The sequence below is a fragment of the Dipteris shenzhenensis genome, chromosome 4, assembly GCF_047967505.1.
Source record: "Dipteris shenzhenensis isolate YYH24624 ecotype China chromosome 4, Dip_SZ_1.0, whole genome shotgun sequence".
Taxonomy (NCBI): domain Eukaryota; kingdom Viridiplantae; phylum Streptophyta; class Polypodiopsida; order Gleicheniales; family Dipteridaceae; genus Dipteris; species Dipteris shenzhenensis.
Genome location: NC_141599.1, coordinates 16,041,280 through 16,113,368, shown reverse-complemented (window position 1 = coordinate 16,113,368; position 72,089 = coordinate 16,041,280). Strand labels below are relative to the sequence as shown.

General features: G+C 43.6%; 1 protein-coding gene across 1 annotated transcript; it reads right to left on the bottom strand.

Annotated features, from left to right (window-relative positions):
• Nucleotides 1-39,894: 39,894 nt before the first annotated feature.
• Nucleotides 39,895-41,633, bottom strand: LOC147902515 (aspartic proteinase nepenthesin-1-like). The gene has a single exon (XM_087373749.1). The coding sequence runs from the start codon at nt 41,630-41,632 to the stop codon at nt 40,175-40,177; it is 1,458 nt and encodes a 485-aa protein (XP_087229875.1). The 5' UTR covers nt 41,633; the 3' UTR covers nt 39,895-40,174.
• Nucleotides 41,634-72,089: the final 30,456 nt, after the last annotated feature.

The window sequence follows — 72,089 nt, the reverse complement described above, 5'->3', positions numbered from 1 at the left end:
TTGGTGGTTGATCCATAGGGTCCCAAGTGTTGTTCTTTATTATGGAGCCATACTCCGACTGCATAGCTTCCATCCACCTATCACCACCCTGTGCCTCTTCAAGACACTTGGATTCTTCAGCACGGATCAGCTCTGTCATCAAAGCGTAGTTGACCAAGTGTTCCTACGCCCTTCTTTCTCCTCTAATCTCTTGGACCGGCGGTGTTCGGATGATTCCTCTTGAATGGATGGAGGTTCTCTACCATCCAAATGGTGCTTTACCCACTTTGGGAATGGCCGTTGCTATTGTGGTTCTGCAAGCTCTTCTTCCTCTTCTTTATCTTGAATCCTCCCAAGCACCATTGGGGGAGTTTGGTCTTCTATTGGTGGTAATACTGGATGGATATCCTGGTCCTGCTTGTCTGGGAAGGAAGCATCCTCCTCCAATCGATGCGGCTGTTCTGAGAAGACCACATCACGACTTACTATGAACTTCTTGGTAATAGGATTATAGAGACGGTAACCCTTCACCTCTTCACTGTAGCCTAAGAAAATACACTTCTGGCTCTTTGGTTCCCATTTGGTCCTGTTAGCATCAGGGACATGCATAAAACAGTCACATCCAAAAACTCTGAAATGTGCAGCTGAAGGTTTCTTACCAGAAAAGGCATGCAGTGGAGTCATCCTATTCACAGCCTTCGTGTAGCTACGATTCAAAATGTAAAGTACCATTTTACATGCTTCAGCCTAGAAAGTCTTTGGCAAATCTTTCCCTTTCATCATACTCCTGCCCATTTCACAAATGATGCGCATCTTGTGCTCTGCTACTCTATTTTGCTTTGATGTATGTGGTGGGGGTTTCTGCCTCTTGATCCCGTGACTTTTGCAGTAACTTTTGAATTCACTTGATGTGAACTCACCCTCTGTCTGATCTCAACTTCTTCACCTTCCTCCCCATTTCTTTCTCGACCATTACATGCCATTCTTTGAACTTACTAAAAGCCTCATCTTTAGTCTTCATGAAGCATATCCATATCCTTCTATTGTAGTTGTTGATCAGCGTCATGAAGTAGCAGGAACCACCCAAAGCTTCTGTCTCCATCTTTCCGCAAAGGTCCATGTGAATGAGCTCTAGAGGAGCCTTTGCCCTACTGGCCTCTTTAGGAAAGGGTTGCCGATGCTGCTTGCCCATCATGCAAGCTTCACATACATCGGGAAGATCTGTAATTTTTGGTAGGTCTGCAATCATTCCACTTTTATGCATCTCCTTTAAAGAACTAAGGTTTAGATGACCAAACCTCTCATGCCACAGCTTAGTGTTGCTCACATCGGCTCGAGCACTGAAAGCTGAGAGTGCATAGATGTTGTTGCACCGTGTACCTTTACTTATGACCTTCCCTTGAAGATCCAAAATTTTGTGCACCATTCTTATCGAAGTGAACTTTGAGGTCCCGATCCGTGGTCGCAAAAGCAGACAACAAGTTCCTCTTGATATCTGGCACATAAAAAACATCGGACAACTATTTTACAACTCCATCTGACTTGAGAGCAATCGTACCTTTTCCTTTTGGTGGACATTTTGCATCATTGCCGACTGCTACCAGGATGTCATTCCCTATCGGATGTAGAGAGGTATACCAATCCTTTTGATTGGTCATGTGGCGCGATGCACCACTGTCAATAATCCAAGGTTCATCTGAAGGTACATGAAGTGCCTCCATGCAAATCTCCTCAATTGCTTATGAACAGCTCTACTGGTACTACCTGCATGCTGTTGCTGGAGTCTTTCTTTACTCCGTTCTTCTCATCTGCAATCTTCTTCTAGCACTCATTCTGCTTGTGCCTTGCCTTGTTGCAATAGAAGCACTTGATCTTCTTCTTTCTCTTTTTATCATTAGAAGAAGATGGGTTACCGGATTCCTTACCCTTACCTTTCTTTGATCTAGCTGAGAAAGCCGAATCTCCTCTAGTCCTCGTCTTTTGATGCATCTCCTCCTCCAGAAGCATCATGCTGAAATCCTCAAAGTTGAGGGGTGGATTTTTGTTTTGCGTATTCAGCGTTGTAACAAGACTGTCATACTTTCATGGGAGAATCTGTATGCACCCTCGTGCTAGATTCTCACTCGTGATGGTGATGCCATTTGCAGTCATCTAATTGCGCAGATTCTTCACCCTGGTGATGAATTTCTCTGCCGCTTCAGACTCAGACAGTTTCTCGTTCACGAGTTGAGTCTCCAGATTCTGAATCCCTATCTGATTTGTGGTCTCATACAAATTTTTCAAGACCGTCCATGCCTCCTCCGCTGTGGTGACATGTTGAATTAACGCCATGACAGAATCACTTACACTACAGACAATAGAACACAATGCATCTGCATTTCTTCTTGTCCATGCAAGAATCTCATCTACAGTTGGTACTATCTATTGTTCTGCGTTGGCTGGATTCAATCTCGCAACCAAGTTCACATCCACCCCAGTAGCAGTATCCCAAAGCTCGTATGCACTTAGGATGGTCTTCATCTTGAACTTCTAGAGTGGGATTCGCAATCTTGCGGGCTGGGCCATCTCTCACACTTTGCTCGCAAACAGAAACACACTACCAAATCTTCTTGCTAGAGCTCAAGCTCTGATACCATGTAAAAAAACAAATACAACGTATGTGCTCAACAGATTTTAGGATCTCGTATGCAAGAGAGAAAAGCAGATAGTATGGAGAATCAAAAATTTGATTACTGTAAAACTGATACAATAGATGGTGCTACCTCCCAGGCGTGTGCTCCTATGTGAGAAGCTTCGATGGCATGCTGGAAACAATAGAGGATAGAGGCTAGATGCTAAGATATCCAGTGATGATGATGGGCTTCACGGGCTTGCTCTTATATAGCCACTAGTCCTAGTCAGTTAGACCCAATCGGGAGACCGACCCAGTCGGCCCAAAATAGCCGATTGGAGGTCAGTCTCGAAATAGGCGACCGACCACACGTTAGAACCGTGGCGTAGAATAGAGCAACTAACCTATGGTTGCCATTCAGCCCAGAGCCATCTGGGATCATCTGGGGCTCCAAACGGGCCCCGCAACTCGAGAGTGGGCTATTGCCTCAAGACATGCTCCATCTACCCTCAGTGCAGTCAGTCATGGGATGCCTTCCCACACTTGCATGTAGCCTAATTGGCAGTGTGCCAACTCTATCTGAAGCTGTCCAGCCATCAAGCCATGCATGGCCCCCATCTCGTGTCCAAACCAGGACCTACCGGATAACCGAGCTACTCAAATGCCTTCTCCTCATATGGGGGGCTTATAAGTAGAGTTAGCTGGTTCCCACATAGTTACACGAGAGTGGAGCATTGATATCTAACATGGACATGGCCTCATGGCCGCTTGTCTGCTTTGAACTTCTTTCACCTCTCCTCCCTTGCAACCGCTCCTTCAAACTCCTCTTCCTGTGTCTGGTGGGTCCTTCGAGGTGGCTTGTCATGCCTAGGGGTCTTATTTGTCCTTGGTTCCTTTTCCTTTTGATGAGGCTATGAGACGGCAGGTGGAGGCTCTTTCTCAGGTCATACTAGAGGCTCCTCATATGTGACAATCTCGAGGCACAGAGGGTTCATGGTGCTCTTCCATGCAGTCTGCTTGGTTGGAGGATTGGGGCCAAGGTTCATTATATCTATGAGCCTGCCAAATACTTCCTCTTGTTGTGGTGCCTTTAATGTCTCCATCTCCTCTCTTTGCCTTTCTTGCTTCCCTTGTTGGTCTAGATGCTCCATGCTAGGACCCCACAGAGGAGGGAGGGGCAGTTGATCATGATTGATTGGACTATTTTATCCCTCTTGGTAGAACTCTCTACTTCCACGATTAGTTGTGTGGAAGGACTGAGAGGATCACTGATCGTTCTTGGATCCTTCATCATGCTGGGATTCCTCATGGTGCTGAGATCTCTGGGATCCCCCATGAGAGTCGGATGGTGGGGACTCGTGTTGCTAGGACTCTTGATGATGAGAACTGCCTTTAGATCCTTGCTGATCATTGCCCTCTTGGCCATTGGGGCTTGCAGTGTGTTCGGAGGCCATAGAGTTGTGAGGAGGAGAGCAGATAGTATCTAAACAGTGTCCAGTGGGTCTAGCAATTTGTTTAACTTGTGCCATAGACATGAGGGATTTTAGGGTTTTTAAGTGCTTTATATAGTCTTTCTTAAAGCTCTTTAGGGTTTTTCTTTTAAATTAGGGTTTTTTGAGTGCACCCGCTCCCCCTCCAGTCTTTTGTTGCTAGTTTGGTAATACTTAATCTTCACCACCCTCCCTCCCAACCCACTCACCCCTCCGCCCTACCATGTCACACATGCAATTCTGCAATTTTCAAACAAATTTGTGAATTTTGGAATCTATAATTGACTCAAATTAATAGTGTTAACTTTATTCATCAAACATTTTACATTTGGGGTTCTCTTAGGACCCAACGCCCCCTTGTCTGACTCTATGTTGCACTGGCTTGGTAATAGTCATGTAAATCAAACTTCCTACTATGCGTCTGTACATAGTAGGGTCTTCTAGAAGCTCTCCTTCTCTAGCCGCCCAGGCTCCCTTTCCTCTACTCCTCCCTCCTGCAGAATCTCTCCCCTTCTCCTCCCTCCTATAGCATCTCTCCCCTCCTCCTCCCTTCTGTAGTAGCTCCTCTCCCTTCTACACTTGTCGCCCTACTCTCCTCCTCCCTCTTCCTTGCTACTCTCTCCCTCTCACTGCTCCATCTTTGCCAGCTCTCCCCTACGTTTTAGCCTGCATCACTGATACCTCTCTTTGAGTACTCATGGCACCATTCGAGGACATATCCAACAAGTACCATGTGAACCTACAACTAGAGGTAGAATATGAAAGCACACACTATTTGGGATATAGTGGAACTCCTCAAAGTGTGCTCCATAGTCTTTGATTACAAGGGAAGAACTTTCTTCACATTTGGGTGGATGGAAACTTGTATCCTTTAGACACTGCCACCCAAAAGAGTCCTCCTTTTCATACAGTGCATGATGTTGTTCAGTTTGTTGGCAATGGACATGCTGAATTGCTCAGTTATTACAATCGATTGAACCATTCTCAAACATTGGCTATGCAAGCAAGTGAGGTGCAGAGAGCCCAAGCAGAAGAACTTGCATATTTGGGAAATATTACTATTGTGGCAATGCATAATAGTATGCAAGATCTCCAATTGCAAAACAAAGAACTCAGTGATGACAAAGCGCATGCACTGGACTTGGAGCGACATGAATTGGAAGAATCAATCCAAAAGATCACTAAATGCAAACAAGATTTGGAAAGGTCTATTTATTGCCAAGTTCAACGTGCTGTGGAGAAGGAACGAGAGAAGTCGATAGAATGAGAGGAAGGAGGGAGGAGGAGCCATAAGGAGGAGGAGGAGGGGAGAGGGAGGAGGAGGAGCAAGACGGAGGAGGGGAGAGGAGGAGGGAGGGGGAGGGGAGAGGGAGGGAGGGAGGGAGGAGGAACTACTATATACAGATCCTATTGCAACGTTTAAGTACTGATGTTTAGCGTGTGTGGGGTGCTAATTGTCAGTGTTGGAAGTGTGTCTCGTAAAGCATCGCTATATAGTGACTTTAGACAAGCATCGCTATATAGCGACCATTTCTAAAGTCGCTATATAGCAACGTTTATCAGAATTTTAAAAGTCGCTATATAGCGACACTGAGTTACTTTTTTAAAGCAACATTTTACAAAGATCTTTTTTTCTCATATCGACCTTAAAAGTTTGTTTTTTCCAATGACAATTTTTTTAAAATTTTCATACATGTTTGAGCTTTTGAGAGAATAAAAGTATGAGAGCATGTACATCAAGGCTTTGAAGTTCATATATTCATGTCCAAGTTTGAGATGAAAAAAATCAATGAAGAGTATTTACATCAACTGTTTCATCTTGAGCCAAGTCTAATGCGCCAAACAAGTCTATCTCTAACTCTATTCCGAGTTTATCTCCTATATCATCATCGTACTCTAGCATCATACATTCACCTAAAAGTACTTGATCATCTTCTTAAATAAAGTGTGGTGATTCTTGATGATCGTTGTCTTCTTCCTCAATATCGTGATCTCCATCTTCCTCCTGTGCGATGTCATTATGTGCATCTTCCTCTTGGCTCATATTGTGATCTTCATCTTCTTCGCTAGATTCATCGGGATCAATTAGATCTGGCATTGGTAGTGGCATCTCCATATCCACATCTCTATCTTCAAAAATTTTCTTACTTCGTGGTGCAACTTCGATCATGTACCACCATCTTGGATTAGAAGATAGAAAGGGCAAAGCAATGATGGCCACCATGAGGCGATTGATGAGCCATCACTTCAAGAGCGGCATTGCTACTGATTGGCAGTATCAAGATGACCAAAAGAAACAGGCGATCATCGATGAATTAAAACAAAAATACCCTAACCTACCAAATTAGGAGTTTAATGAGAATTATATGCGAGAGCGCATGAGTTTGGTCTTGAAGCATCATAGATCAACCTTACATACTTCCATCGCAAAGGGGATGGCTAAACCCAGCTGGGCAGACAAAGTTGATTGAAAGCTCTTCAAGAAGCAGAATGGGGACCATCCCGAAATGTTCGAGGGTCAGAGGAGGGCTGCGAGGAGACGGCTGGATGCCGCACTTTGGTGCAGGCGGACGGTTGGCATTCGAGGCAACCATGGTAAGTCTACTTCTTCTCATTTAATGTATTGTTCTATTTGTTTTACTACATATTACATGCACTTTATCTAACTCTCGTAAATTGGATCCATAGCAAGCTATGATGGGTCATCTTCCTACATATGCAGAGATGCGACACGCATTTCACATAGGAACAAAGCCATGGTTTATTGAATAAGAGGCAATGGGAGCGACAGTCGATTGGGCTGAGATGGCTGCTCGCACAGTATAAGTCTACTCCTTGTAATCTCACTTTTTAAATTGTTTTGCTCTTTAAGTTCCAATCTAATTTTCAATTAATATGGTTTCACTCTTAGGGTCAAAGATCGAGCGTCCCGTCACCAGAGGCGAGCGATTACGAGGGCCAGGGATCAGGCACACCTGATGAGGGTTAGGGAGTAGGCGTAGCTCACGAGGACCAAGGATCAGGCCAGCAAGATGAGGACGAGGAGGACGATGATGATTCGAATGAGTAGTAGTAGTAGTAGTAGTAGCAATTTGCATATACTTTGCCATGTATATCATTTTGTATCACAATAACACAAAGCAACTATAGACACGCTTGATAGATGTGCAAAATAGCGGGCGCGTTTATAGGTGTTGCTTGAATAGAGAAATTACGGGCGCATCTAATAGTGCGTCTAGCAGCTCATCTATTTGTGTGTGTATTGACACGTCTATTCGCACATCTACACTGAGAAAATACGGGCCCGTCTAACACTACATCTGTCAGTGCATCTATTTGCACATGTATTAGTGCGTCTATTAGCGTAGCTACATTGAGAATTAGACGCGTATTTAGATGCAAAACAGAGAATATAGAAAGTGAGATTTTGGTGTACATCACTGCTTTCCAAATGTTGCCCATGATTACCAATGCACATAATTTTTACAAAAACATCAGTGCTTTTTTGCAAGCCCACATATACAAGAATTAAGTGAGGTGAGGAGAATGAGACAATATGTAAAATAGTTTTGCCAATATCAATGATGGGCTATGGTTCAATCTCATCCTCAATGAGATCAACCCTTGCCAAACTATCTACTTCAAAATCCAAACAAGTGTTTAGATCTACAAATATATTCAACCCACTACTACTTGTGCTACTCATGTGCTCATCGAAATTAGCATCACCAATGGTAGGCTCGTCCTCATGGGTAATGGCCTCAATATCTGTATCTCCTATCTCATGTTCATCCTCCACTCTCGTATCACAGTCATCATCACCTCCATGGCTATGATCATCCTCCATATGCTCCATATTAGTAAATGTACTATACATCACTTTGCAACGTGGCATAATAGGTATGACATGCCACCATCTATTATTATCCACCATTGGTTGATAGACAACCTAATTCAAACACAAATACAATCATGTTATTTTCCTTGCATCGAAGGTATCAAATATTTAAAAGCGAGTATTTTTATGTGTGCACAGTACTTGTTCACATTATTGCGGTAGTGCTAGTGTGTCCTTCCTACTTTGCCAAAACTTTGTGGAGTCAATAGTTACAAAGCCACTTGCATGGCATTTGATTGTTGCATTAGGGCCTCTTTCCACCACATCCTTAAACCACTTTACATCCAAAACATACACAAAGAAGCGTCGAAAGTCAAGCTTAATAATATCTTGGATTATGCCACAATAATCATCCATGGCTCCATTGGCTCCGTCAAAGCTAGCAATGATGCCACAATCTTGTGTGTTTCTCTTATCATCAATCCATTGTGTTCGAAAATTCTTGCCCTCACACCATATAGCATTGAACATAGTGCACTACACCAAGAAAAAATCAATTAAATAAGCAATCTAAATTATTGAAAGCTCCTAATTATTCATAACATTCTATATACCGACCTTGCTCATGCATCCCCTAGCATACTCCCATTCTTCCATTGTGATATGCATCCCCTTGTCTTTCTCTGCTTTCTCCATTTCATCAAGTAGCCAATCCACATGAATATCCTTTGCAAGTGCTCTTAGATACTGAGGGTATGGCACACGAGATTCGTGGTGTGTACGAAAGAGGGCCCTTTCTTCTTGTCTTCTTGCCTTTGCATCCTCGTATCTTGTCACCCATCCTTTTATCACATCACTATTAAGCACGCAATAGAGGTTGATATTATTAAGCAACTCCGTGTCTATTACTTTGTCGCGTCCTTTCCCTTGAGGCACAATAGAGGTCATCCTTAGGTCTTCATCATCTCTCCATAGTTATGGGAGAGAGCTATCCACATCAACAAGAAACTCAGAAATATATACAAGTGACTCTTGTACCAACCAACCCTCGGTCATGCTACCTTCGGGTCTTGCATTTTGTCTCATGAAGCCCTTCAAGGTCTTCATGAAGTGCTCGAGGAAGAACAACCATCGTGCATGTATAGTACCGCATATAGCAATCTCATCCACCAAATGCACTATAAGATGTAGTCGGCTTGTGAGAATAGAATGTGGAAACGTCTCCTCCACTAAACAAACCACCTCCACTGACATAACTCGAGCATTCTCAAGCGTGGTGGGATCTATTTCATTTGAGCTCACATACGTAGAAATGAAAAAGTACACCATATTAGCCATATGAATACCTTGCATGGAGCATTGATACGCATCATATTTTGTATCATGTAAAGTACCTTACAAGCTCGCCCATCTTGTAAATACAATCTTTCACGTCCTTCGATGCACTACGAGAAATGCTAGTAGGTAGTATGAATTGAACCACGAGGAGGTGGTTGATTAGTTTCTTATAATTATTCACTCACAAATTTGAAAGGAAAAAGATATTATGCACATAAAATACTTACTTGGAGCATCTTGTGCCAATCATGAGATTTCAATCCATATAATTGCTCTACACCTCTTTTCTTGCTCTTTGTAAAGGCTCCCTTCAAACACCTCATGCATCCAGTGGGAGTATGAATTGTAGTTATAGCACGGTTCACTGTCGCCATCTCTAGCTTTGATAACCTCCACGATGCACGAGGTAAAAAAACACGCCCATTTGGTCTCTCTTGTGGCCAAGCTTCACGCATCCTCCTTGTGGCACATAGATCCTCCCTTATGCCTGCGGAATCTCGTGTCCCATTCAAATGCTCCCAAATGGTAGATGCCACATTCTTGAAGATATGCATGGGATCAAGCAAGTGATTGATCTTGAGGTGGGACCAATATGGTAAACGATAAAAGATGGAGTATCTAAACAAAAGCTGGTGTTAGCGGGCAATCTTTATTTCTAGCCAATATAGCACACAATAGTTACAAACCCTTACCGGCTCATGCAAAGTGGTGGAGGAGTCATGGAACCATCCCAAATTCTCATCCAATCTCCTGTAGTGAGTGATTGTGGGAGGACTCATTCCAAGGGGCAACATATCTAGGATGATCAAGTGGGAGAAATCGATGGTGATTCTCATAGATGACCTTATTCAATGCATCTGCCGATGAGGCAACTAGCAAAGGACCACAAACAGGACATGCATGGTAACCTGATACAGTGAGACCAGAACAATAGACGCAATTAAGAGTTGAAGGTTTATTCAAGGTGCCACATCGGTTGCCTACTCATAACTAAAAGTGCAATGCTTACCTGAACACTCGCCATAGCCTAGGAAGTCATGCATCATCCACATCAAGACTGCTTTGCAGTTGAAGTCTCATGACGAGGGAGGCCTGTCACATCATGCACATCGATACCTCTCCAAAGTATCTCTAGCTCGTCAATCAAAGGCTCCAAATAAACATCAGGATTTTTGACTTTATGTTTCCCTAGGATTGGAAGGGACAACATAACATGTCCTTTCTTAATCGCCATAGAGGGTGGAAGATTATAATTCTCCAATATCACTGGCCATACACTGTAAGAGGTGCTTTTGAGACCAAATGGTTTCACACCATCCATACCCAATCCAAGTCTCAAGCTCCTAGGTTCTTCCTTGAAGCTTGGCCATGTGTCTTCAATATGCTTCCACGCAGGAGAGTCTGTGGGAGTTCTCCACTTGCCATCGGTTGATCGATGGGAGGAATGCCATGACATGAGATCTGCAATGGATTTGCACTTGAACATATGTTGGATGCGAGGGATTATGGGAAAATGTCACAAAACCTTATGAGGCACGTCCAAAGTTTTGAGATTTGCTCTATATCTTGCCTCTCCACAAGTAGGGCACTCTCTTGCATCCTTATGTAGTCCATGAAACAAAATGCAATCATTGACGCATGCATGGATGTGCTTGTAATCTAATCCTCCAAGAGAGGTCACATGTTGCCTTGCCATATCTCTTGAGGTCGGTAATTTATTCTCCCTTGGAATCATTTTACACAATAGCCTGCACGTGAAGACCATAAATGAGGAAAAGCATTCGAGTAATTGACCCACTAGCATAATTCACCATGTAATTTGCAAAATAGACTTTAAAGCTTACTTGAGTAATGCATTCAAACTTGCATTGCTCCATCCATAAATGGTCTGCAAGTTTAGTAACTCAAGGGAGGCACGTAGAGTAGAGAATGTGCACCCCTCAAACAGTGGAGTCGATGCTGCGGTAAAAAGATTGTCTTGCTCCATGCTATCATCTCTCCCTTCAGACTGATGGACATATAAATCCCACACCATATCATCAAACAACTCCTCCTCCACGGCTTCATGAGGTAATGGCGGAGGGCTACTATCACCATCACTCCATGCATCCATAACGGTCCATCCTGAAGATCCCACCTCATATTGCCAACGCTTCGCCTCCTCACGATGAGCATAGGGCAACATATGCGGGTGTGGCACTGCATCCTATATCAAATTAAAACGGGATCATAACTCAAACATATGAACACCCATAGGTATCTCAATCAACGTTAACTCTTTAACACTTACCATGTTTACAGTCGCATCGCATTCTCCATACTTTGAGATGTGATTGAGTGTAATCCTGCGTGCACGATACATGTTTCCTCGACATCAATCACACATACATCTGATTTTTTGCTCCAACCACATTTCACGATGGTGGTACAGAGGGATTTATCCTCATTGGAGCTACTTGTTGAAGATGAAGACATCCTACAAACAAACAACCCAAAAAATTTTGCTTTTCTTCAAATATTTAATTTTAAAGCTCTATGGCGCATCTAAAACCGCGTCTGTATGTTTTGTGGTGCACGTCTATAGGCATGTCTAAAACCGCGTTTGCTTTGTGTAATTAGATGCACAATTACACGCGTATTTAGATGCATGTATACATGCACCATTAGACGTGCTTATAGATGTGGTTTTCAAATCTACTTTTAGCGTGCTCACTTTGCTTTTCTTCACATAAGCTTCACGCTGCTTGCTTGCTTTGCTATTAACAGATCCACAGTCCGACACTTAAGAGGAAGGCACCCACAATTACTTCTCGGCTTACACTTTAGAGGAAGGCACCCACACTTACTTCCAGGCTTACAGGAGAAGAGGGTGAACAAGGAAGAGAAGCAACTTTGAAGAAGGACAAAAAGCTTCCATACCTCTATCCAAGGTAAGTCTCTTTACAGTTGATCTTCTTTGGAAGTTGCTCTCTTTGGATTTGTCCTTTGTCGTATCCAAGAAACGAATGATTTTGGTATCAGTATTATGCTTTTGTGTCGAGCGCATGTCCTTTTCCACTTTTTAGAATAGTCTGTCTGTCGCAGCGCCTCTATGGATGCGTCTAAAACCGCATCTATAGGCGCATCTAAAGATGCGTCTACTCTGTTTTCAGAAATAGATATACGCATCTATAGACGCGCTGATATACGCATCTATAGACGTGCTTTTCAGACGCATCTATAGATGCACTCTGACAGTTTTAGACCCGACCCTTCCCTTCCCTTCTCTTATCTTCCCTTCCCTTCCCTTCTCTTCTCTTCCCTTCCCTTTCCTTTCCTTTCTCTTTCCTCTTGCCTTTCCCTTTCCCTTTCCACTTCCTCTTCCAAGAAAAAGTTTTGCCTCTCTTTTCTTCTCTCTTTTCCTACATGCCTCTCTTTTATCCCTCTCTTTTCGTGGTAATTTTTCTCTCTCTTTTTCTCTTCTTTTTCTCTTCTCAGCTCATCAGTAATCTTCTTTTTTTCTTGTTTCTAGTTCATCATGTGGCTAGGAAGCTCTTTAGGCTCACCTGATCTCCGGGAGACCATTTTTAGGGAGTTACATAACCTTTTAGGGCACCCTCCCAGTCCTGCGGAGTTATACGGCTACATGACGAGTACTCTAAACACCCCCCAGGAGTCGGCACTACAGACTCCAAACCACCCCAACCCCACACTAGCTGAGATTACCCAAGTGGAGTCAGCACAACCCAGCTAGCTACACAGCCGAGCGCCTTCCCCCATGCTGTCTTATGTCCCTTCCCCCATGCCGCCAGGAGTCCCTTTTGTCTCGCAGAGCCATTGGCATACTCCTATGCAGTCGAGACTCTGTTCTCCAGCTCCATGTAGTCCCGTGCAGTCTCCAGCTACGAGTGGCTAGCATACTAGCTCGACACGACACGGTAGCACGCGTAGTAGCAGGGAGAGCGGTGGGGGATGCATGGCACAGTGCTTTGGGAGGGGTGGTGGCAGGGACGATGATGATTCAAATGATTTAGACGTGCCTCCGGGTGAGGGTACGATCTTCTATGGCATCACTCTCATAGGAGACATATTGATGGATGCACGAGGGAAGGACATCATGGTCTTCATGCGCTCTATAATTGCTAACAATTATAGAGATTGCTTTATCTACTACAAAGACCAGCCAAAGAGGTTGGCTGATGAGACCCTCACTGCTGTTTGCTCTAGGTATCCTAAACCCCCTAATTTTCAGTTCACAGATAAATGGGCCAAGTCAAAGATTGTTACGATACTTGGCAATAAAAGATCTTCACTTAAGAGGCATGCACTAGCGGAGCTTGCTAGGCTCAAGGGAGGTCAACCACCAAGGGGCCCACCCCACACCGCTCACAAGCATGAGTGGAAGAAAGCAATGAAGTCAGTAAGGGAGGACCCCAGTCTACAGCACGTGGAGGCACGAAGGATCCAGATGGAGCGATATGAAAGCATGCATTTTGGAGCAGGGGGTGTTGAATCATGGGAGGCCCAATTTGTAAGTATCGATCTCAAATTATATTGCTTATGTAGTTTATTAGGAGGTTCTTTCTTTGTACTAATCCCTCTGCAAATTGTGTCGTCTTATAGCTTGATATCGTGGGTAGATACCCTACTCCTGTCGAGACAGCCTACCACTGCCACCATCGCAGAGGAGATACATGGAAGCACTTCCATCATGACGGGTTGATTACTGAGGAGCAGTATATCTGAGCTACTGGAGCGGCCCCCGAGGTATTTGAAAGTAATTAAATAATGTTAATATTATAAGTAAAGATTTGATTTTTCATACATTGATATATGTTGTTCCTTGTTTACAGGCCCCTGCACAAGAAGACGAGGAAGGAGGCAGAGAAGGGAGCGCAGAAGGGAGCATGGAAGGAGCGAGGACATGGAGAACTTAGATTAGCCGTAGAAGTAGTGCTAGCTACTCTTTTTTGTACTTAAAGCCACTGGCTTGGCTTCGTGCCTCTTGTATATACACTCCTGTTATTATTTATACTTGAAGCCACATGACGTGGCTTAGCTTCGTGCTATATGTACATACAAGCACTTTTTGAGCTTTCAATTTTCTTGTGCAACATTCTATCAATTAATGCCTTGTGAACTAAATGTTTTGGAGTTGTAATGTTTTATTTGGAATTGTAATTGTCAGCTATAGACATGCTTGCAAGAGTGCCAATTAAAATGTGGTTGGCTATAAGAATTGAATTACACAATGTGGAAATGGGATTCCTGTAACTACATAGCATACAGAACATACACAACATTCTGTAAATTTAAAAAATATTATGTAGGGCGTCTATCAGTGCATCTATAAATGCATATGTTTGTTCGGGGAGTGTCTATTTGTGTGTCTATAAAAGCATCTATAAGACCATTTATAAATGCGTCTATACACCCGTTTAACGATGCATCTATCTATTTTTTAAATTTTCTAGCAAAGCGTCTATTTACGCATCTATATGCATGTCTATACGCACGTCTGTTTGCTACATAGACATACCGTTAAACACGGGTCTCTAGATGCACAAATAGATGTGCAAATAGATGCACCCATAAGTTTTTTTTTTAGTGCAATAAATGCCTCTGTGTGCATGTCTGTGGGTGTTTGTCTTGTTGTGTATATCGCCTCGTTTGAGCAATTTTGTATCACCCTTTTTGAAAGGGTAATTTTGTAACAAACAATGTTGTATATCTTCGACATGTATATGCTTTTGTTGCTCGATCATTTCATTTGAGTGATTTTATATCACCCTTTTCGCAACGGAAATTTTAAACGAAATGGAATAAAGTAAGTGTGAGAGTCTGCCAATCAAATCAATCTTTTTGTTTTCTTCTTTTATAAAATAAGAATTAATAAGGATTAAGCATGGTTTGTTACTCGTACATAGTGACGTGCAGCTCAAACCAAATGACATCTAGCCTTGTGAGAATTGTTTTTTCATCCCCTACCTGTGGAAACTTGGAGATCTCTAAATCAACAATGAAGGAATATTGATGTACATGGCTATCCCCGACAATGGCACAAAAACTGTATAGTCTTGACATGGTGACTCATATGTTGTGGGGATCTAGTCGATACACCATGAGGTACTTGCTCCAAGCAACTTTGGGTGAAGAGCAATGCGTGCAAATGTCATTCACTAGTGTCACTTTAGCGAGTCCTGGCTCGTTGCAGTTGTGAATCCATAAGAAACACTTATTTCATTAATTTTGGACTCATATGTCTACTTTTGGACTATTCCTTAAAATCCTTCCCAACTGAAAAGTTTAGTTTATGAAACTGTCATTCGAGAATCAAAAGTTTACTTTCTGGCACTATCATTTTCACATAAGACATTTCAAAATATCTCTCTACAATGTTGTACAAATAATGCAAAAACTACTATTAAATCCTAAATTTGTATTTCTTGTTTATAAGAATCATATTCTTAAAATAAAAAATCCGAGTTATTAGTTTAAATCCATGAAAAACCATGCTATTGAGGATTCACAACATTTTAAAAATGTATACATAAGAGACCTGTAAGACTCTTTTTACTTTCAATGCAGAAAACTATAACACTCTTGAATATTCAAGAAATTAAAAGGTTTATATACACATGAGACATGATGGAAGCCTCTTTTGTACTCCAAAAAATAGCAATAGCTATGCTTGCAATTTTACATGATCATGTCATAAGTTTTACAACAAATATTGCTCTGGATGAGTCTTTGTACAAAGGATCTCCTGTGGCCTTTTCAATAATTTAATTTTTCCTTTACAATGAGTTTAGTACAAATGGGCGATCCAAACATTTGCTTGTTTGAATGTCCTTTTCTATCATGATCACAAAAATGAGCGATCCAAACATTTGCTTGTTCAGAATGTCCTTTCTGTCGTCACTTGTCGCTTGGGTGCCATCTTCATTCACTCTCATCTGACAACCACCACCACCTTCACTCTTTCTCGATATTTGAATGGTGTTATCATGGGCATTCTTCATTTGCGCTATCTCCTTCTACTTCCTCCCGGGCGAGCATCTTTGTGAACTCTGTAATGTGCGTAATAATTGGTTGCGGTAATTTTATTTTGTCTTCTACATCATACCCCATGTGCTTCTTTGTTTTCTTTGACCTTGATTTCCAGGATACTATGACTGTCTCTGTGGAAAGTCTTGAAATTGCTTCATGGTTTGGGACCCATTCCTTTTTCAAACAACTACTATACAATGTACTATTATCTTGGTTCTCCTTCCTGCCCCTTGGCTCATACCATACCGCTGTAAATGTTGTAGCTCTCCCCCGGTCATCCATGCTCACGTCAACTACTTTCGCAACCCAAAACTTCACGTTCTCATGTTCATCATCCGATGGTCGCGCGAACTGCAACAAAACAATGGACATCTATGTCTATTTGTGGCATAAACTCTCTCTTCTTGGGTCGACAATATGGACGTGGGAGCAACGATTCAAACTCATTTTCAAAGAGACCACATGCTGGACGCAAGTCATTACCAACATTTGGCCAAAATAAAGGCCGTTCTACCTTAATATCATCTTCTCGCATTTTTGCAAGGTCCTTTATCAATTGGTAGGTCTTGCTAATTACAACAGTAGTGTGTTCCTTCCAAGAGGGCTTCCAATCAGGAAATCTCCGGAGCATTTCCTCTTTGTATGCAATAAAAGCTTTTAAGCCTTCTATTTCACCTTTGGATTTCTCACTGAATTCTTTTATAGGAGCCCATGTTGGATGCATTTCTTTGCTCGGGATTGAAGTTAAGAGAGAGTAAGGTTCTTCAGGTTCCCATTTTGTATCAAGAGAATAGTGTTGCCATTGCATCACTGGTTTTTCATGTTTTAAGAAAAATCAAAAATAGTGTGGAGCGCTATGACCAATCAGGGCATCACCACCTTTTTGTATGAAAGGTAGAATAAAGCTCTTCCAATCATACATCCTCTCAACCATTGAGCATATTGTTCCTTCCTTACAGCCACCAACTTGCCTCCCACATTTTCTTATCAAGTCATCCATTGTCTCCATGTCCTTGTGTTTTAGTTCTCTTGAAACTGTGCTAAATACCTGATCGATATCCTCATGTGTGTGCCCAACCAACAAAAACCCAACTTCAATCTCATTGAAGATTCTATGAGCGATTAGCATTGAGCAAAATGCAAAGAAGAGTACATTCTTATTCTCTCGTCCGCAATTGTCTGCTTGTATTCTCAAAGTTGCTGGTAGGCGACCTTTTTCTGCATGTACATTGTGAATTGCCTTCATAACGGATGTTACAACTTGATTGCTATCGTGTAGATGCAAGGAATCAATCCATATGTCTGCAAAAAACTTAAATCCGTGCACTAACACTCCACATAGATGTGTCTTTAAAAAGTATTTGCCTTGTAGCTTAGGTGGAGTGTTAACGAATCGAGGTAATGTTGTTGTATTTTGATCCATACCATCTACAATAATGCACATGTACTCATTTGGGTGAGAAATAGCTTGCTCCTTCCAAAATGCATATTTTATTCTAGAATGTCAAACAAGTCCATGATGAAATTCTCTCTTTCTTTTGTAAGCTTCTTTTTGTTCTGGAGATGTTGCACTCTCAAGTGCTCGCTTTAGATCATCACAGTCGTTGCACTTTGACATTTTTTGCCTCTTTGGGATTTTAACATGTCCAAAGCTTTTTTTCCAAAGAGTATACAAAGTATGAAAAGATGCCGGTGCATGCCCTCTTTGCCTCTGTGTTTCTCCAATAGAGTTAAATACTTCTTTTTTGGTCAAACCTATCAGAAAATGCATTTCTGATAGGTGGGGTTGCGGTAAAGCATTTTCATAAATGTAATCTTTCAAAATTGCTGTTGCCGCAACCGTTGAGGCTCTTGTTTTGGGCCTTCCTATGTTTCCATGAATGTTAAATTTAACTCCATACTTTGCTTTATTAGCCAAATTCCAATATGTGCCATGTGATAATCCTGTAATAATGCGATATGCATTATTGCATATACTTTTTCCATTTATAAGAGGTCTTATTTGATGTCCTGAACTTCGCCTTCTCTTATCATTTACAAGAAAGCAAGACAATCTCGTGAGTAGGTATTCATTTCTTCTGCTTCCTTTCCTGTGCCAGACATGTTCTCTACAACCCTTGATGTCATGTAAGTTAATGGATCGCATACATGTATGCTTACAGCATGTAGATCGCATTGCTTTGAGCATAACATCTTCATTCATTACTCTTATTCTCTTTGGTTGCTTTTCTGGATCTGCCTGCACTCGTTGTCTTTTCATGCATCTGTATGTCCGTTTTGGGACCTTCTGTACATTCTTATTTGGATTTGTGTAGTTCTCCTTGTAAGATTTATTTGTCACGTTGTTTTCATGAGATGTTGCATCCTTGATCTTATCACTCTGACAGTCAAATACTGAATATTCCTTTGTTGATGTCATCCTTGCTTTTGATACATTCGTCAAACCATTTGTAACATTTACAAGTTCACAATCAAAGTCAAACACCGAATAGTCCTTTGTTGATCTCATCCCTACTTTTGATACAATCGTAGAACCACTTGTCACAATGGCATTAGAGTGTCCCGAATGATCTTCAAACTCATCTATTCCTGAGAGAACATCACTCATTGATGCACTTTCTATGGATTTCATAACTCCATAGTCAGTTGTGATAGAGTGTCCAAAATGATCTTCAAACTCATCTATTCCTGAGAGAACATCGCTCATTGATGCACTTTCTATGGATTTCATAACTCCATAGTCTTGAAACTCCTCTACTCCAGAGAGAACATCACTCATTATACTATTGTGCATGATTTCCATAATTCCATAGTTACCTGCTTTGACTCTAAGAACTTTATCAGTATCCATGAAGCCATCCATGCTTGAAGATATAACACTTTTGACATCTTTGCCCAAGTTCTCAATGTGCATGAACTCATCCACCCCGGATAAGGCATCACTTGTGAAACATTTTTCTTTCTCGGTACCAATGAACTCATCGACTTCTGATAAGATGTCAGTGCTATAGTTGAGTGCATTGGAATCATACATCTATGAAGGAATAGAGCTTGGTACATTGGCATATTCTTTCAATTCTTTGATGTTGTAGTATACATTATGTTTATCATTAAAAACCACATGCCGAGTCTTTCCAATCTTTAAAAATTGCATGCTCCATCTCAAATCCTTACCTACCTCATAGTAGGGACCATCCAATGACATTGAGTTATCATCCATACCATCATCAGTAACTTTTTGAATTCTCATCTGCGCAAATGTCCAGTGTTCAACTTGTTCAAATACCAAGACTTGACCTTCTGCTACATACTTATTTGTAAATGATAACATTTGTAAAATATCTCCCACTCTAAAATCCAAAGATATGCACTTTGTATTCCTGATGACATGTGTTGGATAAGTCTCATCTCTGTCCCATGCAATAAATGCTTTGTTGGAAGTATTATAGGGCATAACATCTCTAAGGATTTCCATATCCCCACACTTATGCTTTAGCTCAACATGTGCACTAAGAATCCTTGATACGATAACCGCCACCTTATCTTCGCCAAGTTTTCTAAAGTGACAAATAGAATTTGGATCACTTTCATGGATTGTAGCAAATGCAACTACTTCTCTTTTGCAACATAAAATCACCTCCATCCCCGGAATAAATTTTGTAGCCATCTCCTTTGTGAGTTTCCTTTGCAAACAAGCTGTAACAACCATTATAAAGAACATTAGTCTCTTCTCAATAATCTAATTTATTAATGATTTAAAAATCTAGAACTTGTTTGAAAATTTAATTAGACACTAACCAATAACAACCGTAAACTAATAACAACCCTAAACCCTAAACCCTAAACCGCAAACCAAAACAACCCTAAACCCTAAACCCTCAACCCTCAACCCTAACCAATAATAACCCTAAACCCTAACCCCCAAACCCTAAACCCTAAATCCTAACCCCCAAACCCCAAACCCTAACTCCCAAACCCTAAACCCCAAACCCTAAACCCTAACTCCTAAACCCTAAACCCTAACTCCTAAACCCTAAACCCTAAACCCTAAACCCTAAACCCTTAAACCTAACCCCCAAACCCTAAACCCTAAACCCTAACCCCCAAACCCTAAACCCTAACTCCCAAACCCTAAACCCTAAACCCTAAACCCTAACTCTTAAACCCTAAACCCTAAACCCTTAACCCTAACCCCCAAACCCTAAACTCTAAACCCTAACTCCTAAACCCTAAACCCAAAACCCTAAACCATTACCCCTAACCCCCAAACCCTAAACTCTAAACCCTAACCCCCAAGTCCTAAAACCTAACTCCCAAACCCTAAACCCTAAACCCTAAACCCTAACTCCCAAACCCTAAACCCTAAACCCTAAACCCTAGACCCCAAACCCTAAACCCTAAACCTTAAACTCTAACTTCTAAACCCTAAACCCTAACCCCCAAACCCTAAACCCTAAACCCTAAACCCTAAACCCTAACTCCCAAACCCTAAACCCTAAACCCTAACTCCTAAACCCTAAACCCTAAACCCTAAACCCTAACTCCCAAACCCTAAACCCTAAACCCCAAACCCTAAACCTTAAACTCTAACTCCCAAACCCTAAACCCTAACCCCTAAACCCTAAACCCTAAACCCTAACCCCCAAACCCTAAATCCTAAACCCTAAACCCTAAATCCTAAACCCTAACCCCCAAACCCTAAACCCTAAACCACCAAACTCTAAACCCTAACCCTCAAACCTTCAACCCTAAACCCTAAACCCTAACTCACCAAACCCCAAATCCTAAACCCAAACCACGAAATCCTAAACCTTAAATCCTATGAGTGTTTTCAAGTAATATCATTTATTTAAGTAATAGTTTTAATTAGAATTCATAAGTAATAGTGGAATTGATAGTTGGGAGGGTGGTAGTGGGAGAAAGGGAGAGTGGGAAAGTGGAGAAAGGGAGTGTGGGAGGGTGGTAGTGGGAGAAAGGGAGAGTGGGAGAGGGAGTGGGAATGGGGGCGGTGGGGATGGGGGTGGGGGTGGGGGTGGGAGGATGGGAGTGGGAGTGGGAGAGGGAGTGGGAATGGGGGAGGTGGGGGTGGGGGTGGGGGTGGGAGAATGGGAGTGGGAGTGGGAGAGGGAGTGGGAATGGGGGAGGTGGGGGTGGGGGTGGGAGAATGGGAGTGGGAGTGGGAGAGGGAGTGGGAATGGGGGAGGTGGGGGTGGGGTGAGGGTGGGAGGATGGGAGTGGAAGTGGGAGGGGTGGGGAGTGGGAGTGGGAGGATGGGAGTGGGAGAGGGAGTGGGAATTGGGGAGGTTGGGGTGGAAGTGGGAGGGGTGAGGTGGGAGGATGGGAGTGGGAATGGGGGAGGTGGGGGTGGAAGTGGGAGGGGTGGGGTGGAGGATGGGGGAGGGAGTGGGAATGGGGGAGGTGGGGGGGGTGGGAAAATGGGAGTGGGAGTGGGAATGGGGGAGGTGGGGGGGTGGGAAAATGGGAGTGGGAGTGGGAGTGGGAGAGGGAGTGGGAGGATGGGAGTGGGAGGGGTGAGGTGGGAGGATAAGTGGGAAAATGGGAGTGGGAGTGGGAATGGGGGAGGTGGGGGTGGGGTGAGGGTGGGAGTGGGAGGGGTGGGGTGGGAGGATGGGAGTGGGAGAGGGAGTGGGAATGGGGAAGGTGAAAGAATGGGCGTGGGCATGGGAGTGAGAATGGGGGAGGTGGGGTGGGAGGATGGGGGTGGGAGTGGGAGTGGGAATGGGGTGGGAGTGGGAATGGGGTGGGAGGATGGGAGTGGGTGGGAGAGAGAGAGAAGATAATCTAATAGAGAGGCCAATGGGAGAGGAGATAATGTTATAGAAGGACCAATGAGAGAGAAGCACTTAAAACCCTAGTTTTTCTTATATATACTCTCCTTCTCTCATTGTTTCTCTCATTTCAACAAGGAAGAGCAAGAGGAGAAGCAAAAAGAGGAGGAAGAGCAAAAGCAAGCACAAGCAAGCACAAGCAAGCACGAGCATAGATTTCAACTTTTTTCCAGGTACTTTTTTTAAAATTGGTATTCTTTGAAATTTTATTATAGAGAGAGAACTTAGAGAGAGAAAAGTGAAGGAAAGATTTTTAGAGAGAGAATATAAGAGAGAGAGTCTTGCTGCCTCGGCACCAACAAAAGAGAGAGAGAAAGAGAGAGGGAGAGAGAGGAGAGAAGGGGGGGGAAAGAGAGGGGAGAGAAAGGGAGGGGGGAGAGAAGGGGGAGGGGGGGAAGAGAGGGGAGAGAGGGGGGAAGCCGCGAGGGGGGGGAGAGAGAGAGGGGAGGGGGAGGCCGCTGCCGCGGCAGCGGAGAGAGGGGGGGAGGGAGGGGAGGGGAGCGGAGAGAGAGGGGAGGGGAGAGGGAGGGGAGGGCAGGGGAGAGAGAGAGGGGGGGCGCTGCCGCAGCAGCGAGAGAGGAGGGGGGGAGAGAGAAGGGGAGGGGCCGTGGCAACGAGAGAGAGGGGGAGGGAGAGAGAGAGAGGGGGGAGGCAGCTGCGGCGGCAACGAGAGAGGAGAGGATGGGGAGAGAGAGAAGAGGGAGGCGCGGCAGCGCGAGAGAGGGGGGGAGAGAGAGAGGGGGGGAGGCCACGACACGCTGTCGCCGCGGAAGCGGAGAGAGGGAGGGAGAGGGAGGAGGGGGAGGGGGGGGGCTGCCGCGGCAGCGAGAGAGGAACGGGGGGGGGAGAGAGAGGGGGGGGCGCGAGAGAGAGGGGAGGGAGAGACAGAGAGGGGGGGCCGCTGCCACGGCAGCGAGAGAGGAGGGGGGGAGAGAGAGAAGGGGGGGCAGCGAGAGAGAGGGGAGGGAGAGAGAGAGAGGGGGGGCCGCTGCCGCTGCCGCAGCAGCGAGAGAGGGAGGGGGGGGGAGAGAGAGAAGGGGGGGCAGCGAGAGAGAGGGGGGAGAGGGAGGGGAGGGGAGGGGAGAGAGAGAGGGGGGAGCCACTGCCGCGGCAGCGAGAGAGGGGGAGGGGGGGGAGAGGGAAGGGGGGGCGGGGGCAGCGAGAGAGAGGGGAGGGAGAGAGAGAGAGGGGGGGCCGCGGCCGCTACTGCGGCAGCGAGAGAGCGAGGGGGGGGAGAGAGAGAAGGGGGGGCAGCGAGAGAGAGGGGAGGGAGAGAGAGAGGGGGGAGAGGGAGGGGAGGGGAGGGGAGAGAGAGAGGGGGGAGCCGCTGCCGCGGCAGCGAGAGAGGGGGAGGGGGGGGAGAGGGAAGGGGGGGGGAGAGAGAAGAGAGAGGGGGGGCTGCTGCCGTGGCAGCGAGAGAGGAGGGGGGAGAGAGATAAGGGGGGGCAACGAGAGAGAGGGGGGAGAGGGAGGGGAGGGGAGGGGAGAGAGAGAGGGGGGGGCCGCTGCCGCGGCAACGAGAGAGGAGGGGGGGAGAGAGAGAAGGGGGGGGATGCGAGAGCGAGAGAGAGGGGAAGGGAGAGAGAGAGAGGAGGGGGGGGCCGCTGGGGGGGGAGAGGGAAGAGAGAGGGGGGGCCGCTGCCACGGCAGCGAGAGAGGAGGGGGGGGAGAGAGATAAGGGGGGGCAGCGAGAGAGAGGGGGGGAGAGAGAGAGAGGGGGGAGAGGGAGGGGAGGGGAGGGGAGAGAGAGAGGGGGGGGCCACTGCCGCGGCAACGAGAGAGGAGCGGGGGGGAGAGAGAGAAGGGGGGGGATGCGAGAGCGAGAGAGAGGGTGAGGGAGAGAGAGACAGGAGGGGGGGCCGCTGCCGCGGCAGCGAGAGAGGAGGGGGGGCAACGAGAGAGGAGGGGGGGAGAGAGAGACAGGGGGGGAGGCCGCTGCCGCGGCAGCAGAGAGAGGGGGCAGGAGAGGGAGGGGGGGAGAGGGAGGGAGGGGAGGGGAGAGGAGAGAGAGAGGGGGGGCCGCTGCCGCGGCAGCGAGAGAGGAGGGGGGGGAGAGAGAGAGGGGGGGCGGGGTAGCGAGAGAGAGGGGGAGGGAGAGAGAGAGAAGGGAGGGGGGACCGCTGCCGCGCCGAGAGAGAAGGGGGGGGGAGAGAGAGAGAAGGGGGTGGGAGAGGAGGGGGGTGGCAGAGAGAGAAGGGGGGCGCTGCCGCGGCAGCGAGAGAGAGGGGGAGGGAGAGAGAGAGAGAGGGGAGCGAGAGAGAGGGGGAGGGAGAGAGAGAGAGGGGGGCCGCTGCCGCGGCAGCGAGAGAGAAGGGGGGGAGAGAGAGAGAAGGGGGGGAGGCGCAGCGAGAGAGAGGGGGGAGAGAGAGAGAGAGAGGGGGGGGCCGTTGCCGCGGCAGCGAAAGAGAGAGAGGGGGGGAGAGAGAGAGAGAGGGGGGGAGGCCGCTGCCGCGACAGCGAGAGGGAGAGAGGGGGGGAGAGAGAGAGAGGGGAGGGGAGAGAGAGAGAGGGGGGAGGTCGCGGCAAGTGAGAGAGAGAGTGGGGAGCGCAAGTGAGAGAGAGGGAAAAGGTGAGGAGAAAGGGAGAGAGAGAGAGAGAGGGGAAATGAAGAGGAGGGGAGAGAGTAGACTAAGATGAGAGGAAACGTAGACTAGAGCGGAGAGGAAAGAGAGAGAGAGAAGAGTGAGAGAGATGGACGAGAGATGAAAATTTAGAGAGGGAGGACACGAGAAAGTACGATGGAGATAGAAAATCTTACCAATGAAGAGGAGAAATGAGTGGGCGACGATTGAGAAAAGATAAAGGAGCTACGATCAATGAGGCATATGAGAGGAGATTGGTGTGTGATTTAGTCGAAACTTAAACAAACAAAACTATAAACCTTGGTGTTTGATGAAAATTTAGAGAGGAAGGGCACAAGAGAAAGTACGATCGAGATAGAAAATCTTACCAATGAGGAGAAAAAATGAGTGGGCGACGATCAAGAAGAGATAAAGGAGAGATGTTTTGATGGAAGAATTTGGGAGCTACGATCAATGAGGCATATTAGAGGAGATTGGTGTGTGATTTAGTCGAAACTTAAACAAACAAAACTATAAACCTTGGTGTTTGAAAAGAGAAACGTGTGGAAACTAGAATTTCAAATTTCCCGCCTTTTTTTAAACTATGAATCCTTGTGTTTGAAAAGATAAACATGTGAAAACTTGAAAATTGTGATAAAAGACAACCTTGTGTTTCAAAAGACAAACGCGTGGATGTGAAAAGACAAATGTATGCTAAAAGCAAAACTTGTAGAAACTTGAATTTTAAATTTTTCTTTGTTTTTGAATTTAAAATGAGTTTCACTTTCATTTTCAATTTACTAGTTTAATTTAGACTATAATGCATTTTGTTTTGGAATATAAAAAGTATAATTTTATTTTTATTACATTTTAAATTAAAAATTTAAAAGTAGTTTAACTTACATTCGTTATTATTACTTTAATTTATTTCTTTTTAGGGAGAATTAATATATTCTTCTAGGTAAATATTAAATTTTTAATTTTAAGTCTTGTTTTCTTTATTTTACGTTATTTTTTCATAAACTTTAAGTTAAACTACTTTATAGTTTTTATTATTTAAATTCAAATTTATTAAGATTTTAACTTCTTATTAATGTGAATGTTCAATTCTTATGAGTTGTAAGTAAATTAGTTTTTGAAAATATAAATTTTATCTTTTTTAAAATGAGAAGGGGAAGGGAGAGAGAGAGAAGGGGGGGGCCGCTGCCACGGCAGCGAGAGAGAATGGGGGGGGAGAGAGAGAGAAAGGGGTGGGAGGATGGGAGTGGGAGAGGGAGTGGGAATGGGGAAGGTGAAAGAATGGACGTGGGCGTGGGAGTGAGAATGGGGGAGGTGGGGTGGGAGGATGGGGGCGGCAGCGAGAGAGAAGGGGGGAGAAAAGGGGGGGAGAGAGAGAGAAAGGGGTGTGAGTTTAAAAAAGATAAAATATAGATTTTATCTTTTTTAAACTCACAACCTTAGTGTATTAAAAAGAATAATGGAAAATAGATTATTTTTTGCTTTTAATTCGCAACCTAAGGATATTAAAAAGAACAATGGAAAAGAAATTATTTCTTGCTTTTCTTCGCTTCGACAGTTGGTGTAGTCTAGATTAGCATAGATTAGTTTGTCCTTAGAGGAGAGAACTCCAAAAAAACCAATCAAAGCCATGCTCAAAATTTCCCGACTAGTTCCTAATCGGAGTCAGTCAATTCGTTCACATTCGGTTTCACAGTCACAACAACCCTACCATTTAAGCAACGATTAAGGTTTTTAAACTTTCAAGATGATTGAAAGTTGTATCAGTGGACATGACAGATTACAGTTGTAAAAGTTGACAGATCATTTTACACTTATATTAGTTGCGGGAGTTGACAGAGCATTTTGCACTTATATATGACAGACTTCAAATTTGTATTCAGAGATCATTGTAAATCCTTATTTTTTTTCACATTTATGCTCTAAGCCTTGTAAAGCCTTTTAGGCTATTCCCAAAGCATTTATGCTCTAAGCCTTGTAAAGCCTTTTAGGCTATTCCCAAAGCATGAAATTGATACTTATATGATTGGAAAGAATAAAAACTTGAGGTGTATTAATGGGACTCATTGTACTTTTGATTTTTCAAAGTAATTGTAGTTTGTCAAAGTACTTAAAATTTGTGTTGTGCTTGAATACAGGATGGATCTTGAGGCTACAGCATTTGTCAATGGTATGACACTGAAATACAATGGAAGAATTTATGCCCCAAAGGACTTCACAAACTGGACAGTTGTTGGCACAACAAAGAAAGCATGGTTCTTGGTCTTAAGTAAAGGAAATCTCATTCTAGTGATGACAAAGAGAGAGTTGGAGAAAGATGAGTGGGCATCAAATGTATCTTTCTCAAAGAGCAATTTGATTCAAGGGGGCACCTTAGTAGGAATAAAAATTGAAAAAGACAACAGTACAATGATGATTTACACAAAGTCAAGAATGAGCAACAGATCGTTTCTTCTTTCTAAGAAAGATGCAATGCACTTTGTGATGCCGCCGCCAAAAGCACCTAGATTTCACGAATTGGTTCCTACATTGGAGATCCTTCAACATGTGTGGGAGGAATTTCCCATTGAGGAAGCAAGAAAAATGTAGTCAAAGATTATCCTTGAATACTTTCAGGGTGTCATCCAACAAGGTTCAACTTCATTGGAGGGACCTAAGGTGCAAGAATCCACACATGAGAAAGGAAGTGATGAGACACGCCATGTAGACCTGGTTCATGGTAATACAAATGAGAGAGGAAGTGGAGTGGATGTGACAGAACACATTGTAGCAATGGATGAGGGTCTTGTACACGTGGATGCTTACAAGAGATCTACATCTGAGACAGGAATTGAATTGGTGGAGACCGGACATGCACATGCATCTCAGACAGAAATTGAATTGAGTGAGACACGACATGCATCAGATAAGACAGGACATGCACACACATCTCTTGTTCATGGTATTACTCACTTAGATGGTATAACTCATGAAGTTGATGGAATAACAGAACAAGTGAAGCCCTTAAGTATACCTGAAGTTGAGGCAATAGAAGAAGAAGTAGGGCGATCTAAAGCAGTTCACATTGAGCCCCTAAAAAATAAACCTCGACGTCAAATGCAAAAGGCAAGTACTTCACGAGCTACAGTTCCAAGTCCTATAACTGGAAAAAGAGGTCGTTCATATACAAAGAAAGGGCAAAGAAGAGAAGAGGAAGAACATGAAGAGGATGCGGAGGGTCTTGAAATGGAGTCAGATCTAGAAGCAGAAATGTTATCAATGAAGAACCTAAATCTTCGCTTGAATGAGGCTGTGACAGATGAGGATCCATGATATATATGGGGCCAGAAGACTCAAGTTATACATGCTTCAACAGTGGTCAAAGCAAGTGTCTTCACCAACAGCAGGACCTTAGATACAGCCTATGCTGAAAACATTTTTCAGGCTTTGATTGATGGAAAAAAACCAGTTGTTTCTAATTTGGTACTCCGTCCAAGAACATTTTGGCCAGTCATGGGAGATTATAGTCAATCCATCAATTTCTCTCAGCCTATAGATTTTGAGATGCAATTCACTAAGTTCCTCGGAAAACAAGTTCCCTCACTTCAAGAAGGACAGAGTTTAGTGAATGATCCAGAACGACATATAAGGGATGCCAAGAGAAATTTCTTAGCTCATTATACATTTGAGGCAATAGATGGTCAGCACTATGCCTATGCTTGTAATGAGCGCTCTAGAGATGCATACAAGAAAGGAGAAATTACTTATCAAACCTTTGCGAGTGTGTCGCAATTTCACTACTATTCTGCATGCATCTATATCTTCAAGAACGAGAAAAAATATTTGATTGAGTCGGAAAGACTTAATCATGACATTTATGCACTACGAAAAATCACCTCCACTTCAGAGATGTTGCTCAAAGCTAGGACCATATGGAAAACTTTTAATTCTCCTTTGACCACTCTCAAAAGAACTGCAACTAAAGTGGAAGCGGATAATCTTGTTGACTTCTACACATGCTTGAGTGCCATTGTACCAAGGGGAAAGCAGGAAAGAGCAGAGGTGATTACAAGCTTCAAGACAGTAAGGGATAGGTATCAAGACTACACAAGCATACTTTTCCGTAGTGATGAAGTTTTTCATCAGATCAAAGACGTGTGTCTTGCATGTGAGAAAGGAGATGTTACATATGAGGCTCCATCATTGATTAAAGAGAAGGCAAAGAAGATTGAGAAAAAAGAGATGACAGCTCGAAAAAAGAATATCTCACACAACAAGACAAAGCACCCATAGACGCACGAACAGACGCGTTTCATGAACTAAATAAAAAACTTACGGGCGCGTCTATTTGCGCGTCTATCTGTGCGTCTGGAGACCCGCGTCTAATTGCGCGTCTATATATTATATTCACGCGCGTATAGACGCGCATATAGACGCATAAATAGACGCGATTATAAACGCTTTTATAGACGCATATATAGACGCAAGTCGAACAGACAGACGCGAATATAAACGCGCTGATAAACGCCCATATAGACGCAAATCGAACAAACAGACGCGAATATAAACGTGCATTTAAACGCACTGATAGACGCGCGTTTTTTTTTATAAAAAAATTTTACAGAATACTTTGTATATGCTATATAGTTACAAGAATCCCATATCCACATTCTGTAATTCAATTCTTACAGCCAACCGCATTTTAATTACAATTCCAAATAAAATATTACAACTCCAAAACGCAATAAAATTGAAAGCTCAAAAAGTGCTTGTATATACATATAGCACGAAGCTCAGCCACGTCATGTGGCTTCAAGTACAAAAAATAAGGAAGCTAAGCCATGTCATGTGGCTTCAAGTACAAAAAATAAGAGGAGTCTATATACAAGAGGCACGAAGCCAAGCCAGTGGCTTTAAGTACAAAAAAGAGTAGGTAGCACTACTTATACGACTAATCTATGTTCTCTAGGTCCTCGCTCCCTTCCACGCTCCCTTCTGCGCTCCCTTCTGCACCTCCTTCCTCCTCTTCCTCATCGTCTTGTGCACGGGCCTGTAAACAAGGGACAACATATATCAATGTATGAAAAATCAAATCTTTACTTACAATTTTGGCATTATTTAATTACTTTCAAATATCTTAGGGGCATGTCCAGTAGCTCGGGTATACTGCTCCTCAGTAATCAACCCGTCATCATAGAAGTGCCTCCATGTATCTCCTCTGCGATGGTGGCAGTGGTAGGCTGTCTCCACTAGAGTAGGGTATTTGCCCACGATCTCAAGCTGCATGACCGCGATACACTTTGTGGAGGGATTAGTACAAAGAAACAACCAACCTCCTAATAAACTACATAAGCAATATAATTTGAGATCGATACTTACAAATTGGGCCTCCCATGATTCAACACCCCCTGCTCCAAAATGTGCGCTTCCATATTCCTCCATCTGGATCCTCCGTGCCTCCACGTGCTGCAGACTGGGCTCCTCCGATCCCTCGCTGACTTCATTGCCTTCTTCCACTCACGCTTCTGAGCGGTGTGGGGCGGGCCCGTTGGAGGTTGACCTGCCTCAAGCCTGGCAAGCTCCGCTAGTGCCTCCCTCTTAAGGGAAGATCTTTTATTGCTAAGTATCGTAACAATCTTTGACTTCCCCCATTTATCTGTGAACTGGCGATTGGGGGTGTTAGGATACCTAGAGCGAACAGTAGCGAGGGTCTCATCAGCCAACCTCTTTGGGTGGTCTTTATAGTGGATAAAGAAATCTCTGTAATTGTTAGCAATTACAGAGCGCATGAAGGCCATGATGTCCTTCCCCCGCACATCCAACAAGATGCCTCCTGTCTGAGTGATGTCATAATAAATCGTACCATCACCCAGAGGCACGTCTAAATCATCTGAATCATCCTCCTCCTCACCGCCACATGGCCCAAAGCACTGTGCCATATGCATGCATTCGCCACCGCTCTCCCTGCTACTACGCCTGCTACCCTGTCGTGTCGAGCTCGTACGCTGGCCACTCGTAGCTGGGGATTGCACGGGACTATGCTGACTGGAGATGGAGAACCGAGTCTCGACGGTTGGGGAGAACCGAGTCTCGACGACTGGGGAGTACGTCGACGACTCGCCGAGACAGAAGGACCTCCTGACGGCATGGGGGAAGGGGCATAAGACGGGATGGCAGAAGGGACATAAGACGGCATGGGGGAAGGGGCATAAGCCGAAGGGGCATAAGACGGCTGTGTGGACTCCGCTGGGGTAATCTCAGGCGGTGTGGGGTGGCTCGGAGTCTGTAGTGCCAACTCCTAGGGAGTGTTAAGGGTACCCGTCATATACCCGTATAACTCCACAGGACTAGGAGCGTGTCCTAAAAGATTATATAAGTCCTTCCAAATCGATTCCCGCGAATCAGGTGAGCTAGACGCACTTCCCGGCCACATGTTGAACTGGAAAAAAGGAAACAAATCTCTTACTTTGGGAGCTGAGAAGAAAGGGTAAGAAAAAAGCGGCTCTGTCAGAGCGCGTCTATAGACCCGTCTGATCTGCGCGTCTATAGACGCGTCTAACAGAGCGTTTTACAGTTCGTTTAAAAGCGCGTCTAATAGTCCGTCTAACTTTTCGTCCAACACTCCGTTTAAAAGTCCGTTTACCAAAGCGTCTGCGTGAGCGTCTACAGACGCGTCTGTATGTGTTCAACACCCAGACGCGCCGATAGACGTGCTTTTAGACGCATGTAGAGACGCGCCTATAGACGCGCACCGACAGACGAAAATACTAAAAAGTCGAAAAGGACGTTGCGCCCGATAAAAGAACGTGTCGCTCATACCTAGATCCTGCCTTTCGTGGATGCGAGAAAGTACAAAACTGGAAAGAGCAAGCAAGAACAACTTCAAAAGGACTTACTTGGAAAAAGGTATGAAAGGATCTTTCTTTTCCAAACTGGTTTCTTCTCCTTGTTCGTACTCCTCCTCTCCTTTAGGCTTGGAAACAAGTGTAGGTACGGTCCCTTTCTCTTGAGTGAAAGCTTGGAACTTGTATGGGAGGCTCTCTCTTAAGCTTCAAATCTATGGAACCGCTAATAAAAAAGGAAGGAAGCCGCTCGCGAAGTTTAAGTAAGGTAAAGAAAAGAAAAGCGAGCGGCGCGTCGAAAAGCAGGTTTAAAAAGCTGCGTCTATAGTCGCGTCTATTAGCGCGTCTATAGGCGCGTCTAAATATACAGAGTAGACATGCGTTTAGACGCGTTGATAGATGCGATGTTAGATGCGTCTATAAACGCGGCGATAGACGCAACACAGAGTTTAAATTAAGCATTTGAAGAAGAGAAAATTTGGTGGGTTGTTTGTTTGTAGGATGTCTCCATCTTCAACAAGTAGCTCCAGTGAGGATGAATCCCTTCGTATCCACCATCGCGAAATGTGGTTGGAGCAAAAAATCAAATGTCTGTGTGATCGATGTCAAGGAAACATGTATCGTGCACGCAGGATTACGCTCAATCATATCTCAAAGTATGGAGAATGGGATGTGACCGTAAACAGGGTAAGGGTTTGTAAGTTAAGGTTGATTGAGATACCTATAGGTATTCATATATTTGAGTTATGATCCCGTTTTAATTTGATACAGGATGCAGTGCCACACCCGCACATGTTACCCTATGCCCGTCGTGAGGAGGCGAAGCGTCGGCGATATGAGGTGGGATCTTCAGGAGGGACCGTTACGGATGCATGGAGTGATGGTGATAGTAGCCCTCCGCCATTACCTCATGAAGCCGTGGAGGAGGAGGTGTTTGATGATATGGTGCGGGATTTATATGTCCATTAAGGGAGGGATAATAGCATGGAGTAGGATGATCTTTTTACCGCAGCATCGACTCCACTGTTTGAGGGGTGCACATTCTCTGTTCTACGTGCCTCCCTTGAGTTACTAAACTTGCAAACCATCTATGGATGGAGCAATGCAAGTTTGAATGCATTACTCAAGTAAGCTTTAAAGTCGATTTTGCAAACATGGTGAATTATGCACGTGGGTCAATTACTCGAATGCTTTTCCTCATTTATGGTCTTCACGTGCAGGCTATTGTGTAAAATGCTTCCAAGGGAGAATAAATTACCGACCTCAAGAGATATGGCAAGGCAACATGTAACCTCTCTTGGAGGATTAGATTACAAGCGCATCCATGCATGTGTCAACGATTGCGTTTTGTTTCGTGGACTACATAAGGATGCAAGAGAGTGTCCTACTTGTGGAGAGGCAAGATATAGAGCAGATCTCAAAACCTTGGACGTGCCTCGTAAGGTATTGCGACATTTTCCCATAATCCCTCGCATCCAACATATGTTCAAGTGCAAATCTATTGCAGAGCTCATGTCATGGCATTCCTCCCATCGATCAACCGATGGCAAGTGGAGAACTCCCGCGGACTCTCCTGCGTGGAAGCATATTGAAGACACATGGCCAAGCTTCAAGGAAGAACCTAGGAGCTTGAGACTTGGATTGGGTATGGACGGTGTGAACCCATTTTGTCTCAAAAGCACGTCTTACAGTGTATGGCCAGTGGTATTGGTGAATTACAATCTTCCACCCTCTATGGCTATTAAGAAAGGACATGTCATGCTGTCCCTTCTAATTCCAGGGAAACATAAAGTCAAAAACCCTTATGTTTATTTGGAGCCTTTGATTGATGAGCTAGAGATACTTTGGAGAGGTATCGAGGTGCATGATGTGAGAAGGCCTCCCTCGTCACGAGACTTCAACTGCAAAGCAGTCTTGATGTGGACGATGCATGACTTCCCAGGCTATGGCGAGTGTTCAGGTAAGCATTGCATTTTTTAATTATGAATAGGCAAAGGACGTGGCACCCTAAACCCACCTTCCACTCTTAATTGCATCTATTGTTCAGGTCTCACTACATCGGGTTACCATGCATGTCCTGTTTGTGGTCCTTCGCTAGTTGCCTCACGGGCAGACGCATTGAATAAGGTCATCTATGAGAATCACCATCGATTTCTCCGACCTGATCATCCTAGATATGTTGCCTCTTGGAATGAAGTCCTCCCACAATCACTCATCGCGGGAGATTGGATGAGAATTTGGGACGGTTCCACGACTCCTCCACCACTTGGCATGAGCCGGTAAGGATTTGTAACTATTGGCTGGACGTAAAGATTGGCTATATTGGTTGAAAGTAAAGATTGCACGCTAACACTTTATTTTGTTTAGATACTCCATCTTTTATCGTTTACCATATTGGTCCCACCTCAAGATCAATCACCTGCTCGATCCCATGCATATCTTCAAGAATGTGGCATCTACCATTTGGGAGCATTTGAATGGGACACGAGATTCGGCAGGCATAAGGGAGGATCTACGTACCACAGGGAGGATGCGTGAAGCTTGGCCTCAAGAGAGACCAAATGGGCGTGTTTTTTTACCTCGTGCACCGTGGATGTTATCAAAGCTAGAGATGGCGACGGTGAAGCGCGCTATTACTACAATTCGTACTCCCACTGGATGCATGAGGTGTTTGAAGGGAGCCTTTACAAAGAGCAAGAAAAGAGGTGTAGAGCAATTATATGGCTTGAAATCTCATGATTGGCACAAGATGCTCCAAGTAAGTATTTTATATGCATAATGTCTTTTTCCTTTCAAATTTGTGAGTGAATAGCTATAAGCAACTAATCAACTACCTCCTCGCGGGTTCAGTTCATACTACCTACTAGCATTTCACGTAGTGCATCAAAGGACGTGAAAGATTGTATTTACAAGATGGGCGAGCTTGTGAGGTATGTGAGCTCAAAGGAAATAGATCCCACCACGCTTGAGAATGCTCGAGTTATGTCAGTGGAGGCGGTTTGTTTAGTGGAGGAGACATTTCCACGTTCTATTCTCACAAGCCAACTACATCTCATAGTACATTTGGTGGATGAGATTGCTATATGCGGTACTATACATGCACGATGGTTGTTCTTCCTCGAGCGCTTCATGAAGACGTTGAAGGGCTTCGTGAGACAAAATGCAAGACCCGAAGGTAGCATGGCGGAGGGTTGGTTGGTACAAGAGTCACTTGTATACATTTTTGAGTTTCTTGTTGATGTGGATAGCTCTCTCCCACGACGATGGAGAGATGATGAAGACCTGAGGATGACCTCTATTGTGCCTCAAGGAAAAGGATGCAACAAAGTAATAGACACGAAGTTGCATAATAGTATCAACCTCTTTTGTGTGCTTAATAGTGATGTGATGAAAAGATGGGTGACAAGATACAAGGATGCAAAGGTAAGAAGACAAGAAGAAAGGGCCCTTTTTCGTACACACCATGGATCTCGTGTGCCATACCCTCAGCATCTAAGAGCACTTCCAAAGGATATTCATGTGGATTGGCTACTTGATGAAATGGAGAAAGCAGAGAAAGACGAGGGAATGCATATCACAATGGAAGAATGGGAGTATGCTAGGGGATGCATGAGCAAGGTCGGTATATAGAATGTTATGCATAAGTTAGAAGCTTTTTATAATTTAGATTGCTTATTTAATTGATTTTTTCTTGGTGTAGTGCACTATGTTCAATGCTATATGGTGTGAGGGCAAGCATTTTCGAACACAACGGATTGATGATAAGAGAAACACACAAGATTGCGGCGTCATTGCTAGCTTTGAGGGAGCCAATGGAGCCATGGATGATTATTGTGGCATAATCCAAGATATCATTATGCTTGACTTTCAACGCTTCTTTGTGTATGTTTTGGATGTAAAGTGGTTTAAGGACGTGGTGGAAAGAGGCCCTAATGCAACAATCAAACGCCATGCAAGTGGCTTTGTAACTATTGACTCCACAAAGTTTTGGCAAAGTAGGAAGGACACACTAGTACTACCGCAACAATGTGAACAGGTACTATGCACACACATAAAAATACTCGCTTTTAAATATTTGATGCAAGAAGAGTAACATGATTGTATTTGTGTTTGAATTAGGTTATCTATCAACCAATGGTGGATAATAATAGATGGTGGCATGTCATACCTATTATGCCACGTTCCAAAGTGATGTATAGTACATTTACTAATATGGAGCGTATGGAGGATGATCATGGCCATGGACGTGATGATGACCGTGATACAAGAGAGGAGGATGATCATGAGATAGGAGATATAGATATTGAGGCCAGCATTACCCGTGAGGACGAGCCTACCATTGGAGATGTTGATTTCGATGAGCACATGAGTGGCACAAGTAGTAGTGGGTTGAATGTATTTGTAGATCTAAACACTTGTTTGGATTTTGAAGTAGATAGTTTGGCAAGGGTTGATCTCATTGAGGATGAGATTGAACCGTAGCTCCATAATTGATATTGGCAAAACTATTTTACATATTGTCTCATTCTCCTCATTTCACTTAATTCTTGTATATGTGGGCTTGCAAAAAATTATGTGCTTTGGTAATCATGGGCAATGTTTGGAAAGCAATGATGTACACCAAAATCTCACTTTCTGTATTCTCTGGAGCGCGTCTATTTATGCGTCTAAATGCGCGTCTGATTCTCAGTGTAAACGCGTAAATAAACGCGTAAATACACGCGCAAATAAATGCGCTAATAAACGGGATGATAGACGGGCCCTTATTCTCTCAGGTCAGATGCGCATATAGACGCGGTGATTTATGCGCAAATAGACGAGCGTTTAGCCGCGACTATAGACGCGCCCGTAATTTCTCTACTAAAGCAATGCCTATAGACGCGCCCGCTATTTTGCGCGTCTACCAAGCGCGTCTATAGTTGCTTTGTGTTGTTGTGTCATGATGAGATTCTATTAATTATATCATTCTTGTGTTCCATCATTTTATTTTATAGATTTCAATGTACTATCACTATCTTACATGTGTCAAATGTCTCCCATTACGGTCTTGCATCCCATCATTTTATTTTATAATGTCTCGCATTACGATCTTGCATCTAGTCATCTCGCATTACAGTCTTGCATCTGTAGTTCTATAAAGTAGTCGTTCATCTTCTATATCTCACCCGCAGCTCTCACCCGCAGCAGACACTTCTTCCACTTTGCTCTTCTTACCTTACTCCTCTCCTCAAGCTTGCTCCTTCCTCTCCTCAAGCTTGCTCCTTCCATCTTGCCCTCAGCCTTGCCTCCTCTTCTCAAGCATACTCCTTTCATATTGCCTTACCTCCTCTAGTTACCTTCCTCACTCTCGTTACCTTCCTCACCTCGTTCGTCTTCTATATCTTTTCTCACTCTCGTTACCTTCCTCACCTCGTTCGTCTTCTATATCTCACCCGCAGCAAAAACTTCTTCCACTTTACTCTTCTTACCTTACTCCTCTCCACACTTCTTCCACTTTACTCTTCTTACCTTACTCCTCTCCTCAAGCTTACTCCTTCCATCTTGCCCGCAGCCTCGGGGGGGTCACTTATCATATGTAACCCTATCACGTGAGTTCAACAGAAGGATTTTTTTAATTTCTAAAATTTACAGAAATAAATATACATAAGGGACTATTTAAAATAGTTTTGGAAAAAATTTACAGATTTGTATAGAAAAGGGGTACATTTTATTAATGACATTTTTTACAGATAAGGGACTTTAAATATAGGCCTTGAACGCACGTGATATAGAGGGTTTATACATAGTGACCCCCCCGAGCCCGCAGCCTTACCTCCTCTTCTCAAGCATACTCCTTTCATCTTGTAGCCATTATGGATCTTTTTAAGGTAATCGATTCTGTCGAGCAAGCCATTAGCAGCCTCAAAGAATGGATTGCCGAGAACCAAGGAAAGAGAGAGGAGAGAAAGCAAAATCCAGCTCCATTAACCCAGTATGAGAAGGATGACTTTGCTTGTCAGAAGGGCTTAGAGAAGGAAGAGGAAAGAAAAATAAGTATGGCTACTACTGAAATAGATAAATTGCAGTCATATAGGAGAGAGTTGATAGACTTTCAAAGTGAGATATCTTCGCGTGTGGCTCGTTATGGAAGATTTTCCCCCGAGGAAGCGCAAGCCATTCGGAATAAACAAAGTGTTATGCAGGAGAAAATTCATCAATCCTTACTTCTCTTCTATAATTTTAACTACATCGATGAGGAAGAGATGAGCTCAGCTCTTGAATGGGTTGAATTTAGGCTAAGGACTTGAAAATAGAAAATTCATCAAATTGAATGGCTGTAGTCTTGAAAATCGCAGGCTTAACTTTTGAAGGTGTTTATTAACACCATTAAATATTAAGAGAGTTTACAACAACCGAATCTTATTTTTTCATGTAACTTATGTAGGCTGCGTTAAATTTTATAATTTTAGTTTCATGTCCTTAAAAAATATATAAAAAAATGCTTGTTTTTATGTTTTTATATGTGCTTTGAAGATTGGGTTTTTCTTAAATTTTATCTGAAAACTAGTCCAAAAGTATATGTAAAAATGAATTTGTACATTGACAAGTCCAAAATTAATGAAATAAGTGTTAAGAGATGAAGTGGGAGAGGAGTAGGGAAATATGGAGATCAAGGGAGAGGGAGTATGCAAGGAGAACGAAATCAATGGAGAAGGGAGAGGAGTAGGGAATGGAGAAGGGAGAGGGAATATGCAAGGAGAAGGGAGAGGGAGTATGCAAGGAGAAGGGGAAGGGGGAAAGAGAACATGGCATTCAAGAAAGGCGTGAAGACGAAACAAAAGCCAACTTCAAGAGAAGAAGAGAGCTTGCATTCCAACATGAGCACATAATAATTGAAGACCAAAGTTTTAAGTCAACTACTTGGCCTTTTACACATGCCACCTTTTGAAGGGAGGGCCAACCCTATACTCTCTATGACTTTCTTTCCTCATTCTTTTACAATCATCTTGGTCCCATCTGGTGCCAAGGGATCATCTTAGCTTTATAGACTTTCCGTCATCCATGGACAAATGACATTGCCAACCAATGTAGTTAACACTCATATTTGATGGGATTAAGCTCATACCAAGGCCACATTGATGGAGTTATGATGTTTGTTAATTTCATATTGAACAGGACCATATTCTTACCCAACTTCCTATGGGTATTCTCACTACTTTTATATATCAAATGATTAAAAATATAGAACAAATGATTTTTGTGCTCTTGGGAGTTAGAGTATACTTGCTTTACATTTTTTTGACTACTAGTATTAGTATAGCCATATTTGATGGAAATGGATCCATATGTTGTAGATCCCCTACCTTCTCTTCTATGGCTAGCTTCTCCTCTTTTTGCTATGGCTCTATGCCCACCTTCTCTGCCCCCCACCCTTGTTCTCACCTAGCCACATTGAGTTTTTTTCTCTCCATTGTTTGCTCGCTCTTACAATCTTTGTCCTTTAACTATCTTATGATCCACTGCTGTGGTTTCTTTCTCAACTATTTGCCATGGGTGCCTCTCCTAATTATATTTAATATGGTGGTTGCACTATGTTTGTGGTGTGAGCATGTTTGTTTTGGCTTTGTTACATGACTTCTTCACGTGGTCTCGTTGACTTAGCTATATTGTCCCCTTTTGGCTTGAATTAGCTCTTTCAATCTCTTTGTGTGTGTGTGTGTGTGTGTGTGTGTTAGACACAAAGAGAGAGAGAGAGAGAGAGAGAGAGAGAGAGATGTATATTTGGGCCTAATTGTTTCAGTGGTGTGTTTGCATGCAGTGTTTTTTTATCAATGCTATTATTTTCTTTAGCTTTTGGTGTGTGTAGTTACTATTGTATGTGTTATAATTAGAGAGGATTGGTTAGGTGTGGCTATAAAATTTTGGTTGCTCTTTGGACAAGATTTCAAAGGAATTTCTAGAAAGGTTGTAGTGTAATTATTGGTGAAGGCCCTCTCCATTTGTTAACTACACCTTTTTTGGGAGAATCTTAGGGGTATGGGGACTTCAAATGCTACAAGAAAATGCGTTCACACAAAATGGAATAAAGTAAGTGTGGGAGACCAATCAAATCAATCTTTTTTACTTTTTGTTGTGGAACAAGAATTTGACGTGCTCAAACCAAATGACATCTAACCTTGTGAGATTTCCTTCGTCACCTTCCTGCGTGGAAACTTGGAGATCCCTAAATCAACAACGACGGAGTATTGTGCCCTCTCCGCAAACATGATAAATGGTTCCCATTGCTAGTGGAAGAACTGCCTAAGAACAATAGCCATTGGCATTCATACAAAGATTTTGAATTTTCAATCGAGAACGCACGATCCTGTTTTGGACGTTTGTAGAATAAACTTATGCTCCGCGTGAAACTCGGAGGATAAAAGTTTTTACAAGGCCACACACAAACGGTAGACCAGAATTGTCCTCAGATATTCTAAATACCCGAATATCTGAATACCCGCCCTGAATCAGGACGTGAATTCTCGACTTACCGATGCGAAGTCTAATGTATGAGGTAAGATGCAATCTCATGATTGAGGATTGAATCGAGCTGGAAACTCGGGCTGTCATCTACGACAGAAGCTAGGGAATGAAGAGATTTTACTTATCTCTAGACGCGCGCTATAGTGTCAATATCAACAATAGCGAGGGAAAGATCCAAACTAAGCGTGTGAAAGACTGCCATGAGTTGAAGGAGTTCCCCTGACTACATTGGGTGGGAGCAAAGCCAACTCTAGAATTGCCCACATCATATTCAACCAGGAAATTCTGTTGCTGATAGTTCCCGAAGAAATTCTTGGCGCCAGACCCCTTCCCTGCATTGCTGAAAGCCATGCAGTAGTTATTGTATGTAGAATCGTAGCCAACGAGGCGGAAGAGATGATCTGTCTGAAGGTCAATATCAACCGGACCAGCAAAGTGAAGTGTTACTTTCGGAGCAGTCGGGGCATTCTGCTGGGATAAGGGGACTTGGTAACACAAGTCAGTAGAATCATCCGGTATATTAGCCCTGTGCACGGAGGGATCTATCGCAGCGACGAACGCGTCGGCAACTGCGGTGTATGCTATGTCTACAAAGCTCGTTAACGTGGTTCCTGAATCGATGACCGTTCCTCCATCTCCTGAGACAATCTCAAAGGCGGAGCTGGAGATATCTAGGAGATTACCGTTCACGCTGACTCCAGTCATGTTCAGATAGTAAAATTGGGAAAGAAACGGAGTAAAATTGTTTTGTATGAGGGGAGTATATTGTAGATTCGGAGACGCACTGCTGCTTTTCCCAAAAGTTAAGTAACCGGTGGACTGAAGGTTGTGCACACGATCAGGAAGACAGTAGGAGAATACATCGACTCCCAGTTGAGTAGGTATGGAGAAATTGCCTCGATCGAGCCCCATCAAGCCCGAAGCATTGAGTGATGACTCTACGCCCGTATTATTGAATCCACATCCAAAAACAGTCTCCGTCAATTGAAACGGTGACCCTTTGGCAGTCGGGATGGTCAGGGTCTCTGTTGAAAGGAAACCTGTGCTGTTGCTGTTATCTCCGTAAGTGACGCCATAAACGCACTGGTCGGTCGTGGAGCACGCCACGGCAACGCTTGCATCGCCGATGCAGGCATTACACGCTAATGCCTTGTAGGACGACGATTGAGCTGGATCGAAGATGGGATCGCGGATCTGCGTCCCGCATTGCAAGCAGGGTTCGCACTGCACCCACAACAATTCGCTTCCTGTATCAATGATAACGGCTATCTCCTTGGCGGGGGAACCCAGCTGCAAGACGGCAAAGTATTGACCGAAGGGTTCATTGAGGGTGATGAGTTGGCTACGGAGGTTGGCTGGAGGGGAGGAGGAATTCTGTGCGAGGTCAAGCGTAAGTCGACGATCGAGGGCGGGGAGGAGCGGGGGGGTAATGTGGTGGAAGACGGGGAAGCTGGCAGTCGTATCGGAATTTTGGAGGAGTTGGAGCTGGGGGAGGGCAAGAAGGCTGGAAGCTAGAGAAGGGAGGAGGAGGAGGAGGAGGAGTAGGGAGGAGGAGGAGGAGGAGGAGGAGGAGAGGGAAGCTGGGGCGTGCGGCATGGTGGGTGAGAGCCAGGGCAGGTGCGATGCAGATGAGGGAAGATGGAAGGAGGGCTGCTGGGTATAAGAGGAAGGGAGGGGAGCAGTCGGTTGACCGTGGGGAGTTGCTTGGAAGGAGAGAGAGAGAGAGAGAGAAAGAGAGAGAGAGGGAGAGAGAGAGAGAGAAGAGTAGATCAGGATTGAGGAGTTCAACAGGCCTTTGGCAAAGCGCGTTGCTATAGGAAGTTGCATGAGAGAACTCTACTTGATAGATTGCTAGACGAATCGTGAAAGTAACGTGAATCGAGGTCGATGGAAGGATTGCTTCAGATAATGAGACCGGTAGATTTCGAAATGCAGCGAGGTGAAATGAAGCTGTGCATGGTTCTTGGTTGTAGTCTCGACTTTCATTCTCGTTTGGATACCATGTTTGAAATCAATCTGTGCATGGTAATAGGTATGATTCAGAAGTTTTATACTTTGTCGTCTTCTAGTTCTTCTCGTTATTATTTCTTCATTTTTTGATGGATGAGACTGCCCAATGCCCACGTTCCCCCGCTATTTCCACACGTATAGAGAGACAGCGAGAGCGAAATCTAATCCCTTGGAAATTCTTCTCAGCAAGCATATTTTAGTACCTCCACCGCCTCCCTATCAATCAGTCAACCATGGCTGCCGCTCGGACGCTACCTCCCCAATGCACTTCACGGTCTCCTGTCGCCCATCGCACCAACTATGGTATCACCATCCATCCACACACGCCTCTGCTCGTTCCAATCAGTGCTACATCGATGATCAGAAAGGGTTAATTGGGGAAGTAAAGTAGATTGTGGACAGTGGATTTCGTTGTAACTTGCTCCAATGCTCCCTTCCTCGCAGTGCTGGGAATCCGAGAGCCAGCATTAATCACAGCAAAGAGTCCATAACATGTATATAGTATTACAGTATGAGTAACTTTATGAGCTTCCCACTGTTCACACTCAAGCAGCTCAAATTCGATTTACGAGATCGAGATCTGTAGGCCATCGGGGAAATAGTCGTCGCGCCAAACAGAGAGTGACAATTCGTTCGATACCGCCAAGGCTGGTGCACGCTGGTTTCACACACATGATCCGCACTGGTGGACAAGTTGAAAAAAAGTCTCTCCTCCCATAGAAGCCCATGAAAGTGCAAAGTCACTCCTCCAGTGAAATTCAGAAGCCCATCAAACTGCATTTCACACACGAGGCCGGATGGGCTGGGCGTTCGGCATCCCAAGCTTGCCCGTGCGATGTGTCCGCCTCACTCCGCCAATCAAAAAATGATTCATGCGATAAAATCTCCTCTTAAACCATTGACGAGATTCGAATACGTGATCGTGCAATTTATTGATCTTGCATATCAAATCAGGCAACCTTACCACCAAGCCACTAATAGATAGCATATAATATACATTGAATAGCTATATTCTTCTCCATCGGGTCGTGTGTGAAATGAAGATCGGACCGGCACCCATTCCATGCGCAGGGCCACTCCTTGGGAAGGGTTCAACCATCCGTGGACGTGTGAACCCTGCCTTAGATCACGTCCTTTCAACGCATGTATATCCACACTCTCACTGACGTTGAGGTTGCATTGGGAGGATCTTATAATAACTTTTATTCATAATAACATTATTCTGCCTAGCTTTTTCTGGAAAGCTCTTAGTTTTCCACGTCTTTTGGAGCATATTCATAGTCTCAGTGGAAATTCCCAATGAGTGTTCACAAGAGACATTTTTAGAGGGAGTAGGATTGAAACTCTTTTATGAAATTGGTACATGTAATTTTCAAAAATCAATTAAACTATTGCCATTTATAGAGATCATCCTACAAACATTGCTTTTAGTCCTTTAAAAAATCATTGCTTTCTCATTTTACATCCAACAATACTTGATTAAACACTATATTAGGAGGCAGTGCATACGCGCACTTGTGCACTCTTGTTTTCACTTGTAAAAAATATTTGCTCGATTTTATAAAATTTACAAAATATTAGGCAGTTTAGTTATATTTTAGCTTAAAAACCTACAAATTCTCAACAAAAACCTTCAAAATTTTGAAACCCCAATTTATTTAGAAAATGGTATGTTGGAAATAGGTGTTAATCGATTTCTTGAACTTTTAAATCCCCATTTCTTACTAATCCCTATGCTTATATCATCAAATGTTTCTAATCTTCTACTCATAGTGCCAAAAGGATGCTAATTACTGACTAAATTGAATCCTGTGTGTTGTCTTAGGGTCCTTACACAACAACACAAACCAACTATAGACGCGCTTGGTAGACGCGCAAAATAGCGGGCGCGTCTATAAGCGTTGCTCTAGTAGAGAAATTACGGGCGCGTCTATTAGCGCGGCTAAATGCTCGTCTATTTGCGCGTCAATAACCGCGTTTATTTGCGCGTTTGACCTGAGAAAATATGGACCTGTCTAACATCTCGTTTATTAGCGCGTTTATTTGCGCGTGTATTTGCGCGTTTATTTGCGCATTTACACTGAGAATCAGACGCGCATTTAGACGCGGGGTTAGACGCGCTCCAGAGAATACAAAAAGTGAGATTTTGGTGTACATCATTGCTTTCCAAACATTGCCCATGATTACCAAAGCACATAATTTTTTGCAAGCCCACATATACAAGAATTAAGGGAAATGAGGAGAATGAGACAATATGTAAAATAGTTTTGCCAATATCAATTGTGGGGCTACGGTTCAATCTCATCCTCAATGAGATCAACCCTTGCCAAACTATCTACTTCAAAATCCAAACAAGTGTTTAGATCTACAAATACATTCAACCCACTACTACTTGTGCCACTCATGTGCTCATCGAAATCAAGATCTCCAATGGTAGGCTCGTTCTCACGGGTAATGCCGGCGTCAATATCTATATCTCCTATCTCATGATCATCCTCCTCTCTTGTATCACGGTCATCATCACGTCCATGGGCATGATCATCCTCCATACGCTCCATATTAGTAAATGTACTATACATCACTTTGGAACGTGGCATAATAGGTATGACATGTCACCACCTATTATTATCCACCATTGGTTGATAGACAACCTAATTCAAACACAAATACAATCATGTTACTTTTCTTACATCAAATATTTAAAAGCGAGTATTTTTATGTGTGTGCACAGTACCTGTTCACATTGTTGCGGTAGTATTAGTGTGTCCTTCCTACTTTGCCAAAACTTTGTGGAGTCAATAGTTACAAAGCCACTTGCATGGCGTTTGATTGTTGCATTAGGGCCTCTTTCCACCACGTCCTTAAACCACTTTACATCCAAAACATACACAAAGAAGCGTCGAAAGTCAAGCATAATGATATCCACAATAATCATCCATGACTCCATTGGCTCCCTCAAAGCTAGCAATGACGCCGCAATCTTGTGTGTTTCTCTTATCATCAATCCGTTGTGTTCGAAAATGCTTGCCCTCACACCATATAGCATTGAACATAGTGCACTACACCAAGAAAAAATCAATTAAATAAGCAATCTAAATTATAAAAAGCTCCTAACTTATGCATAACATTCTATATACCGACCTTGCTCATGCATCCCCTAGCATACTCCCATTCTTCCATTGTGATATGCATCCCCTCGTCTTTCTCTGCTTTCTCCATTTCATCAAGTAGCCAATCCACATGAATATCCTTTGGAAGTGCTCTTAGACGCTGAGGGTATGGCACACGAGATCCGTGGTGTGTACGAAAGAGGACCCTTTCTTCTTGTCTTCTTGCCTTTGCATCCTCATATCTTGTCACCCATCTTTTCATCACATCACTATTAATCACGCAAAAGAGGTTGATACTATTACGCAACTCCGTGTCTATTACTTTGTTGCGTCCTCTTCCTTGAGGCACAATAGAGGTCATCCTTAGGTCTTCATCATCTCTCCATAGTCGTGGGAGAGAGCTATCCACATCAACAAGAAACTCAGAAATATATACAAGTGACTCTTGTACCAACCAACCCTCGGCCATGCTACCTTCGGGTCTTGCATTTTGTCTCACGAAGCCCTTCAAGGTCTTCATGAAGCGCTCGAGGAAGAACAACCATCGTGCATGTATAGTACCGCATATAGCAATCTCATCCACCAAATGCACTATGAGATGTAGTTGGCTTGTGAGAATAGAACGTGGAAATGTCTCCTCCACTAAACAAACCGCCTCCACTGACATAACTCGAGCATTCTCAAGCGTGGTGGGATCTATTTCCTTTGAGCTCACATACCTCACAAGCTCGCCCATCTTGTAAATACAATCTTGCACGTCCTTTGATGCACTACGTGAAATGCTAGTAGGTAGTATGAACTGAACCCGCGAGGAGGTGGTTGATTAGTTGCTTATAGCTATTCACTTACAAATTTGAAAGGAAAAAGATATTATGCATATAAAATACTTACTTGGAGCATCTTGTGCCAATCATGAGATTTCAAGCCATATAATTGCTCTACACCTCTTTTCTTGCTCTTTGTAAAGGCTCCCTTTAAACACCTCATGCATCCAGTGGGAGTACGAATTGTAGTAATAGCACGCTTCACCGTCGCCATCTCTAGCTTTGATAACATCCACGGTGCACGAGGTAAAAAAACACGCCCATTTGGTCTCTCTTGAGGCCAAGCTTCACGCATCCTCCCTGTGGTACGTAGATCCTCCCTTATGCCTGCCGAATCTCGTGTCCCATTCAAATGCTCCCAAATGGTAGATGCCACATTCTTGAAGATATGCATGGGATCGAGCAGGTGATTGATCTTGAGGTGGGACCAATATGGTAAACGATAAAAGATGGAGTATCTAAACAAAATAAAGTGTTAGCGTGCAATGTTCACTTTCAACCAATATAGCCAATCTTTACTTCCAGCCAATAGTTACAAATCCTTACCGGCTCATGCCAAGTGGTGGAGGAGTCGTGGATCCGTCCCAAATTCTCATCCAATCTCCCGCGGTGAGTGATTGTGGGAGGACTTCATTCCAAGGGGCAACATATCTAGGATGATCAGGTGGGAGAAATCGATGGTGATTCTCATAGATGACCTTATTCAATGCGTCTGCCCGTGAGGCAACTAGCGAAGGACCACAAACAGGACATGCATGGTAACCCGATGTAGTGAGACCTGAAACAATAGATGCAATTAAGAGTGGAAGGTGGGTTTAGGGTGCCACGTCCTTGCCTATTCATAATTAAAAAATGCAATGCTTACCTGAACACTCACCATAGCCTGGGAAGTCATGCATCGTCCACATCAAGACTGCTTTGCAGTTGAAGTCTCGTGACGAGGGAGGCCTGCTCACATCATGCACCTCGATACCTCTCCAAAGTATCTCTAGCTCATCAATCAAAGGCTCCAAATAAACATCAGGGTTTTTGACTTTATGTTTCCCTGGAATTAGAAGGGACAGCATGACATGTCCTTTCTTAATAGCCATAGAGGGTGGAAGATTGTAATTCACTAATACCACTGGCCATACACTGTAAGACGTGCTTTTTAGACCAAATGGGTTCACACCGTCGATACCCAATCCAAGTCTCAAGCTCCTAGGTTCTTCCTTGGCCATGTGTCTTCAATATGCTTCCACGCAGGAGAGTCCGCGGGAGTTCTCCACTTGCCATCGGCGGTTGATCGATGGGAGGAATGCCATGACATGAGCTCTGCAATAGATTTGCACTTGAACATATGTTGGATGCGAGGGATTATGGGAAAATGTCGCAATACCTTACGAGGCACGACTAAGGTTTTGAGATCTGCTCTATATCTTGCCTCTCCACAAGTAGGACACTCTCTTGCATCCTTATGTAGTCCATGAAACAAAACGCAATCGTTGACACATGCATGGATGCGCTTGTAATCTAATCCTCCAAGAGAGGTCACATGTTGCCTTGCCATATCTCTTGAGGTCGGTAATTTATTCTCCCTTGGAAGCATTTTACACAATAGCCTGCACGTGAAGACCATAAATGAGGAAAAGCATTCGAGTAATTGACCCACGCGCATAATTCATCATGTTTGCAAAATCGACTTTAAATTAAAGCTTACTTGAGTAATGCATTCAAACTTGCATTGCTCCATCCATAGATGGTTTGCAAGTTTAGTAACTCAAGGGAGGCACGTAGAACAGAGAATGTGCACCCCTCAAACAGTGGAGTCGATGCTGCGGTAAAAAGATCATCCTGCTCCATGCTATTATCCCTCCCTTGATGGACATATAAATCCCGCACCATATCATCAAACACCTCCTCCTCCACGGCTTCATGAGGTAATGGTGGAGGGCTACCATCACCATCACTCCATGCATCCGTAACGGTCCCTCCTGAAGATCCCACCTCATATCGCCGACGCTTCGCCTCCTCACGACGGGCATAGGGTAACATGTGCGGGTGTGGCACTGCATCCTGTATCAAATTAAAACGGGATCATTATAACTCAAACATATGAACACCCATGGGTATCTCAATCAACCTTAACTTACAAATCCATACCCTGTTTACGGTCACATCCCATTCTCCATACTTTGAGATATGATTGAGCGTAATCCTGCGTGCACGATACATGTTTCCTCGACATCGATCACACAGACATTTGATTTTTTGCTCCAACCACATTTCGCGATGGTGGATACGGAGGGATTCATCCTCACTGGAGCTGCTTGTTGAAGATGGAGACATCCTACAAACAAACAACCCACCAAATTTGCTCTTCTTCAAATGCATAACTTAAAAACTCTGTGTCGCGTCTAAATGCCCGTTTATAGTCGCGTCTATTTTCGCGTCTAACTGCGCGTCTAAATGCCCGTCTACTCTGTGTATTTAAACGCGTCTATAGACACGCTAATAGACGCGCCTTTAGACGCCCTTACTCTGTGTATTCAGACGCGACTATAGACGCGCTAATAGACGCGACTATACCCGCGACTTTTAAACTTGCTTTTCGGCGCGCCGCTCGCTTTGCTTTTCTTTTAACTACTTAAACTTCGTGAGCGGCTTTCTTCCTTCATTATTAGCAGTTCTATAGATTCGAAGCTTAAGAGAGAGCCTCCCATACACACACAGTTCCAAGCTTTCACTCAAGACAAAGGGACCGTACCTACACAGCTTGCTTCCAAGCCTAAAGAAGAGGAGGAGTACGAACAAGGAGAAGAGGAGGAGAAGAAACAAGTTTGGAAAAGAAAGATCCTTCCATACCTTTTTCCAAGTAAGTCTTTTTGAAGTTGTTCTTGCTTGCTTTTTTCAGTTTTGTACTTTTCGCATCCACGAAACGCAGCATCTAGGTATGAGCGACATGTTCTTTTGTCGGGCAAAACGTCCTTTTCCACTTTTGAGTATTCTCGACTGTCGGAGCGCGTGTATACAGGCGTCTGAGGGCGCGTCTAAACACGCATCTACAGGCGCGTCTGGTTTGCTACAGACACGCACAGACGCGGATATAGACGCTCAAACAGACGATGTCTTAAACGGAAGTTTAAACGAATTGTTAGACGCGCTTTTAGATGCGCTGTTAGATGGATTTTTAGACGGGCTGTTAAACGTGCTTTTTAACGCTCTGTTTTGACGGTCTGTTAGACGCGGTGATACACGCTCTGTTAGAGGTGTTTTTAGACGCTAAGATTAGGCGGATCTATAGACGCGCTATTTTTTTTTCCCCCCCCTTTCTTCTCAGCTCCCAAAGTAATAGATTTGTTTATTTTTTTCCAGTTTAAGATGTGGGGAGGAAGTGCTTCTAGCTCACCTGATCCGCGTGAATCGATATGGAAGGATTTATATAATATTTTAGGGCACGCTCCTAGTCCTGCGAAGTTATACGGGTACATGACGGGTACCCTTAACACTCCCCAGGAGTCGGCAGTACAGACTCCGAGCCACCCCACACCGCCTGAGATCACCCCAGCGGAGTCCGCACAGCCGTCTTATGCCCCTTCCCCCATGCCGTCTTATGTCCCTTCTGCCATCCCGCCTTATGCCCCTTCCCCCATGCCTTCAGGAGGTCCTTCTGCCTCAGCGAGCCGTCGACATACTCCCCAACCGTCGAGACTCGGTTCTCCAGCTCCGAGTGGTCAGCGTAGTCCCACGCAGTCCCCAGCTACGAGTGGCCAGCGTACGAGCTCGACACGACAGGGTGGCAGGCGTAGTAGTAGGGAGAGCGGTGGCGGATGCATGGCACAGTGCTTTGGGCCATGTGACGGTGAGGCCGAGGATGATGATTCCGATGATTTAGACGTGCCTCTGGGTGATGGTACGATTTATTATGACATCACTCAGACAGGAGGCATCTTGTTGGATGCGCGGGGGAAGGACATCATGGCCTTCATGCGCTCTGTAATTGCTAACAATTACAGAGATTGATTTATCCACTATAAAGACCACCCAAAGAGGTTGGCTGATGAGACCCTCGCTACTGTTCGCTCTAGGTATCCTAACCCCCCCAATCGCCAGTTCACAGATAAATGGGCCAAGTCAAAGATTGTTACGATACTTAGCAATAAAAGATCTTCCCTTAAGAGGCAGGCACTAGCGGAGCTTGCCAGACTTGAGGCAAGTCAACCTCCAAGGGGCCCGCCCCACACCGCTCAGAAGCGTGAGTGGAAGAAGGCAATGAAGTCAGCGAGGGAGGAGCCCAGTCTGCAGCACGTGGAGGCACGGAGGATCCAGATGGAGGAGTATGGGAGCGCGCATTTTGGAGCAGGGGGTGTTGAATCATGGGAGGCCCAATTTGTAAGTATCGATCTCAAATTATATTGCTTATGTAGTTTATTAGGAGGTTGGTTGTTTCTTTGTACTAATCCCTCCACAAAGTGTATCGCAGTCATGCAGCTTGAGATCGTGGGCAGATACCCTACTCCAGTGGAGACAGCCTACCACCGCCACCATCGCAGAGGAGATACATGGAGGCACTTCTATGATGACGGGTTGATTACTGAGGAGCAGTATACCCGAGCGACTGGACATGCCCCCGAGGTATTTGAAAGTAATTAAATAATGCCAAAATTATAAGTAAAGATTTGATTTTTCATACATTGATATATGTTGTCCCTTATTTACAGGGCGCTCCTGCACAAGACGACGAGGAAGACGAGGAAGGAGGTGCAGAAGGGAGCGCAGAAGGCAGCGCATCAGGGAGCGTGGAAGGCAGCGAGGATTAGTCGTAGAAGTAGTGCTACTATTCTTTTTTGTACCTAAAGCCATTGGCTTGGCTTCGTGCCTCTTGTATATAGACTCCTCTTATTTTTTGTACTTGAAGCCACATGACATGGCTTAGCTTCCTTATTTTTTGTACTTGGAGCCACATGACGTGGCTTAGCTTCGTGCTATATGTATATACAAGCACTTTTTGAGCTTTCAATTTTATTGCGTTTTGGAGTTGTAATATTTTATTTGGAATTGTAATTAAAATGAGGTTGGCTGACAGAATGTATGGGATTCTTGTAATTATATAGCATACACAACATACACAGTATTCTGTAAATTTTTTTTTAAAAAAAAAACGCGTCTATCAGCGCGTTTATAAGCACGTTTATATTCGCGTCTGTCTGTTCGATATGCGTCTATACCGGCGTTTATAAAGGCGTTTATTTGCGCGTCTATTTACGCGTGTATAAGCGCGTCTATAAGCGCGTAAGTCTGATATATAGACGCGCTAATAGAGGCGGGTCTCCTGACGCGCAAATAGACGCGCCCATAAGTTTTTTTATTTAGTTCATGAAACGCGTCTGTGCGCGCGTCTATGGGTGCTTTGTCTTATTGTGTTACAAGCATGTTCTCTTTAGACCTCCAAACTAGGATATATTGATAAAAAAATGTTAGCGCCTAAAAGTGTGAAAAAATATTCCTATTATAAAAAATGCATGCATTTACTTTTTGACCAAAAGTCAAGGATTAACTTTAATCGACCTCATCCACCTTGTATATAACAAGTTAAACTTAGATGACCTTGATAAATAATACCCCCAATATTCTTTATTTTTTCATTCTTTAATTCAACATTGTTTACTTATAATAATCACCCTTTTCTAAGGATAGTAAATGAGCTATCTTTAGAGTTAGAATTATAGCCCTTCAAGCACTCATTTTCTTGTAGCCTCTCTAGTCCTTATATAATCTATGATGTGCATCATCACCATCTTTATTTCTATAGAAAGGGACTTCTTTTGGGTCTTACAACTTACAAGATCATAATGCAAAGATTTTTGGGATCCAGAAACCATAATCATTAATCATATATTGTCAAGACAAACTTATTTAAATGACAGAGTCCATGATTTAGGGATTAGTATTTAGGATTTGACTCCTATTTTTTCTTACTTTTCTTGTGAAATAGGCTAAAAATGACTTGTAATCAATGACGTTTTTCTCAAGACAGGTATTCTCATTTTGAGGTTTCTACATGGGTGGAAACTTATTTGTATAGCAAAGATAATGTTACTTTTTGAAGTCCTTGAATTGGTCGAATGTGAGGGTTTTATTATCCTTTTTTGGTTCTATCCAATTGGTGAACCATGATAAGTATGCTTAGAGTGTGGTGAACTATAAAGGTAAATTTAAAGTAATATATTCCAGCTCAAGAATAGTTGTAGGTCATGCAGGTCAACGTTTGCTTGGGTGTAGCCAATTGAGAAACTATTTTCGGGGCCATCTTGGGGCTATGACACAATGCGCTTCTTGGTGGATATTTGAATTTTGTGCGGGCCCGCGCTCTTGCCAAAAATTTTCCTGACGTCATGAAGGCGCATTGGTGTAATAATGAGACACAATCTTATCATGGTCAATAGCATAGCACTCAACACATGGTAATATATGCATTTCCTCATGAGCACATAGACTGTTGCTTTGCCTTTGGCCTAACTACATCACATAGCCTTTGCCTTGCCATGTTTGCTTGCGTAGCTTCGCCAGTTATCATTGTGTAACACAATCTTTTGTTGCACTAACCACCATGCACAACAACACAAAGCAACTATAGACGCGCTTGATAGATGCGCAAAATAGCGGGCGCATCTATAGGCGTTGCTTGAGTAGAGGAATTACGGGCACGTTTAATAGCATGTCTAACAACTCGTCTATTTGCGCGTGTATTAACACGTCTATTTGCGTGTTTAAACTAAGAAAATACCGGCCCGTCTAACATTGCGTTTATCAGTGTATCTATTTGTGCATGTATTAACACGTCTATTTGCGCGTCTAAACTGAGAAAATACGGGCCCGTCTTACATTGTGTTTATCAACGCGTCTATTTGCGCCTCTATAAGGGCATTTATTTGTGCGTTTACACTGGGAATTAGATGCATATTTAGACACAAACTAGAGAATACAGAAAGTGAGATTTTGGTGTAGATCATTGCTTTCCAAACATTCACAACAACACAAAGCAACTATAGACGCACTTGGTAGATGTGCAAAATAGCGGGCGCGTCTATAGGCATTGCTTTAGTAGAGGAATTACGGGTGCATCTACAAGCGCGTCTAACAACTTGTCTATTTGTGCGTCTATTAACACGTTTAATTGTGCGTCTAATATGAGAAAATATGGGCCCGTCTAACATCGCGTTTATCTGCACATCTATTTGCACGTGTATTAACGCGTTTATTTGCACGTTTACACTGAGAATTAGACGCGCATTTAGATGCGTAGATAGACGCAAACCAAAAAATACAGAAAGTGAGATTTTGGTGTACATCATTGCTTTCCAAACATTGCCCATGATTACCAAAGCACAAACATCAATGCTTTTATGCAAGCCCACATATACAAGAATTAAGTGAGGTGAGGAGAATAAGACAATATGTAAAATAGTTTTGCCAATATCAATGATGGGGCTACGGTTCAATCTCATCCTCAATGAGATCAACCCTTGCCAAACTATCTACTTCAAAATCCAAACAAGTGTTTAGATATACAAATACATTCAACCCACTACTACTTGTGCTACTCATGTGCTCATCAAAATCAACATCACCAATGGTAGGCTGGTCCTCACGGGTAATGGCCTCAATATCTGTATCTCCTATCTCATGATCATCCTCCATAAGCTCCATATTACTAAATGTACTATACATCACTTTGAAACGTGGCATAATAGGTATGACATGCCACCATCTTTTATTATCCAGCATTGGTTGATAGACAACCTAATTCAAACACAAATACAATCATGTTATTTTTCTTGAATCAAATATTTAAAAGTGAGTATTTTTATATGTGTGCACAGTACTTGTTCACATTGTTGCGGTAGTACTAGTGTGTCCTTCCTACTTTGCCAAAACTTTGTGGAGTTAATAGTTACAAAGCCACTTGCATGGAGTTTGATTGTTGCATTAGGGCCTCTTTCCACCACGTCCTTAAACCACTTTACATCCAAAACATACACAAAGAAGTGTCGAAAGTCAAGCTTAATAATATCTTGGATTATGCCACAATAATCATCCATGGCTCCATTGGCTCCCTCAAAGCTAGCAATGACGCCACAGTCTTGTCTGTTTCTCTTATCATCAATCCGTTGTGTTCCAAAATGCTTGCCCTCACACCATATAGCATTGAACACAGTGCACTACACCAAGAAAAAATCAATTAAATAAGCAATCGAAATTATTGAAAGCTCCTAACTTATGCATAACATTCTATATACTCACCTTGCTCATGCATCCCCTAGCATACTCCCATTCTTCCATTGTGATATGCAGATCGTGGTCTTTCTTTGCTTTCTCCATTTCATCAAGTAGCCAATCCACATGAATATCCTTCGGAAGTGCTCTTAGATACTGAGGGTATGGCACACGAGATCTGTGGTGTGTACGAAAGAGGGCCCTTTCTTCTTGTCTTCTTGCCTTTGCATCCTCATATCTTGTCACCCATCTTTTCATCACATCACTATTAAGCACACAAAAGAGGTTGATACTATTATGCAACTCCGTGTCTATTACTTTGTTGCGTCCTTTCCCTTGAGGCACAATAGAGGACATCCTTAGGTCTTCATCATCTCTCCATGGTCGTGGGAGAGAGCTATCCACATCAACAACAAACTCAGAAATATATACAAGTGACTCTTGTACCAACCAACCCTCGGCCATGCTACCTTCGGGTCTTGCATTTTGTCTCACGAAGCCCTTCAAGGTCTTCATGAAGCACTCGAGGAAGAACAACCATCGTGCATGTATAGTTCGCATATAGCAATCTCATCCACCAAATGCACTATAAGATGTAGTTGGCTTGTGAGAATAGAACGTGGACATGTCTCCTCCACTAAATAAACCACCTCAACTGACATAAATCGAGCATCCTCAAGCATGGTGGGATCTATTTCCTTTGAGCTCACATATCTAGAAATAAAAAAGTATAGCATATTAGCAATATGCATTCAAACTTGCATGGAGCATTGATACGCATCATATTTTGTATCATGTAATGTACCTCACAAGCTTGCCCATCTTGTAAATACAATCTTTCATGTCCTTCGATGCACTACGTGAAATGCTAGTAGGTAGTATGAACTGAACCCACGAGAAGGTGGTTGATTAGTTGCTTATAATTATTCACTCACACATTTGGAAGGAAAAAGATATTATGCACGAGGTAAAGAAACACGCCCATTTGGTCTCTCTTGTGGGCAAACTTCACGCATCCTCCCTGTGGTATGTAGATCCTCCCTTATGCCTGTGGAATCTCGTGTCCCATTCAAATGCTCCCAAATGGTAGATGCAACATTCTTGAAGATATGCATGGGATCAAGGAGGTGATTGATCTTGAGATGGGATCAATATGATTCTTATCCAATCTCCCGCGGTGAGTGATTGTGCGAGGACTTCATTCCAAGGGGCAACATATCTAGGATGATCAGGTGGGAGAAATCGATGGTGATTCTCATAGATGACCTTATTCAATGCGTCCTGCCCGTGAGGCAACTAGCGAAGGACCACAAACAGGACATGCATGGTAACCCGATGTAGTGAGACCTGAACAATAGATGCAATTAAGAGTTGTAGGTGGGTCAGGGTGCCACATCCTTTGCGTATTCATAATTAAAAGTGCAATGCTTACTCGAACACTTGCCATAGCCTCGGAAGTCATGCATCATCTGCATCAAGACTGCTTTGCAGTTGAAGTCTCGTGATGAGGGAGGCCTACTCACATCATGCACCTCGATACGTCTCCAAGGTATCTCTAGCTCGTCAATCAAAGGCTCCAAATAAACATCAGGGTTTTTGACTTTATGTTTCCCTGGAATTAGAAGGGACAGCATAGCATGTCCTTTCTTAATAGCGATAGAGGGTGGAAGATTATAATTCACCAATATCACTGGCCATACACTGTAAGAGGTGCTTTTGAGACCAAATGGGTTCACACCGTGCATACCCAATCCAAGTCTCAAGCTCCTAGGTTCTTCCTTGAAGCTTGGCCATGTGTCTTCAATATGCTTCCATGCCGGAGAGTCCACGGGAGTTCTCCATTTGCCATCGGTTGATCGATGGGAGGAATGCCTTGACATGAGCTCTGCAATAGATTTGCACTTGAACATATGTTGGATGCGAGGGATTATGGGAAAATGTCACAGAACCTTACGAGGCACGTCCAAGGTTTTGAGATCTGCTCTATATCTTGCCTCTCCACAAGTAGGACACTCTCTTGCATCCTTATGTAGTTCACGAAACAAAACCCAATCATTGACACATGCATGGATGCGCTTGTAATCTAATCCTCCAAGAGAGGTCACATGTTGCCTTGCCATATCTCTTGAGGTCGGTAATTTATTCTGCCTTGGAAGCATTTTACACAATAGCCTACACGTGAAGACCATAAATGAGGAAAAGCATTCGAGTAATTGACCCACTACCGTAACTCACCATGTTTGCAAAAGCTTACTTGAGTAATGCATTCAAACTTGCATTGCTCCATCCATAGATGGTTTGCAAGTTTAGTATTTGAAGGGAGGCACGTAGAACAGAGAATGTGCACCCCTCAAACAGTGGAGTCGATGCTACAGTAAAAAGATCATCCTGCTCCGTGCTATCATCCCTCCCTTGATGGACATATAAATCCCGCACCATATTATCAAACACCTCCTCCTCCATGGCTTCATGAGGTAATGGCGGAGGGCTACTATCACCATCACTGCATGCATCCGTAACGGTCCCTCCTGAAGATCCCACCTCATATCGCCGATGCTTCGCCTCCTCACGGCGAGCATAGGGCAACATATGCGGGTGTGGCACTGCATCCTATATCAAATTAAAACGGGATCATAGCTCAAACATATGAACACCCATACGTATCTCAATCAACCTTAACTCTTTAACACTTACCATGTTTACGGTCGCATCCCATTCTCCATACTTTGAGATGTGATTGAGTGTAATCCTGCATGCATGATACATGTTTCCTCGACATCGATCACACATATATTTGATTTTTTGCTCCAACCACATTTTGTGATGGTGGATACAAGGGATTCATCCTCAGTGGAGCTACTTGTTGAAGATGAAGACATCCTACAAACAAACAACTCAAAAAAATTTGCTCTTCTTCAAATGTTTCCCCTCAAACTCTATGGCGCGTCTAAAAGAGCGTCTGTTTGTTCTGTGGTGCACGTCTAAAACCGCATTTAAAACCGCATCTAAAACCGCATCTAAAATCGCATTTAAAATCGCGTCTACTCTGTGTATAGAGACGCGCCTATAGATGCACTATTAGACGTGGCTTTTAAACCTGCTTTTAGCGTGCTCGCTTTGCTTTTCCTCACACTACTTATACTTCGCACGGCTTGCTTGTTCCGTTATTTGTTGATCCACAGTTTCGACGCTTAAGAGGAGGGCACCTACACTTGCTTCCAAGCTCACACTCAAGAGGAAGGCACCCACACTTACTTCCAAGCTTAAACGAGAGGAGGGCGAACAAGGAGGAGAAGCTGCAACTTTGAAAAAGGAGAAGAACCTTCCATACCTCTATTCAAGGTAAGTCTTTTTGCAGTTGATTTTTTTTGGAAGTTTGCTCTCTTTGGATTTGTACTTTCTCATATCCAACTCTCTTTGGATTTGTACTTTCTCCTATCCAAAAAATGCATGATATGGGTATCAGTGTCACGTTTGTGTGTCGGGCGCAATGTCCTTTTCTACTTTTTAGAAAAGTTCGTCTGTCGGAGTGCGTATATAGGTGCATCTCAGAGCGCATCTCAAAACGCGCGTCTAGGTTTTTTGTAGACATAGACAGCCGCATCTATAGACGCGTTGTTATATGCAAAAATAGACGCGCTAATCAGATGCGTCTATAGACGTTCTTCGACCGTAGCCCGATTCTCTCTTCCTTTCCCCTTTCTTCACAACTCATCTGTAATAGATTTTTTTTCTTTTTTCTAGTTCAACATGTGGCCAGGAAGCGCTTCCAGCTCACCTGATCCTCGGCATTATATTTAGAAGGACTTATATAACATTTTAGGGCACCCTCCTAGTCCTACGGAGTTATATGGGTATATGACGGGGACTCTAAACACTCCCCAAGAGTCAGCACTACAGATTCCAAACCACCTCACACCTGCTGAGATCACCCCAATGAAGTCAGCATAGCCATCTTATGCCCCTTCTTATGCCCCTTCCCCCATGCCGTCTTATGCCCCTTTTGCCATGCCGTCTTATGTCCCTTCCCCCATGTCGCCAGGAGGTCCTTCTGTCTTGCAGAGCCGTCGACGTACTCCCATGTAGTTGAGACTCAGTTCTCCAGCTATGAGTAGTCAACGCAGTCTCGTGTAGTCTCCAGCTACGAGTGGCCAGCATACGAGCTCGACACGACACTGTAGTAGCTGTAGTAGCAGGGAGAGCGGTGGGGGATGCATGGCACAGTGCTTTGGGAGGGGTGGCGGTGGGGACGATGATGATTTAGATGATTTAGACGTGCCTCCGGGTGATGGTATGATATTCTATGACATCACTCAGACAGGAGGCATCTTGATGGATGCGCGGGGGAAGGACATCATGGCCTTCATGCGCTCTGTAATTGCTAACAATTACAGAGATTGCTTTATCCACTTCAAAGACTAGCCAAAGAGGTTGGATGATGAGACCCTCGCTGCTGTTCGCTCTAGGTATCCTAACCCCCCCAATCGCTAGTTCATAGATAAATGGGCCAAGTCAAAGATTGTTACGATACTTGGCAATAGAAGATCTTCGCTTAAGAGGCAGGCACTAGCGGAGCTTGCCAGGCTTGAGGGAGCTCAACCACCAAGGGGCCCGCCCCACACCGCTCACAAGTGTGAGTGGAAGAAAGCAATGAAGTCAGCGAGGGAGGACCCCAGTCTACAGCGCGTGGAGGCACGAAGGATCGAGATGGAGGAATATGGAAGCGTGCATTTTGGAGCAGAGGGTGTTGAATCATGAGAGGCCCAATTTGTAAGTATCGATCTCAAATTATATTGCTTATATAGTTTATTAGGAGGTTGTTTCTTTGTTCTAATCCCCCCGCAAATTATGTCGTCTTGCAGCTTGAGATCGTGGGCAGATACCCTACTCCTGTGGAGACAGCCTACCAACGTCACCATCGCAGAGGAGATACATGGAGGCACTTCTATGATGACGGGTTGATTACTGAGGAGCAGTATACCCGAGCTACTAGAGTGGCCCCCAAGGTATTTGAAAGTAATTAAATAATGCCAAAATTATAAGCAAAGATTTGATTTTTCATACATTGATACATGTTGTCCCTTGTTTACAGGCGCGTGCACAAGACGATGAGGAAGACAAGGAAGGAGGCGCAGAAGGAAGTGCAGAAGGGAGCGTGGAGGGGAGCGAGGATCTGGAGAACATAGATTAGTCATAGAAGTAGTGCTAGCTACTCTTTTTTGTACTTAAAGCCACTGGCTTGGCTTCATGCCTCTTGTATATACACTCCTCTTATTTTTTGTACTTGAAGCCACATGATGTGGCTTAGCTTTCTTATTTTTTGTACTTGAAGCCACATGACGTGGCTTAGCTTCATGCTATATGTATATACAAGCACTTCTGAAGCTTTCAATTTTATTGCGTTTTGGAGTTGTAATGTTTTATTTGGAATTGTAATTAAAATGCATTCTGTAAATTTTTAAAAAATAATAGTAAAGCGCGTCTATCAGTGCGTCTATAAGCGCGTCTATATACGCGTCTGTCTGTTCGACAAGCGTCTATTTTTGTGTCTATAAACACATTTATAAAAGTGTCTATTTAAGCATCTAAATTCACATCTATACGTGCGTATATTTGCTATATAGACGCGCTGGTAGACGCAGGTCTTCAGACACAAAAATAGACGTGCAAATAGATGCGCCCGTAAGTTTTTTATTTAGTTCACTAAACACGTCTGTGTGCGCGTCTATGGGTGCTTTGTCTTGTTGTGATTTCCCATGATTACCAAGGCACATAATTTTAACAACAACATCAATGCTTTTTTGCAGGCCCACATATACAAAAACTAAGTGAGGTGAGGAGAATGAGATAATATGTAAAATAGTTTTGCCAATATCAATGATGGGCTAAGGTTTAATCTCATCCTCAATGAGATCAAATCTTGTCAAACTATCTACTTCAAAATCCGAACAAGTGTTTAGATCTACAAATACATTCAACCCACTACTACTTGTGCTACTCATGTGCTCATCACGTCCATGGCCATGATCATCCTCCATAAGCTCCATATTACTAAATGTACTATACATCACTTTGAAACGTGGCATAATAGGTATGACATGCCACCATCTTTTATTATCCAGCATTGGTTGATAGACAACCTAATTCAAACACAAATACAATCATGTTATTTTTCTTGAATCAAATATTTAAAAGTGAGTATTTTTATATGTGTGCACAGTACTTGTTCACATTGTTGCGGTAGTACTAGTGTGTCCTTCCTACTTTGCCAAAACTTTGTGGAGTTAATAGTTACAAAGCCACTTGCATGGAGTTTGATTGTTGCATTAGGGCCTCTTTCCACCACGTCCTTAAACCACTTTACATCCAAAACATACACAAAGAAGCGTCGAAAGTCAAGCTTAATAATATCTTGGATTATGCCACAATAGTCATCCATGGCTCCATTGGCTCCCTCAAAGCTAGCAATGATGCCGCAATCTTGTCTGTTTCTCTTATCATCAATCCGTTGTGTTCCAAAATGCTTGCCCTCATACCATATAGCATTGAACATAATGCACTACACCAAGAAAATATCAATTAAATAAGCAATCTAAATTATTGAAAGCTCCTAACTTATGCATAACATTCTATATACCGACCTTGCTCATGCATCCCCTAGCATACTCCCATTCTTCCATTGTGATATGCATCCCCTGGTCTTTCTCTGCTTTCTCCATTTCATCAAGTAGCCAATCCACATGAATATCCTTTGGAAGTGCTCTTAGATGCTGAGGGTATGGCACACCAAATCCGTGGTGTGTATGAAAGAGGGCCCTTTCTTCTTGTCTTCTTGCCTTTGCATCCTCGTATCTTGTCTCCCATCTTTTCATCACATCACTATTAAGCATGCAATAGAGGTTGATACTATTATGCAACTCCGTGTCTATTACTTTGTTGCATCCATTCCCTTGAGGCACAATAGAGGTCATCCTTAGGTCTTCATCATCTCTCCATAGTCGTGGGAGAGAGCTATCCACATCAACAAGAAACTCAGAAATATATACAAGTGACTCTTGTACCAACCAACCCTCGGCCATGCTACCTTCGGGTCTTGTATTTTGTCTCACGAAGCCTTTCAAGGTCTTCATAAAGCACTCGAGAAAGAACAACCATCGTGCATGTATAGTACCCCATATAGCAATCTCATCCACCAAATGCACTATAAGATGTAGTTGGCTTGTGAGAATAGAACATGGAAATGTCTCCTCCACTAAACAAACCACCTCCACTGACATAACTCGAGCATTCTCAAGCGTGGTGGGATCTATTTCCTTTGAGCTCACATACCTAGAAATGAAAAAGTACAGCATATTAGCAATATGCATTCAAACTTGCATGGACCATTGATACGCATCATATTTTGTATCATGTAAAGTACCTCACAAGCTCGCCCATCTTGTAAATACAATCTTTCACTTCCTTTGATGCACTATGTGAAATGCTAGTGGGTAGTATGAACTGAACCCACGAGGAGGTGGTTGATTAGTTGCTTATAATTATTCACTCACAAATTTGAAAGGAAAAAGATATTATGCACATAAAATACTTACTTGGAGCATCTTGTGCCAATCATGAGATTTCAAGCCATATAATTTGCTCTACACCACTTTTCTTGCTCTTTGTAAAGGCTCCCTTAAAACACCTCATGCATCCAGTGGGAGTACGAATTGTAGTAATAGCGCACTTCACTATCGCCATCTCTAGCTTTGATAACCTCCACGGTGCATGAGGTAAAAAAACACGCCCATTTGGTCTCTCTTGTGGCCAAGCTTCATGCATCCTCCCTGTGGTGCGTAGATCCTCCCTTATGCTTGCGGAATCTCATGTCCCATTCAAATGCTCCCAAGTGGTAGATGCCACATTCTTGAAGATATGCATGGGATCAAGCAGGTGATTGATCTTGAGGTGGGACCAATATGGTAAACGATAAAAGATGGAGTATCTAAACAAAATAATCTATTAGCGGGAAATCTTTATTTCCAGCCAATATAGCACACAATAGTTACAAACCCTTACTGGCTCATGCAAAGTGGTGGAGGAGTCGTGGAACCATCCCAAATTCTCATCCAATCTCGCGCAGTGAGTGATTGTCGGAGGAGTTCCAAGGGGCTGGCATATCTAGGATGATCAGGTGGGAGAAATCGATGGTGATTTCTCATAGATGACCTTATTCAATGCATCTGCTCGTGAGGCAACTAGCAAAGGACTACAAACAGGACATGCATGGTAACCCGATGTAGTGAGACCTAAACAATAGATGCAATTAAGAGTTGAAGGTGGGTTTAGGGTGCCACATCCTTTGCCTATTCATAATTAGAAGTGCAATGCTTACCTGAATACTCGCCATAGCCTGGGAAGTCATGCATCGTCCACCTCAAGACTGCTTTGCAGTTGAAGTCTCGTGACGAGGGAGGCCTGCTCACATCATTCACCTCGATACCTCTCCAAAGTATCTCTAGCTCGTCAATCAAAGGCTCCAAATAAACATCAGGGTTTTTGACTTTATGTTTCCTTGGAATTAGAAGGGACAGCATAACATCTCCTTTCTTAATAGCCATAGAGGGTGGAAGATTATAATTCACCAATATCACTGGCCATACACTGTAAGAGGTGCCTTTGAGACCAAATGGGTTCAGACCGTCCATACCCAATCCAAGTCTCAAGCTCCTAGGTTCTTCCTTGAAGCTTGGCCATGTGTCTTCAATATGCTTCCACGCAGGAGAGTCCACGGGAGTTCTCCACTTGCCATCGCTTGATCGATGGGAGGAATGCCATGACATGAGCTCTCCAATAGATTCGCAGAACCTTATGAGGCACGTCCAAAGTTTTGAGATCTGCTCTATATCTTGCCTCTCCACAACTAGGATACTCTCTTGCATCCTTATGTAGTCCATGAAACAAAATGCAATCGTTTACACATGTATGGATGCGCTTGTAATCTAATCCTCCAAGAGAGGTCACATGTTGCCTTGCCATATCTCTTGAGGTCGGTAATTTATTCTCCCTTGGAAGCATTTTACACAATAGCCTGCATGTGAAGACCATAAATGAGGAAAAGCATTAGAGTAATTGACCCACTAGCATAATGCACCATGTTTGCAAAATAGACTTTAAAGCTTACTTAAGTAATGCACTCAAACTTGCATTGATCCATCCATAGATGGTTTGCAAGTTTACTAACTCAAGGGAGGCACAGAGAACAGAGAATGTGCACCCCTCAAACAGTGGAGTCGATGCTGCAGTAAAAAGATCATCCTGCTCCATGCTATCATCCCTCCCTTGATGGACATATAGATCCCGCACCATATCATCAAACATCTCCTCCTCCATGGCTTCATGAGGTAATGGCGGAGGGCTACTATCACCATCACTCCATGCATCCGTAATGCTCCCTCCTGAAGATCCCACCTCATATCGCCGATGGTTCGCCTCCTCATGGCGAGCATAGGGCAACATATGCAGGTGTGGCACTGCATCTTGTATCAAATTAAAACAGGATCATAACTCAAAGATATGAACACCCATAGGTATCTCAATCAACCTTAACTGACAAACCCTTACCATGTTGATGGTCACATCCCATTCTCCATACTTTGAGATGTGATTGAGTGTAATCCTACGTGTGCGATACATGTTTCCTTGACATCGATCACACATACATTTGATTTTTTGCTCCAACCACATTTTGCGATGGTGGATACGGAAGGATTCATCCTTACTGGAGCTACTTGTTGAAGATGAAGACATCCTACAAACAAACAACCCAAAAAAATTTGCTTTTCTTGAAATATTGAATTTTAAACTCTATGGCGCGTCTAAAGGCGTGTCAAAATCCGTGTCTGTTTGTTCTGTGGTGCACGTCTAAAACCGTGTCTGTCTATTCTATGGTGTGCATCTAAAGCACTTCTATAAGCACGTCTAAAACCGCATCTGATTTGTGTATTTAGATGCATATATAGACGTGCTATTAGACGTGTCTATAGACGCGGCTTTTAAATCTTCTTTTAGGGCGCTTGATTTGCTTTTCTTCACATTACTTATACTTTGTGCGGCTTGCTTGCTTCGCGATTAGCAGATCTACAGTTTCGACGCTTAAGAGGAAGGCACCCACACTTACTTCCAAGCTTAAAGGAGAAGAGGGTGAACAAGGAAGAGAAGCAACTTTGAAAAAGGAGAAGAACCTTCCATACCTCTATCCAAGGTAAGTCTTTTTGCAGTTGATCTTTTTTGGAAGTTTGCTCTCTTTGGATTTGTACTTTCTCATATCCAAAAAATGCATGATTTGGGTATCAGTGTTATGTTTTAGTGTCAAGCGCATGTCCTTTTCTACTTTTTAGAAAAGTCCATCTGTCGGAGTGCATCTAAAACCATGTGTACAGGCGCGTTTAGACGCGCGTCTAGCCTGTTTGCAGACACAGACAGCTGTGTCTATAGATGCACTGTTATACACAAAAATAGACATGCTAATTAGATGTGTCTATAGACGTGCTCCGATAGTAATCCTCTCTTCCCTTCCCCTTTCTTCTAAGCTCATTAGTAATCGTCTTTTTTTCTTTTTTCCAGTTCATCATGTGGCCAAGAAGCACTTCGAGCTCACCTGATCTCTGGGAGTCTATTTTTAGGGACTTATATAACCTTTTAGGGCACCCTCCTAGTCGTGCGGAGTTATACGGGTATATGACGGGTACTCTAAACACCCCCCAAGAGTCGGCACTACAGACTCCAAACCACCCCACACCAGCTGAGATCACCCCAGCGGAGTCAACACAACCTAGCGGGCTACACAGTGCGGGCCCATCTCCCATGCCATCTTATGCCCCTTCCCCCATGCCATCTTATGCCCCTTTTGCCATGCCGTCTTATGCCCCTTCCCCCATGCCGTCAAGAGGTCCTTCTGTCTCGTAGAGCTGTGGGTGTACTCCTATGCAGTGGAGACTCGATTCTCCAACTACGAGTGGTCCACGTAGTCCCGTGCAATCTCCAACTATGAGTGGCCAGTGTACTAGCTCGACATGACACGGTAGTAGGCGTAGTAGTAGGGAGAGCGGTGGGGGATGCATGGCATAGTGCTTTGGGAGGGGTGGCGGTGGGGACGATGATGATTTAGATGATTTAGACGTGCCTTCGGGTGATGGTACAATATTCTATGACATCACTCAGACAAGAGGCATCTTGATGGATGCGCGGGGGAAGGACATCATGGCCTTCATGCGCTCTGTAATTGCTAACAATTACAGAGATTGCTTTATCCACTACAAAGACCAGCCAAAGAGATTGGCTGATGAGACCCCCGCTGATGTTCGCTCTAGGTATCCTAACCCCCCCAATTGCTAGTTCACAGATAAATGGGCCAAGTCAAAGATTGTTACGATACTTGGAAATAAAATATCTTCGCTTAAGAGGCAGGCACTAGTGGAGCTTGCCAGGCTTGAGGGAGGTCAACCACCAAGGGGCCCGCCCCACCCTGCTCACAAGCATGAGTGGAAGAAAGCAATGAAGTCAGCGAGGGAGGACCCCAGTCTACAGCACGTGGAGGCATGAAGGATCCAGATGGAGCAATATGGAAGCATGCATTTTGGAGCAGGGGGTGTAGATTCATGGGAGGCCCAATTTGTAAGTATCGATCTCAAATTATATTGCTTATGTAGTTTATTAGGAGGTTCTTTCTTTGTACTAATCCCTCCACAAATTGTGTTGTCTTGTAGCTTGATATCGTGGGCAGATACCCTACTCCTGTCAAGACAGCCTACCACCGCCACCATTGCAGAGGAGATACATGGAGGCACTTCTATCATGACGGGTTGATTACTGAGGAGTAGTATATCCAGGCTACTGGGGCGGTCCCCGAGGTATTTGAAAGTAATTAAATAATGTCAATATGATAAGTAAAGATTTGATTTTTCATACATTGATATATGTTGTCCCTTGTTTACAGGTCCCTACACAAGACAACGAGGAAGAAGACGAGGAAGGAGGCGGAGAAGTGAGCGCAGAAGAGAGCGTGGAAGGGAGCAAGGATTAGTCGTAGAAGTAGTGCTAGCTACTCTTTTTTGTACTTAAAGCCACTGGCTTGACTTCGTGCCTCTTGTATATACACTCCTCTTATTTTTTGTACTTGAAGCCACATGATGTGGCTTAGCTTCGTGCTATATGTACATATAAGCACTTTTTGAGCTTTCAATTTTATTGCGTTTTGGAGTTGTAATGTTTTATTTAGAATTGTAATTAAAATGCGGTTGGCTGTAAGAATTGAATTACTTAATCTGGAAATGGGATTCTTGTAACTATATAGCATACACAACATACACATCTTTTTGTAAATTAAAAAAAATATATTATAAAGCATGTCTTTCGGTGCATCTATAAACGCATCTATATACGCATTTGTCTTTTGGAGAAGAGTCTATTTGCACATCTATAAACACATTTATAAGACCGTTTAAAAACGCATCTATACACGCATTTAACGATGCATCTGTCTATTTTTAAAATTTTTAAGCAGAGCATCTATTTACGCATCTAAATGTGCATCTATACACACGTGCATCTACTATATAGATGCCCTGTTAGACGCGGGTCTCTAGATGCAAAAATAGACATGCAAATAGATGTGCTCGTAAGTTTTTTATTTAGTTCAGTAAACATGTCTGTGTGCACGTCTATAGGTGCTTTGTCTTGTTGTGATGCTAGTTCGAGCACAACCACGTTGGCCTGACTACAACACAAAACTTTTGCCTTGCCACATCATGAAGGCGCATTAGCGCAATAATGAGACGCAATCTTATCATGGTCAATAGCACAGAGCTCAACACATGGCAATATATGCATTTACTCATGAGCACATAGATTGTTGCTTTGCCTCTGGCCTGACTACATCACACAGCCTTTGCCTTGCCATGTTTGCTTGTGCAGCTTTACCATTTGTCATTGTGCAACACAATCTTTTGTTGCGCTAACCACCATGCTAGTTCGAGCACAACCACGTTGGCTTGACTATAGCACAAAACTTTTGCCTTGCCACCTGTCATTGCACAACTTCGCCATCTATCGCTGCGCAACACATTCTTTTGTTGCGTTGACAATCGTGCTGGTTCAAGTAATGATATTAGCATGGAGAGACCACCACGTTGGCATGAAGACCACTATGGTATGTCAATCTCTAAAGGGACCCCTCAAGGTCCATATCGACAACTACCCCATTGCATGTTGGAGTTATTTTAGTTCTAAACCAAGGGAAATAGTGTTATTTTAGAGACACAACAACACAAAGCAACTATAGACGCGCTTGGTAGATGCGCAAAATAGCGAGCGCGTCTATAGGCATTGCTTTAGTAGAGGAATTATGAGCGTGTCTAAATGCACGTCTATAAGTTCATCTATTTGCACGTGAATTACCGCGTCTACGTGCGCGTCTAACCTGAGAAAATATGGGCCCGTCTAACATCGCGTTTATTAGCGCATCTATTTACGCGTGTATTAGCGCGTTTATTTGCATGTTTACACTGAGAATTAGACGTGCATTTAGACGCGTAGATAGACGCAAACCAGAGAATACAGAAAGTGAGATTTTGGTGTACATCATTGCTTTCCAAACATTGCCCATGATTACCAAAGCACATAATTTTTTGCAAGCCCACATATACAAGAATTAAGTGAGATGAGGAGAATGAGACAATATGTAAAATAGTTTTGCCAATATCAATTATGGGGCTACGGTTCAATCTCATCCTCAATGAGATCAACCCTTGCCAAACCATCTACTTCAAAATCCAAACAAGTGTTCAGATCTACAAATACATTCAACCCACTACTACTTGTGCCACTCATGTGCTCATCGAAATCAGCATCTCGAATGGTAGGCTCATCCTCACGGGTAATGGCCTCAATATCTGTATCTCCTATCTCATGATCATCCTCCTCTCTCGTATCACGGTCATCATCACGTCCATGGCCATGATCATCCTCCATATGCTCCATATTAGTAAATGTACTATACATCACTTTGGAACGTGGCATAATAGGTATGACATGCCACCATCTATTATTATCCACCATTGGTTGATATACAACCTAAATCAAACACAAATACAATCATGTTACTTTTCTTGCATCGAATATTTGAAAGCCAGTATTTTTATATGGGTGCACAGTACGTGTTCACATTGTTGCGGTAGTACTAGTGTGTCCTTCCTACTTTGCCAAAACTTTGTGGAGTCAATAGTTACAAAGCCACTTGCATGGCGTTTGATTGTTGCATTAGGGCCTCTTTCCACCACGTCCTTAAACCACTTTACATCCAAAACATACACAAAGAAGCGTCGAAAGTCAAGCATAATAATATCTTGAATTATGCCACAATAATCATCCATGGCTCCATTGGCTCCCTCAAAGCTAGCAATGACGCCGCAATCCTGTGTGTTTCTCTTATCATCAATCCGTTGTGTTCAAAAATGCTTGCGCTCACACCATATAGCATTGAACATAGTGTACTACACCAAGAAAAAATCAATTAAATAAGCAATCTAAATTATAAAAAGCTCCTAACTTATGCATAACATTCTATATACTGACCTTGCTCATGCATCCCCTAGCATACTCCCATTCTTCCATTGTGATTTGCATCCCCTCGTCTTTCTCTGCTTTCTCCATTTCATCAAGTAGCCAATCCACATGAATATCCTTTGGAAGTGCTCTTACATGCTGAGGGTATGGCACACGAGATCCATGGTGTGTATGAAAGAGGGCCCTTTCTTGTTGTCTTCTTGCCTTTGCATCCTCGTATCTTGTCACCCATCTTTTCATCACATCACTATTGAGCACGCAAAAGAGGTTGATACTATTATGCAACTCCGTGTCTATTACTTTGTTGCGTCCTTTCCCTTGAGGCACAATAGAGGTCATCCTTAGGTCTTCATCATCTCTCCATAGTCGTGGGAGAGAGCTATCCACATCAACAAGAAACTGAGAAATATATACAAGTGACTCTTGTACCAACCAACCCTCGGCCATGCTACCTTCGGGTCTTGCATTTTGTCTCATGAAGCCCTTCAAGGTCTTCATGAAGTGCTTGAGGAAGAACAACCATCGTGCATGTATAGTACCGGATATGGCAATCTCATCCACCAAATGCACTATGAGATGTAGTTGGCTTGTGAGAATAGAATGTGGAAATGTCTCCTCCACTAAACAAACCGCCTCCACTGACATAACTCGAGCATTCTCAAGCATGGTGGGATCTATTTCCTTTGAGCTCACATACCTCACAAGCTCGCCCATCTTGTAAATACAATCTTTCACGTCCTTCGATGCAATACGTAAAATGCTAGTAGGTAGTATGAACTGAACCCGCGAGGAGGTGGTTGATTAGTTGCTTATAGCTATTCACTCACAAATTTGAAAAGAAAAAGATATTATGCACATAAAATACTTTCTTCGGGCATCTTGTGCCAATCATGAGATTTCAAGCCATATAATTGCTCTACACCTCTTTTCTTGCTCTTTGTAAAGGCTCCCTTCAAACACCTCATGCATCTAGTGGGAGTAGCGCTTCACCGTCGCCATCTCTAGCTTTGATAACATCCACGGTGCACGAGGTAAAAAAACACGCCCATTTGGTCTCTCTTGAGGCCAAGCTTCACGCATCCTCCCTGTGGTACATAGATCCTCCCTTATGCCTGCTGAATCTCGTGTCCCATTCAAATGCTCCCAAATGGTAGATGCCACATTCTTGAAGATATGCATGGGATCAAGCAGGTGATTGATCTTGAGGTGGGACCAATATGGTAATCGATAAAAGATGGATTATCTAAACAAAATAAAGTGTTAGCGTGCAATCTTTACTTTCATCCAATATAGCCAATCTTTACTTCTAGCCAATAATTACAAACCCTAACCAGCTCATGCCAAGTGGTGGAGGAGTCGTGGAACCGCCGTCCCAAATTCTCATCCAATCTCCCGCGGTGAGTGATTGTGGGAGGACTTCATTCCAAGGGGCAACATATCTAGGATGATCAGGTGGGAGAAATCGATGGTGATTCTCATAGATGACCTTATTCAATGCGTCTGCCCGTGAGGCAACTAGCAAAGGACCACAAACAGGACATGCATGGTAACCTGATGTAGTGAGACCTGAACAATAGATGCAATTAAGAGTGGAAGGTGGGTTTAGGGTGCCACATCCTTTGCCTATTCATAATTAAAAATGCAATGCTTACCTGAACACTCACCATAGCCTGGGAAGTCATGCATCGTCCACATCAAGACTGCTTTGCACTTGAAGTCTCGTGACGAGGGAGGCCTGCTCACATCATTCACCTCGATACCTCTCCAAAGTATCTCTAGCTCATCAATCAAAGGCTCCAAATAAACATCAGGGTTTTTGACTTTATGTTTCCCTGGAATTAGAAGGGACAGCATGACATGTCCTTTCTTAATAGCCATGGAGGGTGGAAGATTGTAATTAACCAATACCACTGGCCATACACTGTAAGACGTGCTTTTGAGACCAAATGGGTTCACACCATCCATACCCAATCCAAGTCTCAAGCTCCTAGGTTCTTCCTTGAAGCTTGGCCATGTGTCTTCAATATGCTTCCACACAGGAGAGTCTGCGGGAGTTCTCCACTTGCCATCGGTTGATCGATGGGAGGAATCCATGACATGAGCTCTGCAATAGATTTGCACTTGAACATATGTTGGATGCGAGGGATTATGGGAAAATGTCGCAATACCTAATGAGGCACGTCCCAAGTTTTGAGATCGGCTCTATATCTTGCCTCTCCACAAGTAGGACACTCTCTTGCATCCTTATGTAGTCCACGAAACAAAACGCAATCGTTGACACATGCATGGATGCGCTTGTAATCTAATCCTCCAAGAGAGGTCACATGTTGCCTTGCCATATCTCTTGAGGTTGGTAGTTTATTCTCCCTTGGAAGTATTTTACACAATAGCCTGCACGTGAAGACCATAAATGAGGAAAAGCATTCGAGTAATTGACCCACTAGCATAATTCACCATATTTGCAAAATCGACTTTAAAGCTTACTTGAGTAATGCATTCAAACTTGCATTGCTCCATCCATAGATGGTTTGCAAGTTTAGTAACTCAAGGGAGGCACGTAGAACAGAGAATGTGCACCCCTCAAACAGTGGAGTCGATGCTACAGTAAAAAGATCATCCTACTCCGTGCTATCATCCCTCCCTTGATGGACATATAAATCCCGCACCATATCATCAAACACCTCCTCCTCCATGGCTTCATGAGGTAATGGTGGAGGGCTACTATCACCATCACTCCATGCATCCATAACGGTCCATCCTGAAGATCCCACCTCATATCGCCGACGCTTCGCCTCCTCACGGCGAGCATAGGGCAACATATGCGGGTGTGGCACTGCATCCTGTATCAAATTAAAATGGGATCATAGCTCAAACATATGAACACCCATACGTATCTCAATCAACCTTAACTCTTTAACACTTACCATGTTTAACGTCGCATCCCATTCTCCATACTTTGAGATGTGATTGAGTGTAATCTTGCATGCACGATACATGTTTCCTCGACATTGATCACACATACATTTGATTTTTTGCTCCAACCACATTTTGTGATGGTGGATACAGAGGGATTCATCCTCAGTGGGGCTACTTGTTGAAGATGAAGACATCCTGCAAACAAACAACCCACCAAATTTGCTCTTCTTCAAATGTTTAATTTAAACTCTTTGGCACGTCTAAAGGCGCGTCTAAAACTGCGTCTAAAGGCGCGTCTACTCTGTGTATTTAGACGCACTTACAGAGGTGCTA

Excerpts from the sequence above, each read along its gene's own strand:
- LOC147902515 (XM_087373749.1), bottom strand. The coding sequence starts at position 41,632 with ATGCCGCACGCCCCAGCTTCCCTCTCCTCCTCCTCCTCCTCCTCCTCC.